We start from the raw sequence: 72,089 nt of genomic DNA on the forward strand, positions 1-72,089 counted from the left end.
CAAAACCACTCCTTAGAGAGCACACAGCCACAGAATCTGTTTTATATAAGCTTGTATTGAAAATAATCCAAAATATCCATTACATTTGTGTATTTGTTATAAACTGCAATGTGCATTATAGATCCCTGCATCTACATATGCACATAAACTGGCTATATTTACAGTAATAATGAGATTGCCTCTATAGAGTAAATGATACAATAAATGTTCAGCTATTTTGAATGGCTGCTATTTCTATTTTATGGTCAGTGATATGTCTTCATTGTTTTGAAAATGTAGACAACTGAAATTAGATTGTGAATACCATTCCTCTATAGTAAGCACTATGGGTATATTCTATGTGAACATATCCTGTGCATTCCTTTGAATCAGGTGAAGAAAAACAATAGCTATAACTTGCTAAAAAGTCATATAAAATAGCTGCCTTTCTACTGATGACATTCTTGCTTCTAGTGTTGGATTAATATTTTTAATTTGGAGAATTTATAAATATACAGGAAATGTGTGACACCTGTTTACCAAGACTCACAGACTAACATGATCCCATGTTTATGTAATAATAGAAGCTGTAATTTATAACAGATACCAAATACAATGCAAGCTTACTACAACTATCAAAGGCATTTGATCTTAAAACATTTATGCTTCTGAGTAGTTGCTAGCTCTAAAATTTTTATATCCACTTTAAGTATTCATTTGCTTAAATTTAAGCTTTCTGCCCAGCAGTGCCTTGAGAAATTTTTTTAAACTTTATTCTTGACTTTTTAATATCTTTTTACTTTGATCATGGCCTAGATTGTGGATATCTGGAGAATCCAAACATTTTGGGGTATATGTGTTGAAATATTTCAGAACACGTGATACCACCAGGGGCTAAAATAAAGGAAAATTTCAAGGTTACAAAACTCCAAATTTATGAAGAATAACTGGCATCAAATAGGTGGCAGCATACTAGATGCTGTGTAGGGAAGACAGAGTACCTTGACATTAAAATAGGAAACACACCTGACATAAGTACAAGGGCAAAATGAGCACAATAAAAACCATACAAAGCTGATAATAAAATAGCAAAGATATTCAACTAACAATTAAAAATTTTGTATATAAGCTTTCACTCTCAATTTCAGTTTGTGAAACCAATTGGTTGGAGGAAAGAGGCTTTCTTCAACTGAGCGAAAGCTTAAGGTAACAGCTCTCACAAGATCTTTAGATCTTAAAAGTATAAGAACTAAGTCATGATTCTGTCTTCACTGTATATTGGCATTACCACAAAGCTGTTTAAACAAAGAAACCACCACCACCACCACCACCACCCCCACCCCAATCCCCACCCATGACTCTCGCCCTGTCCCTAGACTCTGGCTCTGGAATGGGGACATGAACAATGATATTTATTAAAAGCATGCAGGTGATCTTAATGTACAGACAGGGTTGAGACCCTCTGAACCAAAATGCAAAAATCAAATGAAAGGATCAGAGAAAGCTGGATGGTAATCTAGGAGTCTGATGATGTCTCATGGAAAGAAACTCATCCATGCTAACATATGCTAATTTATTATAAAAATACAAGTGACCAGATTATCAAGACTGAGCACATTCTCATTCTGATTTAATCTTAAATAGACTTAAGAGAAAACCATTCCCCTTGCCTTTTTAGTCCATTAGGAATGTAAGAATAGTAATATAAGTAGTGTCTTAATGGGTCAGTCCAGTGTCTTTATTCAGCTGTACAGAAGGACCCAGAGGAGTTCATCTATCAAAGGCCAGTCCTTCCACCCATACTCTGGATTTACTTGCTTCTGACCCTCATTCTACATTGAATGCTCTTTTTTCTGTATCTCATCTCTCTTGAATCCATCCCACTAATGTTTAAACATTTCAGTCTCTCCCATCTTAAAAACACACATGCCTAGATCCCAGACATCCTTGCCCACAAACCCATCGGCGCAGCCCACCAGGGCAGCTGCTGACAATCCTGGGCATCTCCTCTCACAACAACAAACCACCAAGTTCTTCTATGATACTGCCTAAAAAGGTCTCTCAAACAGGTCACCTCTCTCCATGCCCATACTTACCCAAGGCCAAGCCACCATTGACCCTCTACTGCAAGTATAGAAGTAGCCTTATAATATAGTATCCTCAGATCCACTCTTCCCTTTTCCATATTGTAGCCTAAATAAGCCCACTTTGGCAAATTACCAAACCCAACCTTCAGTTTCTTCATATGTAAAGTCCATTTTTTTTCACAGACTTCATAGGATTGTTGCGAAGATCAAATGAATACTGGACTAAAGCGGTTAGCAACTGCAAAGCAGAAAAGGTCACTGTTATGTTTATTAATGTACAAATACTTAAGAGGGACTGAACTACTTATATTAGGAGATGAAATATAATATTAAGGGACTAAATCAAAAGGCCTACAGTCTTGTTTAATCTGGCCTCCACCAACATTCCAGTCTCATGTTAGACTCCACACACCAGCCTCATAAAACTGTTCCCTTTGTCTGGAATGCTCTCCTTGCCCCACTTGGCCAACTAACTCCTGCTCATCATTCAAGTTCTGGTTTAAATCTTAATTTCTCCAAGAAACCTACCCTGACTCCCCCACCCCCTTCCCCACCAATATCAGGTCTCCCAAACCTGTACTACTTCTTGGTACATCACATTTGCCATTCTGTTCCATGATCTTCCTTCGACAGTGAGCCTCATGAAAGGTTATGTCCATAATCCCTCCAATAAGCACCATGACTGGGAGAATATAAGTCTTCAAATTTTTAGTAACTGATTTTAATGACACAACTGAAAAATACCCATAAATGCTACACTCTAATAGAAGCCTGTGGCTCCCTTCAGCACGAATCGGTAATTGCTGGCATTTCTCTATCACTTTGTCTCCTTTGAGCTTTACTAACCAGAAATACTACACCATAAAGAGTAAGGAAAGTACCTTCATTTTTTATTTCCAATATAACTTTTTGAATATAAAAGTTACACGTCTAACATAACTTCTGTGGAGGTAAGAGAACATCTGCTTGGCTTATTTTGCTATTTCAACACCAAGAAAAAACACTCATCTGCTTTCCCATCCTGGGTAATTACTAATCACTTGGTGATCAGAATCTTAATTTAGAATACATTTTAACTCATTACTTTACTTGCTATACTTGCTACTTACTTTTTAGTCACAGGTTAAGAAGATTCCCATAGATGGTCATCTCCAAGAATTTTACTACATTCTGCTCCCACAAGAAGTTAGTAAGACTAGTAGTCCTTATATCAAGCCCTATAAATATCCTCACCCAGAAGTGTCTTTATACATTGTTTATTGTCAATAAGCTAGTTTTCTACTGAATTTAATATTAAATTAGTTCTCCTATCTCAATGGACCATAAACACTTGGTTTTGTTCCCATTAGATACATCTTGCTTTAATGCTATGTCACATGGATCTTATTTTTAAAAAACACATCTTATTGCCTGGAAGAATGTGATAAATTAAAAAACTAAAATCAAAACTAAAAGTATAAATACCTATGTAGTTTGCTTTACAACTTTATTTCTATTTTTACATACACAATTTTCTTAAAACAGTACACATTTTCTCCGACTTTCTGCACTGAGAGGTAAGGATTCCTTTTTCCCTTAAAGTTTATCTCCTAAAGCTGAGTCCTGATTTCTAGCTCAACATTTTCACAGTCTGCCTTAGGGTTTTCATCTACGTTTGCTATAACCCTTTTTTATTCATTGGTTAAGGTTGGTATAGCTGATTTTCCATGCATTTCCTCCCTTTTTCCATCTTCTTTCATTTCCTGCTACCATTGTTTAAGTCATTCACTGGTACTTTCTCACCTATCAATCTTCTAATTCATTTATCTTAATCTAAAATTTCCCCTTTTTTTCTCCCAATCACAAAGTCACTTTTCCCTCTGAAAGTGTATTTTATATTGCCCAATTTTTGCCCCCAGTGGAATATTTGTTTGCACAGACTACACTCTATTTTTATTATTTATTTTTTTAAGATTTTATTTATTTGACGGAGAGACACGGTGAGAGAGGGAACACAAGCAGGGGGAGTGGGAGAGGGAGAAGCAGGCTTCCCGCCGAGCAGGGAGCCCGATATGGGGCTCGACCCCAGGACCCTGGGATCATGACCTGAGCCAAAGGCAGACGCTTAACGACTGAGCCACCCAGGTGCCCCTACACACTATTTTTAATGTGTCCTGATAAACTATCTTCCTACCTGAAATACGTAAACATGAAAAAATGGGTACCCTACTTACATTTTCACATGAAACTTATCAGAAGGGAATAGGTTAGGAAAGGGCTTCTGAGCCAGTTAAGGGCTGCAAAGAACCTCAGCAAACAGGCTGGTCCTGAAGACAGCAGTAATGAGGAGGCTTGGTTAGGCTTCACTCTGGGCTTGTAAGAGGCAGTGCAGAAGAGGAAGGCTGAGTTTTGAAAGCAATCTCTGCTGTCGTAATCTACAAATTGAACACATTTGGGAATGAAGAGACAAATGATACAACTGAGTAGTCAAATGTACAGCAGACTTCTTAAGTGCTGAAAGACTTTAAAGAACTGGGAGACAGATTGGCAAGGGCCAAAATGGACAGCCAAGGAGGCTCCATGGAATAGCCAGTTCTGGAAAACTAGAATCTGGTAATTTAGGATGAGGACAAACATACAATGCATCTACTGAAGACTAAAAATGTCAACTGAACTACAAGTAAGTGTCAGGTAAATCAGAAGAGTAGGAGAGGTTACAGAGAGTCTTAAAACCAGAATAATTTGGATTTGACACAATGAAGTCATTGAAGATTTATAACCAGAAGAGTAGAAATTAAAAATACCTAACAATTATTTGGGCAACTATCTGGTCACTAAGAAGGAAAATCCCGACCCCAATACTCAGTAGCTGTATTTGACTCCAATTACTTTATTTCCTCTGTAAAATGAGTATGAAAAACCCTAGCTCACTGAACCACTGTGATGATGAAAGAAGATAACACAAGTAAAGGACCCAGTACAGAGCCTGAAACACAGTACGTGCTCAAGTAATGTTAAATGTTACCAACAAGCCGGTAGCATTAATCCAGATGTGCAATAATTAAAAACCACACAAGATCTGAACCAAAGTACCAAATACCCATCCCTTCAACATAGAAATACTACAATAATTGTTCCACCACCATAACTCATTCGTAAACACTCCCCAAATGCTCAGCACACACTGTATTATGCTCTATAGTGTGGCACTAAAACATAAGAAACGCTCCCTCCCCTTAAGGATCTTGATCCCACTAAGAATATACTCAGGGAAAGTTATGGACCATAAATGACAGGTCCCAAACGAAAAAGTAAACATGGCAGTTAAGAGGAAGAAGGAATCATGGGGTTTAAATTGTTCACAGGATTTGTATAAGAAGCACTGGGAAATGCTTTTGTAATGTGTATGCTACAAATATTTTTTAGTAAAGAAATGGGCAAATCTGTTTAGTGTGAGAACTTCTATAAATGAGGTAAGAAAACTCAAATCCCCTCGCCCCTCTACAAAACACTGAAAACTAAAAAGTTCCTAGGGAAAACAACAGCTCTTAAATATATAAAAAAGCTAACTTTCATTCGGATGAATTTTTTTTTTTCTTTTTAGATCACAAAGGGCTAAATGTGGGATAATACAGTTGGAGAGGCTGAAGGGAAACAGGGACTCTCATACCATTCTGGTGAGAGAAGAAACCTGATATACTCTCTAAGGAGGCCGAATCTATCAAAATTAAAAGCACTCACAGGCTTTGCTACATCTAGAAATATACTCTATGGATATACTAACACAGAACTATTTGTAGTAGGCAAAGGATTACAATCAAAACACTGGCTAAATAAATGGTGGAACATTAATACTGTGAAGCTAGGGGAGAAAAAGCTGCTTTATACAAGGATATAGAATAATTTCCTAGATACACTTTAAGTGAAAAAACTAAGATGCCAGGCATTTTATTACCACATGTATGGGGAGAAAATTTGAAAAAGTTGGTATATTTATAGAATATTCTTGATGGGCACACAAAATTAGTAACTATCCCTGGTGAGGAAAACCAGGTTCAATGGTTCAAAGATAAATTTTTCACTATATACCCACTTTGAACACTTAAAAAACTTAAGGTGTAAGGGTACCTGGCTGGCTCAGTCAGTAGAACCTGTGACTCTTCATCTCAGTGTTGTGAATTTAAGCCCGACGCTGGGTGTGGAGCTTACTTTAAGGAAAAAAAAGAAAAAAAAATTTAAATGTATATTTCTTACCAACTGAAACAAATTAAAAGAAAACAATTGAGAATAAATCAAAATGTTTAGTTATGGATTTTATGTTGTAGGATGACAGAGGGCTTGTTTTCTTTATGCATTTCTATAACATACTGAGCTTATTTTCATAATAAGATTTTTTTTTTAAAGATCTTATTTGACAGAGAAAGAGAAAGCACAAGTAAGGGGAGTAGCAGCGGGAGAGGGAGAAACAGGATCCCTGCTGAGCAAGGAGCCCAACGTGTGATTCAATCCCAGAACCGTGGGATCATGACCTGAGCCGAAGGCAGATGCTTAACCAACTGAGGCACCCACGTGTCCCCATAATAAAATATTTTATTTGTTTTTTAATTTTTTAAAAAGGATTTTTATTTGAGAGAGAGAGCAAGCAAGAGCACAAGAGCAGGGGGAAGGAGCAGCAGACTCCCTGCTGAGCAGGGAGCCCAATGCAGGGCTCTATCCCGGGACCCTGGGATCATGGCCTGAGCCGAAGGCAGACGCTTAACTGACTGAGCCACCCAGGTGCCCCATAATAAAGTATTTTAAAGGAGAGATAGTATAAAGGAGGAAATTCCAGATAAGAAAGAATATGAGCAAAGATCTAGCAGGTAGGATGAATACAAAATACTTTGGTTATAATAAATAGACAAGACTAAATAAAGCAGATATTTTCTAACAGTGAGATAAACAACCGTGCCTCCTGTACAGAAAGTCTGTAATAATGCTATAGAATGTATGAAAGACTACGTTGGTAGCTAAACTCTCCTGACATTTTTGGTGCTAGACAGTCTAAGAGTCCTTTGTTGACATCACAGCAGAAAATGACAAAAATACTGTTAAGATTAATCTGATAGATTAGAATGTGGCTACCCTAGAAGTAAAAATAGCCGATTTCTGGCCCAGACATGTTGTCTGTGACTCAGGGAGTATTTAAGGGTCTGGAACAGCTACAACGTCCAGAAGCTCAGCATTGTTACAGGCCCACAGTTCATGTGGCAAACATGGTTTCCCTCTTCAGACAGGCCAGCAGCTCTACATGTGTTTTCCTCTGTTGTGGCCTAACCAGACTTACTTCTCTCATGGTGTCCAGACAAAGCTTGTGACTGCCAAGAGAGCCCTGAGTAAGTCCCCTGACAGGAGTAGGGCTGAGGGCCGGGGCAGGAATGGTGCTGGTAGAACCAGAAAGGTATGCAGCAGGAACCAAGATGCAGGCTGCCTCATGGGAGTGTAGAGACCTGGCGGCCAGGCCCCCTGTGCTCGAGTCCCGGCTTCACCATGGTCTAGCTCTGTCACCTGGCACTAGTGAGCTACTCACGATTTCTCTGCCTCATTTCCCCAGCTGGAAAATGGAGACACAAAAGTATGGCTGTTAAGAGTTAAAGGACTAAGTATTTGTCAAGCACTTAGCATGGTGCTGACACAGATTTAGTTTTCATGTCCACTGCAGGCCTACCATGAGCTTGGCTCTAAGAGAAATAAAAATTCAGAGACTTTATATCTGATAAGTATGGCAAAGGAAAGGAGAGCTATCAAAGATGACAGTATGTGGAGATTTAGAAATTATCAACACAAAAGTAACTGAAATCCTGACAATAGATGAATTCTTCAAGGAACATTTCGATAAAAATCAAATACCTGTGAACTAACTCTCAAAAAATACCCTCAATTGGATAGAGAAAGTTGAGGAGCCAGATAAAGTGTGTTTACAAAGGTATAGTGTCTCACTTGGAATTGAGCACAGGAGGAGAATTGTGTCAAACTTCCAGTAACAGTAATTCCATCTTAAACTTGTAAGATTTTAGTTTCAAGTTACTTGTGATGATCTCACTGGATTCAAATAATGATCCCATAAAGTGGAAGAATTATCTCCATTCCATCAATGAAGAAAAACCTCAGAGACTACATTGCTACCTAAAGTTACATAGCTAGTAAGTTATAAAACAGGAAATTGAAATAAATAAATTTCTCCTATAACAATTCTATAAGAATCACGATATTATAAGTTAACCTTAACTTTATTCAACAGAGCAAGTATTATGCTCCTCTCCCACTTTTCTGAAAAATAAAAACTAAATGACAAAGCAAATGAAGAAACTTGCTAAATACCAATAAATCAGAAACAAACATGCCAGAAAAAAAAATACCACCTGACATTTTCCCTATTCGCCCAACAATTCATACCTGTCATTTATTTTTACTGATTCAAGAAAAATTCTTTGTTCATCCTTCTAAAAAAATATCTGCACAGTTACTACTAGCCAGTTACAGCTGCAGACTCTCTTGGTTCTCAAAAAGCTACGTTGGGAGGAAACACTGGTAAATATAATTTCAATCTAATATGACAAACACTACAATGAGTGTATGTACAGGAGCAGCTGATCCAAACCCAGGGAGAGGCAGGTGTGGTGCTGGGAAGGAGATGAAAGGGAAGATGCATGGGAATGAGTCGGGAGGGAGCTAGGAGAAGGTGCTAGGCAGCGTGGATACAAACAGGCTCAAGAGTAATCAATAATGCTTATACCACAAAAATGCAATATCCATTCAATTTTAATTATGTTACCTTTTATTATTTTACAATATATTTCAAAAAATGCCGTTACAGTTGCCTTAACTGCTCTATAAGACCTGGAATAAAAGAACACTTAGAATTAGAACACACAGACATCAAGCTGTAATACCTACTTGTACTGAGCCATTACTACCAAAGAGATGTAGTTTTTTAAATAGGCAGATGTGTGGCAATGCAAAATAAAATACAAACTTGTTAAAACAAACAGTAAACTTTGTTTTAATGGCTATCAAAAGGAGGTGGTTTTGTTTTCGTTTTTCAACACATCTGGTTCTGGCAGCAAGTTGTATTATGCATTTAAAGCAATACATGCCCTGAAAGCTTCTACTTTCAGTTGTGCGTGTCATCTGAATCAGTGCCCAGACACATGAAAAATATCATTCCCAATCCCCTCGCTACCCCTCCCTCCAGAAGGTCGTGAACTCAAGATTCTTGTTGGTGAAGTATTTTACAGTTTTTTTCCAGTGACACTGGACGTTTTTAATTTTCTCTAAAAGAGAAGCGATGAAAATGCAAGGAAACCCTCCAGGGTCCAATTTTCACTTCACATTCTCCACAAGCAATAAAATAGCAGCTCTACATGTTGACGAAAAAGAATTTCAATCTCTCCATATTAGTTTCTTAATCATATTAGCACTAAAATTTATGTGGATTTAGCTGGATTTCCAAAAGGAAAATTTTAGTTGTCAAATATTTCAGAAATTTAATAAAGCATTACATATATGTAATTAGCTCTTATCTACCAAAAATATATATGTATATATATTTATATTTATTTATCTTACCTTCACTGAAGTTCTTTTTTTCTGGCTGGACATGAGAACAAGATTAAGTGGACCAATGCTGGCTTTATTTCTTTATAAGCAATAATTTGAGTCTTTCATTCAGTTCGATCGCATGTTCATAATAAATTCACAAAAGGCAATACAAGGAAACACCTACTGAATAGGCATCTGCCAAGCAATTCATGCTTTAAGGTTAGACTCTACCAAATGGCACTATGGCATTATAGGCATTCAATTTTTGTTTTCTTTTTTCAAGTTTGTCAGTTCTTTACTATTTTTTTTTCCTAGCAAGGGATGGTATATGATCACAAAGTAAGGCCTAGAGACCATTTATAGTTGCTCCCAGTATTATGCTGGACGGAACTCTTAAGAGCTGATATAAACCAAACTGAACAATAGTCAACTGGAACCACATCTGATCACATTCAAATAGTTTCCAATAGTACTTTGCTAATATACATGTTTCCTTCTTCTCGGCTGATTTTGTGTTGATCTTTTTAAAATTACAACAAGTAAGACTGCAAGGTTTTTGTAGGCTTGTGGTCTTAGGGGACTGCTATGTTCATATGGATATTATTTTAAATCACAAAATGTCTCTATAGTAATGTTCTTTCTATAAACATGGTTGGCAAAATAAAAAAGGCACAAAAGGGGGATAATGAGAAATGTTTTCAATTTCAGTGAAGAATCCCAAAGCAAGTATCTTTCATGAAGAAAAGTAGAGAAAAATGTTCAGTAATTCATGCACGACTTGAGCTTAAAAAAAAAAAAACAAAAAAAAAACCTTCTCTTCAGATAGGTCCTGAGGCTTGAGGAGAAATGAGTTTTCCTAATCACGTGCTTCATGTAAAATAAAAATGTAAAGCTGCACATATATATGTTTGGTTTAACAGTGGACCCATGTTTTTTAAAAAGTCAGGCAATTAAAGGAAAACAAAACCAAAATACCTTCATAAACAAAGAACTCCACCTGTAGCCTCTGTCCTTTTTACCACTGAGTGGGGCAAAACGTCCAATAAAATGTAAAATGCAGCATACGCAATCATGTAATCTAAAAACTTTTCATGATAACTTATTGCAAATTGCACTTGACAGTTCACCACAACAATGGAAAACTGGCCCCTTGTTGGTTCACACAGTCCTTGAGACCCAAAGTGAAGTCACCAGTAGAACGATCTGGATAAAAAGTTTGCAGCTGTGCTCAGCCAGCTAGCTCCACCCTCTGGGTGTGAGCCGACCCGGGACACTGCTTTGTCTTGCTCCTTTGTGGGACTCTCATCCTCAGGCAGGTAGTCGGGCAGTTCTGTGTTCTGTTCTACTTCCACAGGCGTATCTTGGAATGGGACCAACATCTGACAAAGAACATGTTAAGAGTTATTACAAAATCATCCTAATGGACACAGATATTTATGTCTTAAGTTAAAGGTCTACTTTACTCCTCATTCTAATCACCATATTTATTCACAGGGGTTATATTCCTTTAAAAATCTTCCTCTTACATGAAGGTAGGCCCAACTGCTGAGCACAGAAAGGCAGAAATACACATGAAAACTAAGATGCTTTTCTCCTGAGGCTCCAGGAATAAATGTGCAATCCCTGTCTATTTAAAGAAAACAAAAGCAAGTATCTGGCTACTGTGTGCCCCTGAAGGGCCACTGAACCTCCTTTCTATGGGAAGACAAATAAGCTAAAGGAATGCAGATTTGTTTTCCCTATCACAAAGCTAGTGGCAAAAGTAGCAAGAGGCAAAGATTTTCACTGTATTTACCTATCCCTGGTGGGAACAGACCTTTATTTTTTGGATTAGCAAAACTAAGGTTAGAAAGAATTTAAAAACTAGCGCAAGGAAACTAGATATCCTTTATTTCCATATAAAATTAGGAAGACGTCTCCACTGAGATAAAGAACAGACTCTGAAATCCACAAAATATAAGAACAGACTTTGAAATCTACAAAAGACCTCTATTTCTAAGAGTTAACTGTTAGCTAAGAAACATTAAGATAATCCGACCCAACCACACTCCTGTATATTTGGCAACTAATAGCCTGAAAATACTTACAATCTGCTAGCCATAAAGAATAATCAGGAGAGTCAGTTAGGTATAAAGAAAACTAAATAAAGCATTTACCTCTTCTCCACTTTCACTTTTCACAACTTGCTGAGCTTTCATAACCTTGGTTGATGCTATCGCTGATGCCAAAGCCTAGGCCAGGATTAAAAGGAACAATTTTGAACACTGATTTGTTTACCTATAACCTCAAGCATATTCAGCCATTTAAAATACTAACCTCTGCTTTCAAATCTGAACGGATCCGCACCACACATCTTTGAACAGCCATTTGAAAAGTAAAGCTAATAACACCTTTAATTTTTAACAAAGCCTCTTCACAGAGATTTCTCCGAGACTGAAAAGGTAAAAAAACAAAAACAAATTATTATTAAAATTGGCAAAATAAAAATAAACAAATCAACTCAAACCACACTGAATTAGTCATCGGAGGGGGGCGGGGTAAGTAAATGTCTCTATTTCAGTTCTACCGACTCAGTCTTGAGGGCACGCTGGTGGTGGTGTTTAGTCAAGTTTATTAAATTTTATAAGATCAACAGACTAATAATTCCTGCTGGATTTTTTCAAACTTCATTACTAATACTTAGTTTTAATAATTTTTATCGGGGGCGCCTGGGTGGCTCAGTTGGTTAAGCGACTGCCTTCGGCTCAGGTCATGATCCTGGAGTCCCGGGATCGAGTCCCACATCGGGCTCCCTGCTCGGCAGGGAGTCTGCTGCTCCCTCTGACCCTCTTTCCTCTCGTGCTCTCTCTCATTCTCTCTCTCTCAAATAAATAAATAAAAATCTTTAAAAAAAAAATTTTTATCGGAAATAAGTTAGCCAATATTAATTTAAATCTTAATGCAGAAGGAATGGAAGAATAATATAGAAAAAAATGCTGAAAAGCAGAGGGTCCTCTAGCTTAAGGGTGAGCAAACTATAGTCCACCCACTGTTTTTACTGGAACACAGCCGCACGCATTTGTTTACCTGCTGCCTGAGGCTAGTTTTATACTACAGCAGAGTTAGTAGTATAAGAGACCATATGCCCTGCCAAACCTAAAATATTTACTATCTGGCCCTTTAAAGAAAAGCTTTGTTGACCCATGCTCTACTTAAAAATCTCTGAGGATAATTCTGATAGACTGATGTTAGAATTAGTGAGTGTTCAGTGTCTGACTCACTATTTTTTAAAGTACTTGGTATTTATAAATATCACTACATCCTTCATTTATGGCGTTCTCAATGGTTACCACTGCATTCTCAAGGGTTATTCATACCCTCTTTTTAGTTCTCATTTTCCTCTGACAACACAATAAAACATACCCCCTTCAATGTTTCTTTGACTCCTAATAATACACTACTTAGACCACTGGTTATTCCATCTGTCTCATCTTGCCGCCAAGGTCCAGTGCCTAAAACTAAGTGATTTTGTTTCTACATCAACCTTCAGTAGACTATTCCCATCACTTCAACCATTATTACCATGGAGAACAAAGACGTATATCTCCAAGAGGACTTTATTTTCATTTGCTATCAGACATATCCATTTGGATATCAAGTGGTCATCTCAAACACAAGATCCAAAGCAAAAATGGATTAAAAAGTAACTACAGGGGTGGGTGCCTGGGTGGCTCAGTCTGCTAGGCATCGGACTCCTGATTTCGGCTCAGGTCATGATCTTGGGGTCATGGGATCGAGCCCCGCGTTGGGCTCCATGCTCGGCAGGGAGTCCATTTGAGATTTTCTCTCTCCCTCTGTGTATCCCCCTGCTTGTGCTCTCTCTCAAATAAATGAAATCTTAAAAAAAATAAAATAAAAAAAGTAACTACAGTTTCACCTTATCCCTCCTCCACCTCCAGCTCATGTATCACATCACCATCTTTACATCTTCCTGTGTCTTTATTGAAACCAGGTTCTGGTTCAGTACTTCTGATGGGAGAGGCATCTGCAATTGACCCCAAATCCCTGGAACACCCTGAGAAACAATGCCTTCAAATTACCTGACTCACTCTTTTCTTCCATTGAATATAATCAGTCTTCAAACTTATCCTAATAATCCTTCGAAAGAACTATCATTGCTTATCTCCCTACTACCATTATAGAATGGTGCTAGTCAACTTGCTATTATTTGAGACTTTAGCAATCACTTTCATACAATATATTGGCCTGTATTCTCAGGTGTGCTTTGTTGAGTTTTATCATTTGGTTTGTGCTAGCTTTCAAAAGGAACTGTATTATTCTTATTCATTAAAATTAGATGGGACTGGTGATATTTTATATATCTTACTATCTTCCATTCAATCAACTTATGTCTACTACTGGAGCTTGCTTTCTAGAAACTTTTCAGGATCTTGTGGCCCCAGTTTCAGTAAGATAGTTGTTAACTATCTTATTTGGCAATGTCATGGATAATATGCATATGAAAAACTTCTCCCCACTCTTACTTAGAGAATCCTAAATCCTGAGGCCTAATTGCTATGAATAATCTAATGTAACCTACCTGGCCTAGCTAAAAAGATAAGTGGTAATCTATGGGTTGCTACCCCTAAATATGTAAAGTCATATAACTTATCACTGCTCAAAGTAACTTCAGGGAGACTTCCAAATCCAGTCAAGATGGAGTAACAAGGACTGGATTTAGCCAATATACACAAAATAAAATGAATAAAACAATGATTTCCAGAGAGTGGAAAACAAACGTCCCTGAGAGAAGGAAAATAAATGAAATGAGCTCCACAAAGACATCAGCATATTGCCTAGAAAGTTTCCAGGCTGTAATTTAGGAAAGGAGAACTCAAGGGGAACCAGCAGTCTCTGTCAGTTAAGGACACAGTTGAAAATGCAGGGAGGTCAAGGCAACTATAATTCATAGGACAGAGCACAAGAGAGGGCAGAGCTGTGCAAAGAGGGCCCACAGGGAGAAAGCATACCCTAAAGATCTGCAGCGAGCTCCCCTCAGGTTTTCAGCTGAACAATGATCAGTACATCCATGTGAAGAAAGAACCTGAGGCTGAATAAAGAACCAGACTGTAAAGGAATAGAAGGAACAATTCTGCAGGCTCAACTGTGCTGGAAATACTCCATGTTTCCATCATACAGAGTGGAAAAACTCTGATATACATGGGGGCATAAACAGAGAACCCGGAAGAGTATTGCCTCAGTAGTGTAGCAAAATTATCCCTAGGATGAGGGTGCTATGGTCTTGCCTAACAAAGCTTAAAAGCAACCCTCAAAAAGATCTGTTTGCAAGTAACTGTGATCTAGAACAAATCTCAAGAATTTTTTTAAAGGATTTGCATACGAATAAATATATGCTGTGCCCCACAAAGTAAAATTTGCAATGCCTAGCATCTAGTCAAAAATTACCAAGAATGCAAAGGAGCAAAAAAAAAAAAATACAACCTATAATTAGAAAAGTCAATCTATAATTATAAAAATCTATAAAAACATACTCAAAAAAACACAGACGATTAAATTAGTAGACAAGGACATTAAAATTATTCCAACCATCTTTTGTATGTTCAAATAAAGTATAAACATGTTAAGGAGTTATAAAAAAAAAAAAAGACCCAAATCAAACTTCTAAGAATAAAATAAGGGGCACCTGGCTGCAGAGCATGTAACTCCTGATTTCAGGGTCATGAATTCAAGCCCCACATTGGGCACAGAATCTACCTAAAATAAAAAAATAAAATAGTAAGATAAAAAAATAAATGTCTATGGTAAAAAAAAATTACAGTGAAGAGATTAATAGGAAGTTAAACACTTGCAAAGGAAAAATTTAGCAAATATAGCAACAGAAACTATCCAAAATGAAACAGAGGGGGGAAAAAAAGAATGGAAGAAAAAAATTAGAGTATCAGTGAGCTGTGAGACTTCACATAGTTGAATATGTGTAACAGGAATACCTTGAAAGACTAAGCGGAAAGGGGGACAGAAACAATATTTGAAGAAATAATGGAAAAAAACTGTCCAAATTTGCTGCATATTACAAACCCACAAATCCAAGAAGCTGAATAAATATGAAGAAAATTATACCAAGGCACGTAATAAACGTACTGACCAAAAGCAGTGATGAAAGAGAAACTCTCAGAAGTAGGCAGAGTGAGAAAAATATAATATATTACATATAGAAGAACAAAAATAAGAACAGAATCCCAAATAGAAACAATGCAAGGAAGATGACAGTGGAGCAATGTCTCAAAGTATGGTGTTAAAAAAAAAAAAAAAATTCTGTCACTTAGATTTTCACACCCACTGAAAATAATCCTTCCAAAAAAAAAAAATAAAATAAAATAAGGACTCTACCAGACATACAAAACTGAAGGAGTTAGAGACTTCAATATCTGACTTTCAAAAATGAATATAATAGGTAGACAGAAGATGAGCAAGGAAAATAAGCCTTAAAAAACAGCATAAACAAAACTCAACAGACACTTAGAATACTCCCAAACAAGAGTGTATACATTCTCAGGGACATGTGGAACATTCTCCAGGACAGACCATGGTAGGCCATGAAACAAGCCTCAATATATTGAAAAGGACTGAAATTATACAATGTTGTCAAATCACATGAAATTAGAAATTAATAACAGAAGGAAATTTGGAAAATTCAGAAATACATGGAAATAAAACAACAAACTCCTAAGTAATAACCAATGTGTCAAAGAAGAATTAGAAAATACTTTGAGATGAATAAAATGAGACCACCACATACCAAATCTGATGGCATACAAAGAAAGTAGTGCTTAAACAAAAATTTATAAGCTATAATAACTATCTTAAAATAGAAGAAAATCTCAAATTTTAAGAAAGTCCAGAGCAAGTAGAAGGAAATCATAAAGATTATGGCAGGGGAGAAAAGAAACAGAGAAACCCTTTTCTCTGAAAATAGGAAAAAGAAAAAAAATTGATGAAACTAAAAGTTGGTTTGAAAAGATCAACAAAACCGATAAACCTTTTAGCTACAGAAAGAAGACTTGAATCACTAAAATCAGGAATAAAAGGACATTATGACGAATCTGACAAATAAAAAACTATAAGCAAATACTATGAACACATTATGCCAACACATTAAGATAACCTCAATGAAATGGACAAATTCCTAGAAAAATAAAATTATCAAAACTAACTGAAGGAAGGAAAAGGAAAAACAGACCTATAATAAGTAAGGAGATTAAATTAAAACCAGAAAATATACCACAAAATAAAGCTCTGGACCAAACGGTTTCACTGGTGAACTCTACCAAATGTTTACAGAATAATCAACACCAATCTTTCACAAACTCTTCCAGACACTTCCTAGCTCATTTTACCCAGATACCAAAACCAGAAAAAGATATCACATGAAAGAAAATTGTAAATAAAACTATAAAATACCCTGTAGGAATACACACACACCACACAATACCTCAACAGAATCCCAGCAAGCTGAATCCAGAAGCATATTAAAAAGATTATATAGCATGACTGGGATTTACCCTAAGAATGAAAGTTTGATTCAAAATATGAAAATCACCAGGATGCCTGGGTGGCTCAGTCAAGTGTCTGCCTTTGGCTCAGGTCATGATCCCAGTGTTCTGGGATCAAGTCCCGCATCGGCCTCCTTGCTCAGCGGGGAGCCTGCTTCTCCCTCTGCCTACCGCTCCCCCTGCCTGTGCTCTCTCTCTGACAAATAAATAAAATCTTAAAGAAATATATGAAAATCACCAATGTAATACATGATATTAATAGAATTCATCTCAACAATGAACAAATAAACAATTTAAAAACAGGTAATAGGCATTTCTCCAAAACAGAAAATATGTGATAAATTAAAGATATATGCAATAAACACTAAAGCAACCACTGAGAAATGGCCAGTAAGCACATGAAAAGATACTCAACATCATTAATCACTAGGGAAATGCAAATCAAAACCACAACAAGAGAAAAACAAAATAATCCCAAGAACAACAGCAAAAAAAACCCCACAATAAGATAACACTTCACATCTACTAGGATAGCTTTTTTTTTTTTTTTTTTGGATAGCTATTAAACAACAGAAATCTATGTTGACAGGGCTGTGGAGAAAGTGACCCCTCATATGTTGCTGATGGAAATGTAAAATGCTGCAGCCACTGTAGAAAACACTCTGGAAGTTGCTCAAAAAGCTAAACAAAGTTAATGTATCATCCAGCAACTCTACCCCAGGAACATATCCAAGAGAACTGAGGAAATAAATCCACACAAAAAACTATACAGCAATATCCATAGAATTATTCCTAATATCCAAAAAGTGGAAACAGCCCAAATGTCCACCAACTGATGAACGAATAAACAAAATACAGTACATCCATACAATGGAATATTATAAAGAAGAAAGATGTACTGATATATGCTACAATAGGGATGAACCTTGGAAACATTATGCTAAAGTGAAAGCCAGGCATGAAATGTCACATAGCCTACAATTCCATTCATATGAAATGTCCAGAAGAGGCAAATCCACAGACACAGAAAGTAAATTAGGGGTTATCAGAGGCGGGGGCTAGTGACTGCTTCCTTTCGGAGTAATGCAATGTTCTGGAATCAGACTATGGTGATGGCTGCACAATCCCGTAAATACACTAAAAGCACGGAATTGTACACTTCAAAATGGTGTATCTATAGTATGTGAATTCTATTTCAATTAAAAAAAACTTGAAAGAATTCATTGCCAGCAGACCTGTACTAGTATAAGAAATGTTAACAGAAGGAAAATGAAATCAGATGAAAATCTAGAATTTACACAAAAGAATAAAGAGCCCTGGAAATGGCAAAAAGTAGGTGGACAGAAAATACTTTTTCTTATTTTAAAACGTCTTAAAAGAGACTGATTTTTTTGAAATCACAGAGACAGAAAGTGAAATAGTGGTTGCCAGGGGCTGGGGGGAAGGATTAAAGGGGAGTTATTGTGTAATGAGTACAGAGTTTTAGGTTTTACAAACTGTACATTCATAAGAAGTATAGAGTTGATGGTTACACAACATCATGAATGTATTTAATACCACTGAACTGTATACCTAACAATGGTTAAGACAGGAAATTTTATACTTATCTGTATTTTACCAAAATGAAAAAAATATTAAAAATAAAGACTATTTAAAGTAATAACAATGCATTTGGGGTTTATAACATGTGGGAATATTACATGTAACAACTGCAAAGAGGGAGAGTAAGGGGAAATGGAAGTATAATGTTCTAAATGCCCTATACTATTTATGAAGTGATAGATTAATTGAAGCTGCACTATAGTAAATTAAAGATATATTTAAAAAACCCTAAATCAACCATCAAAAAGAAAGGAAGGAGAACTGTAGCTAATAAGCCAACAAAGGAAATTAAAAGGAAATCATAAAAAATATTCAATTAGTCCAAAAGGCAGAAAATGGAAAAGGGGAACAATGAACTATGGGACAAATAGAGAGCAATTAGTAATGGGCCTCTGACTGGCTCAGCTGGAGGAGCATGCAACTTTTGATCTCTGGGTTCTGAGTGTGAGCCCCCTGTTGGGTGCAGAGATTACTTAAGTAAATAAATATATAAACCTTAAAAAAAAAAAAAAGCAATTAGTAAGAGTTGTTTTAAAACTAACCATATTAATAATCGTATCAAATTTAAATGACCCCAACACTCCATTTAAAAGGCAGAATTTTCAGAATGGATTAAAAGGCAAGGCCCAACTATATAGTGCCTGTAAGAAATCTTAAAATACAGACATGAATAGAAGATACACACTCAGCAAAAGCAAGCAGAAGCTAATATTAAAAGCAGACAAGGTAGAATGAATTCAGAAGAAACTATCCTGTAGGACTATTACAGTATTCTAATATTACAATATTCTATTACTATGTTACTATACTATACTACACTCTAAAAAATTGTGTACAACTGGTATTATTTCTTCCTTAAATATTTGGTAGAATTCACTAGTGAAGCCATCTGGGACAAAAGTTTTCTTTATGGGAAGGTTTTTAATTACAAAATCAATTTCTTTAATAGATATTGAGCTATTCAGGTTATCCATTTCTTCTTGAATAAACCTTGGCAATCTGTGTTTTTCAAGAAATTTTCCCGTTTCATCTATATTACCAAATTTATTGACATAAAGTTATTTAAAATACTCATTTACTTTCCTTTTAATGTCTATAGGGTCTACAGTGATGTTTTCTTTTCTTTCTCTTAGTTCTGGTATCGATAATTTGTGACTTTTATTCTTGATTGGTTTGGCTACAAGTTTATCAATTTTATTGATCATGTCAAAGAATCAGCTTTTGATTTCACTGGTTTTTCTCTTATTGCTTTTCATTTCACTGATTTGTTTTGTTTCTTCTGCTTACTTTGGATTTCATTTGTTCTTCTTTTTCTAGTTTCTTAAGGTAGAAGCTTAAGTTACCGAGAACTTTTCTCTCTTGTATATAAATATTTAGGCATTCGGTGCTATTGAATTACCTTCTAAATACTGCTTTAGCAGCTTCCCACAAATTTTGATATTTCATTTTCATTTTTATTCAGTTTAAAATGTTTTATAATTTCTCTTTTGATTTCTTCATTGACTCATGGATTATTTTAGAAATATATTATTTAGTCTCCAAAGTATTTGGGGGGTTTCCAAATAACTTCTGTTTCTGATTTCTAATTTGCTTTTCCTTGTGCTAACATACTTTGCATAGTTCTTTTAAATTTATTAATACTTGTTTTAATGGCCCACAATAAGGTCTACCTTGGTAAATACTCCACGAATATGTGAAAAGAATGATTATTATCTTGTTGCTGGATAGGGTGTTCTATAAATATAGATTAGGTTGAGTTGGTTGTTAGTGTTGAGTCTTCTATATCCTTAACTGATTTTCTGTATACTTGTTCTATTAATTGAGGGTGGTGTTGAAATCTCCAGATCTAATTGTGGATTTGTCTATTTCTCCTATCATTTCTGTCAGTTTTGGCTTCATATACTTTGAAGTTCTATTATTAGGGCATAAATATTTAAAATTGTTGTGTCCTCTGATTAACTGATACCTTTAGAACAAAATGCCCCTGTGGGATTTATTCTTCAAGACCTGGCAAGTGTCACTGAAGAAACTATTTACAATAGTTCCCCTTCCACATCTTATCCACAGGGAGATCCATTCTAAGACCCCCAGGGGATGCCTAAAACTGCAGAAAGTACCAAAACCTATATATACTATGTTTTTTTCCTACACATACATAAGTTTATTTATAAATTAGGCTCAGTAAGAGATTAACAATAATGATTACTAAAAGAGAATTATAACAATACATTATCATAAAAGTTATGTGAATGTGATCTCTCAAAATATCTTATTATACTATACTTACCCCTCTTCTTGTGATGATGCGAGGTAATAAAATGCCTACGTGATAAGATAAAGTAAATGACATAGGCACTGTGACATAGCCTTAGGCTACTACTGACCTTCTGATATGTCAGAAGGAGGATCATCCACTTCCCCACCCCATCTTATGAACCATGTGTTTAAGTCTTACCGTATCATCAAGACCATCTATGTGCAAAACCACTGTTTTGGCACGTTTGTTTGTAGTTCCCAGAAAAAACTGAGCTTTCCTTCTACGTGAATTCATTTCATTGAAACTATCACCATCTGCCATATTGGAAGACTGAAGAATGTCATAAATTTCAGAAGCCAGCAGTTTTGTTTCTCCTGGGGTTGTACTCCTTGAAAAGAAACACATATAAATTAATTAGTCTTGTCACTTCTACTGATTCTGTAATTTTAGACCTCGACTTTGCAGAGCCTTGTTTTCTTCATTCTGATGCTTTGTTCAATTGAAAGGAAAACACCAGTGAATCCTAGAATAATCAAGAACATAGCAAAAGCACCTAGTTGATCATAAGGTCTTCTAATTTCATTTCATTTTTCTTTTTTTAAAGATTTTATTTATTTATTTGACAGAGAGAGAGAGAGACAGCGAGAGAGGGAACACAAGCAGGGGTAGAGGGAGAGGGAGAAGCAGGCTTCCCACCGAGGAAGGAGCCCGATGTGGGGCTCGATCCCAGGACCCCAGGACCATGACCTGAGCCGAAGGCAGACGCCTAATGACTGAGCCACGCAGGCGCCCCTCATTTTTATTATTTTCTTAAAAATTTTATTATATATAGAGCGTGTGCACATGCGTGCGGGGCGGGGGGGGGAGGGGTAACAGAGGGGAGGGAGAAGGAAGGGGAAAGAATCTCCAGCAGATTCCTGGCTGAGTGCTGAGCCCAACATAGGGCTCAATCCCACAATCTGAGCTGAAACCAAGAGTCTGAAGCTTAACCAACTGAACCACCCAGATGCCTCAAGGTCTTCTAATTTCGTTTTAAATCTATGGTTCACTGAGATTCAAAACTTATCACTATATCTTTTACAAAGCATGTTTGTATTATGAAGCCACAACTAAAACAAAAGTTTTCATTCTTGAACTTCTAAATCCTACTATAGCTCCTCACATAAACATCTAGTGCCATTCTGTCCAAAAAGACTTTCTGCATTGATAGAAATGTTCTACAGCTGCACTGTCCACTCACCATATATGGCTACTGAGCAACCACAACTTAAAAAATGATTTTATTTACTTTGAATTAAATGTAAATTGCCACATGTGACAAGTGTCTACCATAATGGATAGCACAGATCTAATGCTTTTTATAGTTAAACTGAATAAACAGTAAATACACCTAAGTGTTAAAAATAACCCTCATTTCACTTACAGATAAACTCAATTAAGTCCAAATCTTATAACATACATTCGAGGCCTTTAAGTTTATCCCCATTCAGCTCTACCAACATCAGCTCATTTTGTCTTTTTATGAATACCTTTTATAGATGCCTTTTCCTCAACCAAAAGAGCTTTACCTAGACCATTCGCTTTCAAACTCTTACTTCTCCCTTGAAGGCTCAACCTCAACTACCATCTTTATGAAGCTTTCTCACTCCAATAATCCATTCCTCCCTCTACATTTACAGTACTATGCTGGGGCACCTTGGTGGCTCAGTCAGTTAAGCGTCCCATTCTTCGTTTCAGCTCAGGTCACGATCTCAGGGTCATGATATCGAACCCCATTGTTCAGCTCCACACACAATGTGGAGTCTGCTCAAGATTCTCTCTCCCTCCCCCCCTCGCACTTCCTAAAATAAATAAATAAAATCTTTTAAAAACTAATAAAATACTATACTTGTGCTTATACTACTCATCTTAATTTTCTATTTTTTTCTCTTCAAGAACGGGGATGTATTCTCTCCACAGGCCCTCACTAAACTTTTTACAATCCATTTGTTTACTGAATGAGCAGGAACACTTCAATTTCCGGTATTCAAACTATAAATCTAGTTATACAGAGCTTCAGGTCCAGGGGTACTAATCCGGCAATTATCCAGGCACTCAATTTACTATACCCACTGCTTTTCTGGGCTACTGTTGACCCCAGAGATCAATCACTTTGAATGATTTTGGCCGTGTATTCCAAGAAGCTATCAAAAAGACTATTTTGAGGGGGGAGATGTCTCAGCACTTTTCTGGTAGCTGTTTTACGGTACTGAAAAGGTCACTACAGTTCTGAGATATTTTAAATACTAGCCAACCACAAGTTGTAAAGAGTAGGAGGAAAAACAACAATGTCTTTCCTACCCCTTTCCACCATCAATACCATTTCCAAGAGTTTGCATCTAATAAAAAAAAAAAATCACAACACATAATAGAAGACTTAACTAATGACCTTCCTATAAAAAATTTTAAAATGCATATATTATTTCAAAAACTGTCTCCTGATGAACTAGTGACAAAAAATATTGAAACACTGTAACATTAAATGATTATCTTCCTGTTCTGCAGAATCAGAACGATAACAGTAGTTCTAAACCACTAACGCCTTTGAGAATCTGCTGTAAAATTCAAGAATATTTCACGAAAAATGCAAATATAAAAATTTTCCACATCAATTTCAGTGAGTTTATGTACCTACCCATGCCATCTATCTTATATCAACCTCGAAGAACACAGATGGTTTAACATTTTTTTAAAGTGATCTAGAATTGGAGGGGGCAGAATAGGAGAACAGCAGTAACAATCCAACCAATGTTTGAAAAAAATCAATAAAGTGGCAACTGCTGGTAAAAATATAATTGGTACTATTTGAAAAAAATTAACAGTGATAAGACACAAAAATATCTATACTCTTTGATTCTGTAATTCTTCTACTGGAACTTGTTAAGAAAATAATCCACGAAATAAAAGTAATCCAAAATATAAAAATACCCTTTTATATAGTTAGGCAAAGAAATTTTAGAACAGTACTGCCCGACATAACTTTCGGAGATGATGGAAATGTAGTAAACTAGTCACATGACTACTGAACACTTAGAATATGGCTGGTACAAGCAAAAAATTGGTTTTTAAATTTTAATTAATTTAGGGGCACCTGGGTGGCTCAGTTGTTAGGCGTCTGCCTTCAGCTCAGGTCATGGTCCCAGGGTCCTGGGGTCGAGCCCCACATCAGGCTCCCTGCTCTGCGGGAAGCCTGCTTCTCCCTCTCCCACTCCCCCTGCTTGTGTTCCCTCTCTCGCTGTGTCTCTGTCAAATAAATAAATAAAATCTTTAAAAAAATTTTTTTAATTTAAACTTAAACTGCCCACATGTGGCTAATGACTACCATATTGGACAGAAGTTTTAGAAAAAAGGGGAGACTACCTCTGCTGTTAGTTTCCTTAAGCTAACCCTCCTTTTCCTGGTTATTAATTGCTCCCATATGTCTGACAAACCATTCCTCTAACACCTTTCCTGACTGAGATCCTACAAAAGAAATTAGCTCTACAAGAAAACTAGATAAGTGACTATCTTCTCAATTCTCCGAAAGATAGTACAGAGCTAGAGCCATTCCAGAGTCACAGGAGAGAAGATAAGGTATTACATCTAAAGGATTCCTTAGGACTTTGGGGCTTAATTCTCTCATAAACCTATACTAGTGGTTTCCATATTAACAGCAACTGAGGGAAGAAAATTCCATTTATTCATAAAAACAATTTGCAAAGGTGATATATGTGCATTTACAATTGCCTGTGCGGCTACAGGGGCTATTTGTACTAACTTTCAATTAGCAAATTAAGGATTTACAAAAAACAAAAACAAAAAACAAAAAACTAAACAAAACAAAGCAACCCAAAAAACAAAAAACAAAAAGGAAAGTTAAGGGGCGCCTGGGTGGCTCAGTTGGTTAAGCGACTGCCTTTGGCTCAGGTCATGATCCTGGAGTCCCGGGATTGAGTCCCGCATTGGGCTCCCTGCTCAGCAGGGAGTCTGCTTCTCTCTCTGACCCTCTTCCCTCTCGTGCTCTCTCTCTCTCTCATTCTCTCTCTCTCAAATAAATAAAATCTTTAAAAAAAAAAAGAAAGTTAAGGATTTACAACAAACTATACTTTACCTAGAGAGTCACACAGGGTACGCCTGCTTAGATAAACAAAGCAATTACAGATGACAGATTAGAAAAATGGTTCTATGAAATAAATACTCCAACTACCACCACTTTTAACTTCCTTATTTCATAATTCCAAAATTTCATCATTTTCACACTGTAATAAATTCCATTACTACCTACTTAAAAACTGAAAGATTTTAAAAGGATAACATAATCAAATCAATGTGATGTTCTCACTGTTAAATATGGTCTTCAGGTGTACCTCAAAGACTAATTTTATTGATACCCTTCCTATGAAACAGTTAAGGAATCTATTTACAGACCTAGATCCCTCTTAAAACTAAGTAAAATTTTGTCTTAAGCAAAATTAAACTGACAAAAGCATATAAGAAAATTAAATTACAAATGAAGTTATTTCTTGATCTGGGCACTATGAACTATCTGTTCAATAAGTCAATTATAAATAATTATTTATTTTTAAAAAATGCTTTTAAAACCAAAAAGAAAAATCCAAAAGCATCTACATACTTAGAAGCTATCTTAGTCTTTAAAAAAAAAAAATCACTGGGCGCCTGGGTGGCTCAGTCATTAGGCGTCTGCCTCCGGCTCAGGTCATGGTCCTGGGGTCCTGGGATTGAGCCCCGCATCAGGCTCCCCGCTCAGCGGGAGGCCTGCTTCTCCCTCTCCCACTCCGCCCTGCTTGTGTTCCCTCTCTTTCTAATAAATAAATAAAATCTTTAAAAAAAAATAAATAAAAATAAAAATTAAATTAAAAAAATTACTGTTGGAGCGCTTGGGTGGCTCAGTTGGTTAAGCGTCTGCCTTCGTTTGGCTCAGGTCATGAGTCCTGAGTCCTGGGATCGAGCCCCGCATCAGGCTCCCTGCTCAGCGAGCAGTCTGCTTCTCCCTCTGCCCCTCACCCCTCTAGTGCTCTCTCTCTAATAAATAAAATCTTTAAAAAAAAATTTTTAAATAAAAAAATTACTGTTCAAATACTATCATTCAAAACATTCAAAAAGAAAAAGTCTAGACTTTTATGGTATATTTGGCCATAAATGTAAGAGAGACTGTATAACTAAACAAGTATTAATTGTCCTAATCTTAGGCAAGTGAAAACTGAAAGAGCTGATTAATAATGCCCTGGATTTAGTTCAGTCTTTAAAATCTGACATCAGAAAAAAAGACTACCTTGAAAAGTTCTTTCATCTAAGTAATTGGAATTTTGCTCTCAGTAATTTACTATTCCATAATGAAGTATATATTGATCCCTCACCACTTTTTCTTATTAGTTGTCTATACTGAAAAGGTTCACAACATTATTCATAAAACACAACTAAAAGAACCTTGATCTTTATTATATATCAAAAATAATTTTAATTCTGAATATATTTCCTTACTGGTCATAAATACCAATGCACTCTTATTCTAGATGTTGCTAATAACATTTTATATTGCTCATAAAGGTCAGTTAAGATTTCCAAATACTATACAAAAGTAATGAATATACTATTTTACTGTTAAAGACTTGCTACTGTCTTTTGAAAAACATCCTAACTTTTCCTTTTGGAACTGCTTTTTTTTTTTTTTTCTGTGTTGTTTGCTAAGAAAATGTGTTCTGGTGACATTTATGTAACCCAGAAAATTATACTTCATTTTTCAATGCAAAAACAATCCTAATTTTTTTTTAAAGATTTTATTTATTTATTTGACAGAGAGAGATAGCGAGAGAGGAAACACAAGCAGGGGGACTGGGAGAGGGAGAAGCAGGCTTCCCGCCAAGCAGAGAGCCTGATGTGGGGCTCAATCCCAGGACCCCAGGACAATGACCTGAGCCAAAGGCAGACGCTTAACGACTGAGTCACCCAGGCACCCCAAAACAATCCTAATTTAAAAAGCGTTCTAAGAAAGAAGTCAACAGCTCTGTTTAGGTAGCACTGAAATCCAACGCAGGCAATCTATGATCCTTGAGCCAAAGCTTATTCATTTATATATTAACTATGACTGTTTTGACCTGTAAGAGTAATTGCAACAGAGACTGAATGTCTGGCAAAGCCTAAAATACTTACTATCTGGCTTTTCAAGGAAAATATTTGCCAACCTCTGTTCCAAATAATTACAAAAAGACACTGAAAAAAAAAAAACAACTACAAAGGATGTGGGACATGACTGTAGCCATTAAGAATGATGCTGCAGGGGGGCGCCTGGGTAGCTCAGTTGGTTAAGCGTCTGCCTTCAGCTGGGGTTATGATCCCAGGGTCCTGGGATCAAGCCCTGCATCGGGCTCCCTGCTCAGCAGGAAGCCTGCTTCTCTCTCTCCCACTCCTCCTGCTTGTGTTCCCTCTCTGTCTTTCTAACAAATAAATAAATAAAATCTTAAAAAAAAAAAAAAAAGAATGCTGCTACAGGAAAATGGCTATATGGAAGAATGCTCCTGATATATTAATTACTACTACTGTCCTTATCTTTTATTAAATATATTGGCATCAGATTTCTCAAAAACAAAATAAAAATCAAGGGAAAATGGAGCAAAATGGCAACAAAATTTTCAAGAATCCCAAGGAAACAAAAGGTGAGTTATGGATCTAGTCCAGTTGTCCTTCAAGTATTAAGGTTATAGAAAGAGTCTTAAATATGAAAGAAGTCAAGGAATAGTTGAGCCTTTTCTTGAGCAATCTACTAGACAATGAGCTTCAACCAATCAAGAGATGGCCAGGAAAACTTCTCCAAAAGGACAATGAACATTTTCTATATTTAAGTGTGGATCTAAGTTTAAAACAAAGGTGGGACAGAGAATGAAATGTTCTGACAAAGCAGAAATAACCCAACTTAAAAAAAGGAGAGTCACCTGAAACTACCATAACATTGTGTGTCAACTATACTCAAAACAATTTTTAAAAAAAAGGAGAAGAAAAGAGGAAAGCAGAAAAAGCTCAATGACTATGGAACATTAAATAAGTGGGAATCAAAAGATTGCCATTAAAAATTAAGATACTGGAAGTTTAAGTAAGAAAACAGACAACTTAGAATATTTTTAAAAAGTATAAGCACAAAAGCAACCGTTATAACAGTAACACAAATCTTTTTAAGTATCAGAAGAAATTTTTGGGCGCCTGGGTGGCTCAGTTGGTTAAGCGACTGCCTTCAGCTCGGGTCATGATCCCAGAGTCCTGGGATCGAGTCCCACATCGGGCTCCCTGCTTCTCCCTCTGACCCTCTCCCCTCTCATGCTGTTTCTCTCTCTCTCTCACATAAATAAATAAAATCTTTAAAAAAAACTTTTTTCAAAGTGAAAGAAGAAAACTCTGGCAGAAAAAGATATACAACTACTATAACATAATATACACGGTAACAATAACAAAAAGGAATTAACACTAAACATATCAGTCACTCAATAAATAGAAATGGAGGGGCACCTGGGTGGCTCAGTTGTTAAGCGTCTGCCTTCAGCTCAGGTCATGGTCCCGGGGTTCTGGGATTGAGCCCCGCATCAGGCTCCCTGCTCCGTGGGAAGCCTGCTTCTCCCTCTCCCAGTCCCCCTGCTTGTGTTACTCTCTCACTATGTCTCTCTGTCAAATTAATAAATAAAATCTTAAATAAAGGAATTCAGAAATAAAGGAATGGGGGTGCCTGGGTAGCTCAGTCAGTTAAGTGGCGGCCTTCGTCTCAGGTCATGATCCCAGGGTCCTGGGATTGAGCCCCACATCGGGCTCCCTGCTCAGTGTGGAGCTTGCTACTTCTTCTCCCTCTGCCTGTAGCTCCCCCTGCTTGTGTTCTCTCTCTCTCTCAAATAAAATCTTAAAAAAACTAAAAGGCAACCTTCAAATCTGAGATCTCCAACAGTCAAATGAGCTGCAAAATATACAAATTACTACATCTTATCTCCACTGTTGAGAGGGCAATAGGATTAAATTATAATGGAGTGTACAACAATGGTTGTACATCTGTCTGACTACTGGAAGAGCCAGCAATGATTACCACATTGTCCGAAAAAACATACTTTGAGTTAAAAAGCTTAGCCACTTGTGGCAGCCAAAGAGATATACTTCATAGACCTCCCTTTAAGAAAGAAACTTGCCCTTTGGCTGCAGGAAGTAGAATAGGAGAGCCACCAGCTGTCTTGGCTTTGAGATCCACCACACCGTTCAAAACTTCATACCATACCTTCAACCTGGCTCTTCACAGGCAGCCCCCAGCCAATAACTGCGCAGTGGGGACACCAGGGCCTGGCCATTTCTGCCCAAGGCAAAACTCAATCTCAAGGTAATCCTTGCTCTGGAGCTCCCCACTGAACTATCAGATTTGCACTGCAATCCAAGACTCCTTCCCTCACTCAATTTCCTCTTCATTATCCTGCAGATGACAGATCTGCATTGAAGTCTAAAGACTGTGGTCCAGGCCTTCTTCATTCTCCTCCATCTTTACAGACCTTATCCCACAACAAACCTCTTCCATTTCTAACTCCATCTTAAGATCTCCTCTCCAGACGATATGCCAATGACCTGAACTGACACACCACCTCTCTTACAAAGATATAAACAGTCTCCCTATTTTTTTTTTAAAGATTTTATTTATTCATTTGACAGAGAGAGAGACAGCGAGAGAGGGAACACAAGCAGGGGGAGTGGGAGAGGGAGAAGCAGGCTTCCCGCTGAGCAGGGAGCCCGATGCGGGACTCGATCCCAGGACCCTGGGACCATGACCTGAGCCGAAGGCAGTTGCTTAACCGAACCACCCAGGCGCCCCAAGTCTCCCTACTATTTTATAGATGTCTCTCTCACTTACATATATATCCACTCACACATACACACATATATACTACACTATACTACAACCTTAGCCAACCAAACTAAAAACTTGTTTTACAGGTTTAATCTATGGGACCTCTAAAACTCGCTCTAAATCTTCAAAGTTCAAATTTAAGGTGTATTTTAAAATAGCAACATTAATTTTTTCATCTAATTTTTTTTTAAAGATTTTATTTATTTATTTGAGAGAGCGAGAATGAGAGAGAGAGAGAGCACATGAGAGGGGGGAGGGTCAGAGGGAGAAGCAGACTCCCTGCTGAGCAGGGAGCCCGATGCGGGACTCGATCCCGGGACTCCAGGATCATGACCTGAGCCGAAGGCAGTCGCTTAACCAACTGAGCCACCCAGGCACCCTTTTCATCTAATTTCTTATACTTAAATAATTTTTACCACATATTTCAACTTCAGTATCTATGTGTTAAAGGAATACACCATCTTAAGTTCATCATATGAATGAAATAGTCCTACAGAAGCATCCATATTATGCTTAAACCTTTCACTGTTTCCAACAGAGCTAATATGCCAGTTAAAAATAGTTAACTCTATGGCATTAAAGCATACCAGAAACAAGAATACCACCTTATATTTTATACACTATAAAATACACAAAGCATTTCTACATATATTATCCCATTCAGTCCTTGATCACTTTGCACGTATCACTGTAGGCTTTAGTAAGGAAACTGAGGGTCAAAGAGAGTCTTTGTCTCAAGAACTAAAATGCAAATTTTTACTAGTGGAATTGACCTCAAACCATAGGGAATAATTAACACATCTGATGGCAGTTAACATTTTCTGTTATTTATTCCTGACTGATCACCTGAATAAAAACAAGGAAAAAACTTCAGTCTCTATCTTATTATCATCAAAGATTAAGGCACCCTACCAGGCAGCTGACCCCATAAGAACAAATATTTTAGAGATTCCGAAAAAAAATAAGATTAATAAGTAAAATTTATCCAGAAGCCAAGAACACTAAGAAAAAAACGCACGCATGGGCACCTGGGTGGCTCAGTCGGTTAAGTGGCTGCCTTCGGCTCAGGTCATAATCCCGGGGTCCTGGGATCGAGCCCCGCATCGGGCTCCCTGATCGGCGGGGAGCCTGCTTCTCCCTCTCCCTCTGCCTGCCTCTCTGCCTACTTGTTCTCTCTCTGTATCTCTCTGTCAAATAAATAAAACCTTTAAAAAAGAAAAGAAAAAAACGCACGCAGCCTTGGAAGTCAGTTTAGATGATTCTGCACTGATACAATTTAACCATTAGTGTTTGGGAAGTACAGAACTTTTGTGAGCACTCAAGCCAAAGAATTTCTTTCCTGTGGTCATTTACAGTGGATATTTATTGTTCTTGACCCTTTTATGCCCTGGAATGCTGTCAGGGTTACCATGCTGAATTTGTGCAAAAGCTAAAAGCACCGGATGTGCCAGAGATGCAATTTGTGATTAGGTTTACACTGGAATTGTGATTCGAACAGGACACTTATAACTAATGAATTCTTTCCAGGTGGGGAGGAGGGTTATAAATCGAGACTTCACATCCTACCCTTGTAGCTCAGAGAAACTAGTTGTGGCTGAGGCTGATATGGGGAGCTGCAGACAGGTGGACCTCCGAAGATGCATCAGATCTTGCAAAAAACTGAAGGTGAATGCAGAGGACCCTGAAATGCCACCCAAGAGCCTTTTAAAATAAATACAAGTTTTGGGGGCCTGGGTGGCTCAGTCGGTTGAGTGTCTGCCTTCAGCTCATGATCCCAGAGTCCTGGGATTGAGGCCCACATCAGGCTCCTTGCTCAGCGGGGAGCCTGCTGCTCCCTCTGCCTGCCACTCCCCCTGCTTGTGCTCTGACAAATTAAAAAAAAAAATCTAAAAAAAAAAAAAAAGAAAAGAAAGAAGACCCAGTTGGGCGGGAGGTGAGGGCAAGGGTTTACAGAGTAACAACTTCTATGTTGTTATAAATTACCTCATCTGTATACCCTGTACTGGGACACTTCTCAGTAGTACCTGTGTCTGCATTGATTAGATGGCAAGAGATAGAATGCCAATGTAAGACAGGTGTGTTGGCGATTACTCAATTTATTTTAAATCAAATAAATTAGGGGCACCTGGGTGGCTCAGTCAGTTAAGTGTCTGCCTTCAGCTCAGGTCGTGATCCCGTGATCCTGGAATCAAGCCCCAAGTCTGGCTCCCTGCTCAGCGGGGAGCCTGCTTCTCCCTCTCTCTGCTCCTCCCCCTGCTTGTGCTCTCTCTCTCACACACACACACTTCCCCTCTCTCTCAAAATGAATAAGTAACCTAAGATAAATAAATAAAACTAAATGGTTATTCATTATAGTTTTAAAGGCAGTCAAGCCTAGAAGATCAAAATAGCCAGTAAACTAAGATTAAGCCTCAGAAGAATAGCTTTTTTGCTTCGAGACATAGTGGAAATATCAAAACACTTAATCTTCAATTTCTAGCCTTCTAACAGGAAATCAGTAAAGACTAAGAAAGGAACAAAACCAGGCATTCCCAGGGGCAACACAGATGAAGGATTACAGATAAGTAACTTGGACTCTGTATTTTCCTTTTTCCTTACCCATAAAAGTGTTATCTGTCAAATCTACCTCAAAAAGTTGTAGTAACAAAATGAGACAATGGATATGAAAATCTTAGTAAGATGAAAGGTACAATTAAAAACCACCCATTTGCTAAAATTCAAATTAAATGGCTCTTAAGTCTCTCAGAAATGTCTAAATGCTCATGAAAATCTTATCAAAAGCCCCTTTCTGCCATGATACTGATGTTGGTTCTTTTGAGTAAAATAGGGATTAAACAGTAAAAGAACTTTGTAAAGTACTATAATATTGCATTTTTTTAAAAGATTTTATTTATTTATTTGACAGAGAGAGAACACAAGCAGGGAGAACAGGAGAGGGAGAAGGAGGCTTCCCGCTGAGCAGGGAGCCCGACTTGGGGCTCCATTCCAGGACCCTGGGATCATGACCTGAGCCAAAGGCAGACACTTAACAGACTGAGCCACCCAGGCACCCAATACTGCATACTTTCAAATGTGATTAGTAACCTGTGTTGCTCTGCTAGCAAATCAATTTACATACACCTCACATAACTTCATACAAGGTAGGATTTTCTCTTTTTAAAGATATGATTCATAAGTACCATATTTATCAACATTTTAAATAAAATTTGAGCATTTTCATAAGTACTACTAATATAAATGTTTAAGAATAATCAGAACATTGACCCTCAGAACATTTCTGGACATATAACCCACAAAAGTATGCCTTCACATTGGAATAAAAATTTCAGTAAAATGATATATTAACAATCAGCATACATTTAACAGGAAGATCCATTTTTCTACTGCCTTAGGAGACACCCTCTATTGTACTTACTTCTGTATAACATTCTGCAAGCTTAACATCATCCCCAGTTCTCCTTTCATCTTTTCTCTGTTAGCACGGCATTCCGCCAAGTACCGCAGAGCCTACAGCAAAAACAGTGACAGGTTAATTCACAACTCCAGACTATTCAAAACTAAACCCGTTACTAACTTACTGCAAGAGGAAAAAGAGTGAAAAATAGGTTTTTGTTTTTAGAATTGGTTTTGAAGTAAAAACTCTTCTTTAAATGTGATAATCAGAGCAGTCCCCTAAGGGAGATATGATCCTTTGAGCTGAAGCAGCTGAATCTGCTCTTTGAAATGATGGCTCCGAACTTATCTGCAAGGTCAAAATTAGGTTGTTCCGGCTTTATTTTCACCACTTCATCTTGACGGAGATACAAGGAACCGTGTACTATTTATGAATTTCAGGGAGTAGTCCCAATAGCCACCATTTCCCTAGATGCTTTTTACCTATTAATTAAAAGAAACTGCTGAAAGAGGCAAAACATACAACCACCTTTACAGAATGAACTGTTTCTAGTTTTACAATTCACCTTTAAAAATGTCTTTTTACTGAAAAGCAACAGATAAACTCACACAAATTTCTATTGTGCAGTTTAACTTTTCTACGGTGCTTTTCTCTTAAAATTTAAAGTAAGTTTTGCAAGTATTTCTTTGACATGCTGATTCTTTAGGGATTTCATTTAGCTGTTCCACAGACCTAATCGCTCATCATTTACTGAAGACTTTGGCACCTGATTCTCAGGAATATGTCTGTGAACTACACCATCCAAAACTCTCCATCTCAGCCTGTTGACCTTCACATTTGCTACTGATCCCCTACACTACATTTCCCAGGTGCCTGGTAATTACAGAAAATGGTACCAAATCACAAATTCAATGACCTGTCTATAATCTCATATCCTTTCTGCAACTCCTGATTTTCACTTCAGTCCATAAAGGATTAACTGCCATGGGAACTGCCCTCCCTCCACAAAAAACTAACAAACAGGACAACATGTATTAAACACACTGAACAAGAGGCAGCATAGGACTGTAACCTCTGAGAGAAATGATGAGGATGGCCTTATAATTGCCCCCATCTTACTGCTTTGGAGGCAGTTTTCAAACTAGCACAGGGAGAGGGAACCCAAATGGAGCCCAGTGGTCTTGCTGAGTTAGGGATGCAGAGATCAGAGGTGGGGAGGTTAGGGTGGTACAGTATAATAAAAAGAAGTATTTGGTCTTTGTCCATTTCCTGGTGCAGAACTCCTAAAGCCCTTGGAATTTTCTGACTGACAGCAGTTTCTTTTGTTATTCATAAGGCAGCCTTTTTGATCCCACCTGGGTTTATGTAAAAGAAGTGAGCTGGGTGGAGGCTCCAAGATAGCCTCAGAATGGGGCTGGTCACTAGAGAGACCAAGAGATTAGAGGGTGGGAACTTTCAGCCTCACCCACTGGTTGGAGGTGGGGAGGCGCTGGAGATTAAGCTCTATAAAAACTCCTGAACAAGGGGCTTCAGTTTCTGATTTGGTGAATACATCCATCTGCCAGGAGCGTGGCACACCTCAACCCCACAGGGACAGATGGTACTGCACTCAGGACCCCTCCAGACCTTGCCCTATACACCTATTCATTCGTACCCTTTATAATAAACTGGTAAATATAAGTCAAGTAGCTTCCTGAGTTCTGGAGCCATTCTAGTAAATTATCAAACCTGAGGGGGCCATCGGAACACCCAATTTATAGCTGCTCCGTCAGAAATTCGGGTGACCTGATACTTGCAACTGGCCTTTGAAGTGCAGGCAGTCTTGTGGGAGTGAGCCTTACATTGGGGGAGTTTGACACTTAACTCCAGGTGGGTAGGTCTGAATTGAACTGAATTGCTGAACACCCAGGTGGTGTCCACAGAGAATCTGAGAATTGGCTGGTGTCAGAAAACACCCCAGGTGGCTAGAATTTGCAGAGCAGAATAAAAGAGAGGTGGGATCTGACCAAGGGGGGGGGGAATCAATAGAAACAAACCAAGATGTGACAGAGATGGAATTAGAAAATAAGGGCATTTTAAAAACAGCTATTATAAATATGCTCCATATGTTCAAGGATGAGTGGGAAAACATGTGCATGGTGAGGAAAGAAATGGAAGATATTAAAAAGCCCCAAATGTAACTTCTAGAGGACAAAAACATAATATCTGAAATGAAAACAAAACTGGATGGGTTAAGAACAGATTATAGACATTACAGAAAAAAAGATCCGTGAGCTTAAATGTAGCAATAGAAACTATCCAAAATGAAGCTCAGAGAGGAGGGGAAAAAAAGACTTAAGGGGAAAGAAAAAAGAGCAGCACAACAATGACCTGTAGGACCACATGAAATATCTAACATACATGAAACTGGAGTACTGGAGGAGGAGTGAGGAGGCATTAAAAAAACCCGAAAAAATAGTGGATGACAATTTCCCCAAATTAATGAAAACTATAAAACCACAGATCCAAGCAGCTCAACAAATCCCAAGAACAAAAACAAGACACAAAGAAAACCGCCCATCCCAACCACATCATAATCATTTGCTGAAAAAGTGAGTCACCAAAAAAGCCAGAAAAAGTTAATTATGTAGAGAGGAAGAAAGATTAAGAATTACAGCAATCTCATTAGAAATCATATGAAATGAAAGAAAGTATAGTTTATAAGCCAAGAGTGAAGAGAAAACGAAATTATAAAAACACTACACCTGCTCTTCAACCTCAGTGGGAGAACTTGCACCCACTTATTCCCCTCCTTTCTCTCTAGCTCTGTCCCTCCATGACTTCACTTCCCTTCCTGCTCAGCCTGGCATCTACAGGCTATCATTTTCACCTACTCTCTTGCCAAGAACCTGAATTTCCTTGCCTAGCCTCCTGTACAACTTACCTGGCCAGGAATCAACTCTGAACAAATCCAACTATTTGGCTCTCAGGGCCTACCGATGGCCTGAAGGGAGGTGAAAAAGGAGTTTCGTGAGCCAGAAGTATCTTCTCAATTCAGTGTTACCAAGCTAATCCGGCCTTCACTGCTAAACAATCTCACCATTCTCCTCAGTCAACAACCTGTCCCATTTTCCCTAACAATTATAAGAGCCCCCTTAAACTTCTTCCACTCTCTGACAGCCCGTTTTTTTTTTTTTTTTTTGCCCCTAGCCTTCTGAATTTAAATAGGTCCAAGTCTAGTCCACCAAAAAAAAAAAAAAGTTCTTCCTTCAACCCCAAGTCCCTATCTAGAGACCAACACTCTCTTCTCATCCTTATTGCAATTAAGAGCAAACTAGGGGCCATGCAAATTTTCCCATTTGTTGTTACTGTTCACTTGTCAATGTCTGTTTTGCCTGTTAAATTTCATCTATGAAGGTAAAATAGAAAATCTGTATTATGAAGTTTGATTTTTGAAAAGGAAAATGCATATATTATTGTTCTGTATAAACTTGTGAAATTAGACTAAGTGGGAATTCATCGTGGGTTTTTAAGTAAAGGGCAATGGTTTAAAATATCTATTACAATAATTTTCTTTTGAACATTCTGTTATGAAAATTTTAGAGGACACAAAAGTAGAGAAAATGTGTGGTGACCCTGCTGAACTCATCATGCAGCACCAACAATTTTATCAACCATCTCCCCTGTCGGTCACTACACTGGAGTATTAGTATTTTATAGGAAATATCGGAGAACATATAATTTCATTTGTAAGTACTCCAGTAAATCCTTAAGAAGGCCTCAACTGTCACATCCTTAAGAAATTAGATTTTTTTAGTTAATAAATTTATACCCTGCAAAAGTAATAATGATTCTTTAATACCTACTATCTGATCCATATTCATTTCAAACTATCTAAAAAAATACGTTTTTTGGTTGATTTGTTCAAATTAGGATCCAAACCTGGTCCACACATTACCCTTGGCTGATAAGTCTCTTAAATCACTTTTAATCTTTAACAGTTACCACTATTCCTCTCCTCCAGCCCAACTGTCTTTGCTTTTAATGTCATTTACTGTTCACAAAACCAGATTGTTTGTCCTTGAGAAATTATCACATTCTGGATGTGCCTGATTGCTCTGCATTGTTCTTTCACGTTTCTCTAGTTCGCACATTTCTCATTACATGGTAGCTCCTTCTACTTTATTACCTATGATCCTGTACACTTTTCTCTTTTCCTCTCCTTTTCTTATCTTTCCTTCCCATCTTCTACTAAAACAAGTGCTATGTCCCTCTACTGATAAGTGGATAAAGAGAATGTGGCATTTCCCTACAATGGAGTATTATTCGGCCATAAAAGAGAGTGCAGTACTAGACATGTGACAATAAAGATGAATCCTGAAAACATTATGCTCAGTGAAAGATGCCAGTCACAAAAGCCACATATTACATGATTCTATTTATGTAAAAAATATATAGGCTTTTTTTTTTTGCCCAAATAGACTAACACAGAGAAAGTGGTTACTTAGGGGGGCTGGGAAGCAATAGGTAGAAGAGTTTCTTTCTGAGGTGATGAAAATGTTCTAAAATTGTGCTGATGGCTCTGCAACTCTGAATACACTAAAAACCAATGAACGATACACTTTAAATAAGTGACTTGTATGGTATGTGATTCAGACCTTATTAAAGTATTATAAAATAAAAACAATACATATCTTTTTAATGTGTCTATCCATATTGAAATGATACAATCCTCAAGATTCCTTAAGTGAAAAAAGGAAGTTGCAGAACATTCCATGCATGTAGTATGCTACCATTTGTGTCAAAGGACTATACACACACATACGAGTTTGCACGTACAGGAATGCAGACTTACCACTATTTGCTCTATAGTCACTTTTAATTTTTTACCATGTCATCTAACACTTTTTAAAATTCTTCTGAATTGCAAAATTGTAACACTGAGACTAAAATTACTAAAGGTAACTTACAAGCAAAGCCGAGTGGACAACAGGGGGGTTGGGATGGTCCATAAACAAAATAAGGCCAGGCAGACATCCCTGGTCCTGGACAATGGCTCTTCTATTTAATGGATCTGCTGCTAGATCCCGTAGCTGGTTAACTACTGAGAGAGCATCAGGTTCTTCATTCATTGTGGAGGAGGAAGAATTCATCTTCTATGCCATACACGTGAACAAAATCTTCTTAAATTCTGTAGAAACGGTTTGCAAAATTAGTTCTAGGCTGCTGAGGTACATTCTGGCATTTGTCAAATAATCAGGATTACAACACCTTTAGAAAGAAACAGATGAATCTAAATCACACAAAAATTTGAGAATTGGCAATTCCACAGTTTAAGTAAAATGAACATAAGAAGCTGAGTAAAAAAAAAAATCAAGTTATTTATGTGCACAAATTTAAAGAACATATGTCATCTTCAATATTCCAATAAATTCCATTTTAGCAATACATATTTTAACACTACAGTCACAATAAACAAGATCTTTACAGTTCATGCTCATAACCTTCACTATACTTCTCAAATTATACCACTGCCAGTGCTTTTCTCCTCTAGAACATTTCTGGGGCCTAATACAAGTGTTTCAAGGAAAGGTGGCTAGCTGAAAGCTTTTTCTTCTTATTCATCTAGGAATAAAACCCAGCATACTAGGTTTACAAAAGATAAAATCCCCTAGGAAAAAGGAGGAAGTCAAAAAAGGATGTGAACAACAACAAAAAAAGCTAAGAAGGGTTATCTCACCCTGTGTGTCAGGCCCCAGGAGTTAGGGAGATCACAGTGAATCTGAACTGAATCTAAACACACCTGAGTGTGCCATATTCAGAAGAATGGAACACAGTTTGAGGTAATTCATTTGACAAATAAGGAAACAGTCACAGAGAAGTTAAATAATTTGCCCCATGTGACAAAAGCTAGTGAATATAAAAGAGTGCTAAAATCTTATCTCCTAATCAACAGCCTGTCCACTTTCCGTAGTCTTTTTAATTTTTACTTAAATTCAATTAACATATAATGTATCACTGGTTACAGAGGTAGAGGTCAGTGATTCTTCAGTCTTACACAATACCTAGTGCTCATTACATCACGTGCCCTCCTTAATGTCCATCACCCAGTTACCCCATCCCCCCACCCCTCTCCCCTCCAGCAACCCTCTTTGTTTCCTTCCATAGTCTTTTTATTTTTTCCATACAGTACTTTTATTTTTTTTAATTTATTCATTTATTTGAGAGAGAATGAGAGAGAGAGAGAGAGAAAGAGAGGGAAAGAGCACATGCGTGGGGGTAGGGGCAGAGGGAGAGGGAGAAAATCTCCAGCCGACTCCATCCTGAGCACTGAGTGATATGTGAGGTTTGATTCCAGGACCCGGAGATCATGACCTGAGCCAAAATCAAGAGTCGGCTGCTTAACCGACTGAGCCACCCAGGTTCAGGTTCCCCTTCATACAGTCCTTGTAAATTCACGTACCTTTTCCCCATAAAAGCAAACCTGGATATTTTAGAAAATATAACATGCTAAACATACAAAAGCTAAAGAAACAAAATATCAAGGAATAATCTTCATATGTGCAGAAAGTTAAAAATAATAACTTCCATTAACCAAGTTACACAGCATATTCCTTATTAGTAAGACTATAAAGGTGTAAATACTTTCCATGAATAAATGAGTATGTTTAGTGCCAATTTCAAAAACAATGCCAATTAGGGAAGGGAGGGACAAAATTTTTAACTCCAGAAAGACTACTAAAGGCTATTTTGGGGGGAAAAGGTAATAATGCAGAAATGCCCTTACCTGGTATTGAAATATACAAAGCTATAAATAGTAAAGGGGGGGCCTGCAAAAGAAAGATACTTCTCCCAGAAAAGTTATTTTCAATATAAGAAAGCAGGCTCTCAGTGAGTCAGACCAAGGCTCCACTGCTTGGTAAATACAATTTTGGGCAAATCCCTTACTCTTTGTCTCAGTTTCTTCATCTCTTAACATAGGGCTAATTTCAGCAGTTATCAAAGGTGTATTGTCTAAATAAAATGGCAATACATGAAAAGGGCTCAGACTGGTGCCTAGCACATTGTAAACGCTCAATAAAGTGTTAAGTTACATGGAACCCAAAATCAATCAAAAATAGTAAGATTACTCAATAAATAGTACTGGAATGACTTCTATGCAGTTTAAAACCACTGCTAAGCAAGTTTAATTCATACCACATGGCAAAAAGAAATCCTATTCAAGATAAAATACATTAAATTTTTTAGGTATGCAAGCAAATGCAAAATAAAGGACTCAGAGAAAACAGGGCTTTAGCGAGATAGTATTTGGCAGGTTATTTTTAAAAAATGAAAATATTATAGTTACTGTGGCAATTTAAAAAAGGATTTAGAAAAAAAGCAATAGACTGAACACACAGAGATAAGACTAACGGGTTTGGGGTAATGTTGTCTCTTAGGTGCCTCTATATTCAGCTTCCTCAATATCCCTGTTTACAAACGACCTTACCCATGAGCTTTATGTGCTGGTGACAGCACATATCTTATCCAAACTGGTACCTGAAGAACCAATTACTGGCTCAAAGGCCCAAGAGCCGAGCTACATTTAAGAACCAAATACACTTAAAGAGGTCCTTTTGCATTCACCAGAGAGCTCCATTCTTATCTAAGGAGTCCTTGTAACTATTCAGTGGGAATGATGCTGAAAAAGTTATGGCCTTTCCTGTTCCTTTGAGATGAGTAAGAGCCAAAACATTTAAAAATTCCAATTTTCAAAGCCCACAGACAAGGAGAGGACTCAAATCAGGATCTTCCAAGGAAAAGGTCAGAAATACCACAAGGCATCAAAAATCCTAACACAACAGAGGCAGAAGCTGTGGTCAAGCACTGCATTTCTATGGCACTTCAATAAATGCAAGAAAGGTAGACAGAAGCTATGATTTCTCCCCTAAATTAGATGAGTTTTTAGGTAAAACTTCAAGAGAGATTTCCTCAGTGTTAGAGTTCATTTTTCTTTCCTTATTTAATATTCTTGCCAATATCAAGTTTTTCTGAGAATTGCCTGAATCCTGTTAAATGATCATTATTTCTGTGGATTGAGGAATTCACATAGCAGTTTTTATAAGATAGCTATGGAACAGTTGAGAGAATGGAAACAAGTAAACAAAAGTTAGAACTTTACCGCCAATTCATGTACTAGATACATTTAGTCTTTCTGTGTTGATTGTATCATTTTCACACACTCAAGTTGTTTGATAAAAATGTTAGCCTTCTTAGGCGGGAAAAAATGTTTTTTTTTAAATGATACATTTTGGTATCCATTCTATCTTACCCTCTCTTATTCTCAAATTGGCAGATCTCAAAATAATTTTTTTTAAAGATTTTATTTACTTATTTGACAGAGAGAGAGAAAGAGAGAGAATAAGCGGGCGGAGCAGCAGGAGAGGGAGAAGCCAACTCCCCGCTGAGCAGAGAGCCGGATGGGGGGCTTGATCCCAGGACTCTGGGATCATTACCTGAGCTGAAGGCAAACACTTAACCAACTGAGCCACCCAGGCGTCCCTCAAAACAATTCCAAATAACATTTTAAATACACTTATCTGAGTAATTTTGTAGCAACCAATGAACCAAAACTTAAGTTAAAAAAACCAAAACAGCTCTTTTCTTTTCTACTGTAATGAGTACTGCATTAGGTTCAAAAGAAAAGCTTACAGGGCACCTAGGTGGCTCAGTTGGTTAAGTGTCGGTAAGATCAGCTCAGGTCATGATGCCGGAGTCCCAGGATCAAGCCCCGTATGGGGCTCCCTGCTGAGCAGGGAGCCTGCTTCTCCCTCTGCCGCTCGTGTTCTCCCCTCACTCCCTTTCTCTCTCAAATAAAATATTGAAAACAAAAAAATAAGCTAGCTTTCTAGTTGCTCTTTTCATTTTAAAATACTAATGCCAAGAAATGTGGACCTGGGCAGCCTACATCAGAATAAACTGGGATTATTAAAATGCAGGTTCCAAGACCCATACCCAGACCTCACTAGGAATCTTTGGAGGTAGGGCCTAACACATGATTTTAATAAGCACACCAGGTGATTCCTGGTACAAATAAGAGCAATTTAAACTTTGGTCGGTAACTGCATGTCCTTTTAATATGGCTGGGAACATCTGAATAAAACCCTGCACACTTGGGGCGCCTGGGTGGCTCAGTCATTAAGCGTCTGCCTTCGGCTCAGGTCATGATCCCAGGGTCCTGGGATCAAGCCCTGCATCGGGCTCCCTGCTCTGCGGGAAGCCTCCTTCTCCCTCTCCCACTCCCCCTGCTTGTGTTCCCTCTCTCGCTGTCTCCCCCTCTGTCAAATAAGTAAATAAAATCTTTAAAAAAAAAAAAAAACCCTGCACACTTAAATTCTACAAGATACTTTAATTACTGTGCAACATGACAGTAAGTGAATTTGGGACTATGTTTCAGTTTCATTACCAGATAACCAAATAAATAAACTTAAAAAACCACTCGCAGTAGCAAATTTACTGACTCCTTCGAAAGAAAATGGAAGCTCTTAATCAAAGGAACAAAATTGTGGGGGGAAATTATAGTGGAGAATTTGTGTACAGATTTTGTGAGTAAACAGAAGGTTCCTGAAATTTTATTTGTTAGCAGTGCTATTTAACATCTCTTGTCTCATTCATTTTATTTTTTAGACCAATACCTGATGACTTACAAATTAGTTTTTAATTACTTTTAAAATAGTCTTTTCTAAGATTTTTGGCTGCTAAGCTAAACTTGCCAATACAGACATAATGAAAAATCAAAGCCTCACTAGCAAATGAGGAAAATGTGAAAAAAACAACTTTCTCCTCATCTATTAGAACACAAATGGATACACTGCATACCTTTTCTCTTTCGTTTGGTTCAATTTGGACAAACAAATCATAAAACAATGCATGCTCCCCAAAATTTAAGGAGAACCGATTTACCTAAGGGATCTTGTTCAAAAGCAGATCTGATTCAGTAGATGGAGCGAGGCCTGAGATTCTGCATTTCCAAAAAACTCCCAGGTGAGGCCTATCCTGCTGGAACTGGGAATTTAGGTGATAGATGTGAGACTATAATTACGATTTTCTTTTCTTCAGCCAAAACTTACCACTCGATTCAAAGAATGATTTAGGTCTCTTACAACTAAGAGCTACAGAGAGTACACAACCACAGCCTAAATCCATATTCATTTAAGCAAGTTTTTAAAAAAATAACATAAGCATTGGGTTCAGATCTGGCTTTCCCTTACTAGCAATTAATTGTAACTCTTCAAGAAGTTGAGCCTCCGTTTCCTCTCAAAAATCCTGAGCGATTATCAGGATCAAAAAAATAACCTGAAGAGAGCATCAGCAATTACCAAACAAGAACAACACTTGATCCTGTGGTACTTCTATTCCACCAGGTGTTGGGGTATATTCTGCACCTCCCTAACACATCGGTGCACTATCACGAAAGGAAATGCTAACTGCACGAAGGCCTCCAAGAAGTTATTAAAATATAGGGATGTGAATGCTGATCTCTCTTGAATGAAGACAACCACAACAATGTCCTTCCACTCTTGGCAGACATGCAGGTGCGCAAGAGTTACCAAAGAACAAGCTGGAGAGAGAAAGAAGTGAGATAACATCCATTTATAACGACAGGGTTCGTAAAAAATCGGACGTGCGGGGGATGGAGAGGAAATGAGCAAAGCTAACGTTTTCACAGGACACATCAGGGCAAGGCCCTTCAAAGCGCTTGGTGGGACGCACTGCTGGGTCGGGAGAAGGCCAGCGGGGAGCGCCTCGGCCCAGGCCGACTCGCAGACTTGATGCAGGGGCCTCTCTCCGCGGCCTTCCTAGCTCCACCGCTTTGTCTGCCGCCCCTGGACCCTTACATACCGCGCCAGAGCTTTAGGAGTCCAGAGGCTGCCGCACCATTAGGGCCACACCAACGAACGAGGTAGAGGGACCCAGGAGCCGCACAGCGGGTCGCTCCGCTCGCAGCCACGGCCTCAGCGGTGACAACCAACCAGGTTAACTCGAGAAGCCGAAGAGCGAGGACGCTGGCGGGGAAAGGCTCTACAGACTCTCCCCCATGACCCTACAACATCCGTCAGTTCTGCCCTCTCATTGGCTGATACCATTCCAACGCGAGGATAAGACGCCCAGTATGTGAAGGCCTTCTTAGGCTAAAGCGTTCATTGGTGACGTAGGGAAATGCACTAAGTGTTGAACGGAAGAGTCCAATGAGAGCCCAGGCACACTGGACTTGGAGTGAAAGAGTCTCCGTCCCCTAAGCATTAAGCAGAGAAACTTGAAACCGGCGGAGAAACCGTTGCAGTTTCCCGACTACAATTCCCAGCTTCCCGGCGCTGAAGGAAGAAGCTGTCTGCTCCTGCGTTCGGAAAATCAAATGGTACGTTTTTCTCAGGCAGCTCTTTCAGGTCTAATAAAGTATTTTCGTGATATTTCATTCGTTTTTCTGAGTCTTAATTCATAATCTTAAAGTTTTTTGAGTTTTTGGTAAGAACATTAGACCTATGTTAGGTGTTTTTTGGATTGCGTTCTTGCTCGTGTTCGCTGTCTTCTAAGCGCGAAGGCTGCAAAGTACAGTTTTTTGTTTCAAATAACTTTTTTTGGAAGGATTTTTTTTTCTTGTAAGGGAAAGGGACTTAGAGTCAGAATCTCCTCAAATTCATCATTAAGTATTTTTTAGATATTGTCCTCTATTTAGTTTATCATAGTAAGGATTTATATACTTTTGTCGCTGCTAGTCACTGGCCGATTTGTTTTGCTTAAGTATAGATCTTGGTTTTTAAAGATATTTCTCTAAATATAAGTGTAATTTAAATTCCACAGGCCATTCTGAGAATAATGCATCCATTGCACCCAATAACTTCACTGAATGGAGTCTAGAGTCTCTTTTCACAATTTGATTTTGCCACGTAGCGCCTGTATTAAAGTCAAGTCTCAAGGAATTTAAGAGGCCTCTAGTGGGGAAAGAGGGTGCGTAAAAATAAATATTCCCGGGGCGCCTAGCTGGCTCAGTCGTAGAATATGCGACTCTCCGGGTCCTGAGTTCAAGCCCCAAGTTGGGTGTGGATATTACTTGAAAAAAAAAAAAATCCATACTGTGTTCTATGCAATTGTCTCCAATACGTTGATTCCTAAGTGAATTTAAACTCCAAAGAGTTGGGGCGCCTGGATGGCTCAGTCGGTTAGCGTCTGCCTTTGGCTTAGGTCGTCATCCCAGGATCCTGGGATCAAGCCCCACATCAGGCTGTCCGCTCAGCGGGAAAAGCAGCCTTTTCCTGCCATTCTATTCTCTGTCAAATAAATAAGTAAAATCTTTTAAAAAAAAAAATCCAGTTATTTCTGCTTAAATTTCTTTGCCTTTCCTTATTCTTGGTTATCCTCTTCCTTCTAACAAGCTCAAGAAAAAATACTAGCAAAGTGGAATAGAAAAGGTCCTTTTCACACCATTTGACCTATAGCAAAAACAAGTCTTTGGCATGATTTCTGTTTCCCAAAGTCAGAAGAGAGAGTGGTGGTAAGTGAATACTGAACGCAAAACAAAAACTAGAAAGAAATGATGCATAATGTCCAGCGGTAGAAGCACCAGCCTAATTTGTAATAATCAACCAGACCAACCAACTGCTAGAACTGGGGGGAAAAAAGGAAAAGGGAAAAAGGAGATTGTGATACATTTACTGTAAAAAAAAAAAAAAAAAAAAAAAAGCTGTAAAAAAGTAAATATAGGAAGTCCAAAGGACACAGGTTAAACATAATCCATTTGATTGAGTAAATGAAATTTTGTTCAGTATTGTTATTAAAAACAGTGCAATAACACAGAAAGTAAACTTGCTTGCTTTTTTTTTTTCTTAAGTAGGTTCTGTGCCCAACATGGGGCTTGAACTCACCACCAACTGGGCCAGCCAGGTGCTGCAACTTGCTATTTTTTCTAAGGTTAATTTGTATATCAGAAAGAGAGAGGACAGGGGCGCCTGGGTGGCTCAGTTGGTTAAGCGACTGCCTTCGGCTCGGGTCATGATCCTGGAGTCCCGGGATCGAGTCCCACGTCGGGCTCCCTGCTCGGCAGGGAGTCTGCTTCTCCCTCTGACCCTATTCCCTCTCGTGCTCTCTATCTCTCATTCTCTCTCTCTCAAATAAATAAATAAAATCTTAAAAAAAAAAAAAAAAGAGAGAGGACAATTGGGATTTTCCCAACTAGTAATTGATGACATAGGTTTTTGGCAGAATGTATGTTCAATAGAGTCTTTGTCTTTTGGAAGTTCAAAATCTAAAATTAAATATAATCACGCCTCTGACATTAAAGTATTGAGAAGATTAATTCTTCCTTACCAACTGCCATTACAGAGAGTTAGATGACTGGCCTTAAAAGGCAGGGATTGTAGTCACAAAAAATAATTAACAATTTCATAAGCACCTATGGATTACAAGCCCAATGAAATCTCTTAAGGTTTTAAGAATTTATATTCCCATATTAAAAATGTATGAACTTGACACCAATAAAGTTATACTACCTGCTACTATGAGTCATTGCTTGTTCTCAGATATCTTGCCACAGGACACAGCTGGAATGTCAAGTCTCTCAATAGCTGTGTTGCTTAAGACCCATGAATCAGATAATGGCAGTTTTCATTTATTCAATTATTTTAAAACTATCTTCAGAACACATACAATGTGCTAAAGACAGTCTTAGCAATGGATTCAAAAATAAGAGAAAACGGGCGCCTGGGTGGCTCAGTTGGATAAGCGACTGCCTTCGGCTCAGGTCATGATCCTGGAGTCCCGGGATCGAGTCCCGCATCGGGCTCCCTGCTCACCAGGGAGTCTGCTTCTCCCTCTGACCCTCCCCCCATCTCATGTGCTTTCTCTCTCATTCTCTCTGTCTCTCAAATAAATAAATAAAATCTTTAAAAAAAAAAATAAGAGAAAACATAATTACTGTCCTCAAGGAGTTTATGGTCTAGTATGGTGGTTTCCAAAACCTTTTGATGAAGTACTGCTTTCAGCTTAAAAACATCTTAGGGGCGCCTGGGCGTCTGCCTTAGGCTCAGGTCATGATCCCAGGGTCCTGGGCTCATCGAGGAGCCCAAGCTCCTCATCGGGCTCCTGGCTCATTGGGCAGCCTGCTTCTCCCTCTCCCTCTGCCTCTCTCCCTGCTCATGCTCTCTCTATCTCTGTGTCTCAAATGAATAAATAAAATCTTTAAAAAAAAAAGTTTTGAGCCTACAGCTTTGATATATGTATATTATTTATTCATAAATTCTATGTACATACTATCAAACTAATAAGTAGACTAAAAAACATGTCAAAATAGAAAATTTTAGAGGAGAAATAATTAAAAATAGAAGCACTTTTATTTATCTGAATGAAAATAAAATTATATCTGTATACATTATTTACCAAAAAACTTAAGTTCCAGATGGATTAAAAACTCAAGTGTAAAACATAAAAAATCAAAAATCCTTTAAGAAAATCTTGGAGACTACATAAAACTATAGAAGTAGGTGAGACCTTAAACAAGACTAGAAACTCAGAAGTTAGAAAGAAATGGACATATTACACTTGTTTTAAAAAGCAGTTTTTTGTGTGGCAAAAAAATACATAAGCAATGTCAACAGACAATAGATATGGGGGTAAATTTGCAACTCTGGGTAGATAGAGGCTAACACTCAAATATTGATCACAAATTGTCAGGAGGGATTAACCCTATAGAAATTGGGTGAACAATAAAAATTAGTATTTAATCAAGAGAAAGTCCAATAAATGTGAAGATATTTAAACTCACTTTTAATAAGAACATGCAAATTAACAATGAAAACAATCACGATGCTGATCAGACTGGCAAAAAAATCAAAATGACAAAGTTGCTGGCATTAATAATGGGTAGGAAGAGAACTCAGATTTTGCTGTGGAAATGTAAATTATTATAGACTTTTAAAAAGCAATTCAGCAAAATCTGTTCTAAAAGATAATATTGTTTAACTCAGCTGTCCTCAAGATTCCAAACACAGAAATAAAAAGCATCAGTATATAAAGATGTAAGAACAAAGGTGGTTATTGTAATGTTCATATTGGCAAAAAAACCCAAAACAACACCAGTAAAAAACATCAAATGAAGGCATATCAATAGTGGAATGTTTTAGTAAATGATGGTATATCTATAGGCCATGGGCCATAATGAAAAATATATTAGAAAACCTTTAAGAAAGGGAAATGAGAGCTATTAGGAAGAGACGTTGAGGGATTTCCACAATGTTAAGTAATAAAATATGCTTCAAAGTATAATATAGACTATGGCCTGATTTTTGGAAACAATAACAAATCATATCCTACATATGTTTATATAAATATATGTTTATATATTATTCTATGAGCATGGAAAATATATGGAAAGATACAGTCGAGGTTTTCAGCATATATTACCTGAATATGTAGGACAGAATCTGAGAGAGTAGGAGCCCACCACACACAAAAAAGTTTTTTTTTTTCAAAGATTTTATTTATTCATGAGAGAGAGAGAGAGAGAAGCAGAGGGAGAAGCAGGCTCCCCGCTGAGCAGGGAGCCCGATGTGGGACTCGATCCCAGGACCCTGGGATCATGACCTGAGCCGAAGGCAGATGCTTAACCATCTGAGCCACCCAGGCGCCCCACAAAAAAGTTTTTTTGTTTTTAAGATTTTTATTTATTAGAGAAAGCATAAGCAGGGGGAGCAGCAAAGGGAATGGGAGAAGCAGGCTCCCTGCTGAGCAGGAAGCCTGACTCAGGGCTTGTTACCAGGCCCCTAGGATCATGACCTGACCTGAAGGCAGATGCTTAACCGACTGAGCACAAAAAAGTAAAAAATAAACTAAATTTACTGGGGGGGGGTGTAAATATAATATAAATTTTCATTAAGTAAAATCTAGGTGGTATTTAGTTTCAAGGAACTGCTTTTCCAAGTATGAGAGTGATAAACTTGGGGTCACAAAACAGTTACATCTGAGGAGGATATATGGTGAGATCTAAGATAGGAGGTTGATGAAGTAACTAGTAAGCCCTACCCAGTGTGACTCAGTGTCTGTAGGACCTCATTCAGAAAAGCTACACGGTGCCATTTGGGTCAGACAAATCTTGATTTTGACCACTCGCTGGCTTTACAACTCTATACTAGTCACTTTGCTACTGAGGACCTCAATCTCCTCTAAAAAACAGGGATAATGGCACCTGCCTTCCAAGATTGCTGTGGGAAACAACATAAAATAGTGTAAGGGAGAACACCCAGCCCAGTGTCTAGAGGCTGTTCCATAAATGTACATTTAGTCCCACTTCTCTCTGTATAAAAATCTACTCTCCAGAAAAGATCTAATAAGAGCTAATTTGTAATGGTAAAATTCTTGAGTGCTTACTAATACTGGAAAAGATGAAGAAAAGAAACATCACCGGTCACCTTCAGAGAATTTGAAGGAACCAACTCATTTTTCTGAAAACTGGTAAATAAATGGAGAGACTCAAACCAAGCATTAAAACAGCCTTTCTTATGTGTAGTATATTTCAGGGTAACAAAATAGTTGATGTGTAATAATTATTCTGAAAACTGGTAAATATTAAGAAACAAGCATTCAACTTGCTTTTCTTTACAAACGTGCCTCAAGGTGACCAGTTAGCTAATAAATGACACATCCGGCCTCACCTTGTCTTTTTTTTTTTAAGATTTTATTTATTTGACAGAAAAACAGTGAGAAAGGGAACACAAGCAGGGGGAGGGGCAGAGGGAGAAGCAGGCTCCTCACTGAGTAGGGCTGCGGCACTCGATCTGAGGACCCTGGGATCATGACCTGAGCCGAAGGCAAATGCTTAATGACTGAGCCACCCAGGCGCCCCTGGCCTCACCTTGTCTTAAAATGTCCCTCACGTGGGCACTTCACTGTCCTACCTGGTGGTCTTTTGCCAGTTAGGTTTTTCTGGATTCTAACTTGGAACCTCTTAAGGCCCATTTCAGTGTGTTATATTTTCTATAGACAGGCAGTCGGAGCTGGAAAAAATGCTGAACTAGAGAGAAAGGGTCTGGATTTTCAGGGAAGATACCGTTTAAAGCTTGCAGATTATCAACCCATCTCACCAAATGGGATTGTCATTAAACTTAATGTGAGACAGGCTGATGAACATATTTGGACATTTGTCTGTCCCCTACTTTACTAACCACTGGATCATACCACACAGCCAACTAAATGTCTTTCATGGGTATTATTTATTGGGCTCTTGTGATAAACCAGGTATAACCCTTAATATTTTACAAATGTTACACAATCGGTCTTCAGGGCTATCCTGTGAGGTGGCTATTTTCCCCACTGTGCAGTTCAGGGAATTGAGACCTGGGGAGGCTGACTGACTTGCCCAGGGCTACACAGCTGATAAGTGGCAGAGGCATTTTTGAATATGAGTCTGTCTGACTTGGAAGTTCACATACTTTCTACAAGAGAATTCCGCTTCACCATCTACCAATACAAACTTGGGAATCTGACCTTTTTGTTAAATTTCTGCAAGGGAGCTGGCCCACAACTGGCCTTGGTCACCTTTCTATTGCCTAAAATACACTTAATGATGGATAAATCTCTCCCTAAACAATGACACTATAGTCCTTTAATCTGTTAGGAATTTGGAGGCAGAGAAAGGTCAAAGGACTTTTTCAAGGCTGCAGGGTGAGTAAGAGAGGACCTGATTCTTTCTCCTCTTTTCACTAAATAACTACTGAAGTTTCAGTTTTTCTGGATTCTGCCAAGGAAGCTGAGCCATTTTTTGGGTGAGGAACTCCAGGATCAGATACACTAAAAAGAAAAGGAAAGTCATTTTCTCCTAAAGTCTCCAAATGGATTGCCCTGTAACCTTCTACATTAATTTCCAAACTTAGTTGTGCAAAACAATCACCTAAGATTCAGGGAAGGGGCCTGGGTATATATATTTTTAAACATACTCTCCAAAGTGGAGTTTCAGAACCATCAATCTTGCAGAAAAGACGGAAATTGTATTATTTATTGCTTCCTAACGAATTACTCCAAAACTTAGCAGCTTAACTCAATAATCGTTTATTATCTCATAGTTTCTGTGCATGCCGAATCCATGTGTGCCTTAACTCAGGGTCTCTGGTTCAGGGTCTTTCACAAGACTGCAGTCAAGGTATCAATGGAGCTCCTGTCATCTCAAGGCTCAAATGGGAGAGGATCTTTTGCCAAGTTCACTCACATGTCTGTTAGCAGGATTCAGTTTCTCAGAGGCTGATGAAAAGAGGGCCTCAGCTGCTTTGCTGGCTGATGGCCAGAGGCCTCCCTCAGTTTCTTGCCACATAAGTCTCTCCATAGGCCAGCTCACAATATGGCAGATGGCTTCTCTCAGAGAGAGGGAAGGAGAGACCAAGAGAGAGCAAGCAAGATGAAAGCCACACTCTTTTTAACCTAATCTTTTAATTGCCATCTTATCACTCTTGTATTTGATTCATTAGAAGGAGGTCACTAGGTCAAACCCACCCTCTTTAACAGGATTGCATAAGGGTGCGAATATCATTGGGGGCCTTTTTAGAGGTTACCTATCATAGAGATGTAAACAAAGAACTAAAAAACAACGTGATGGTAATATATTCCTAGCTCTGTCCACTGAGAGGTTGTACATATAAAATATAAACAAAATATAAAATAAATATACATGATTCTTTATGAATAAATGAATATAAATAAGTAAATGGGCAGAAGAAACAAATCTTAAGAGAAGAATTATAAGTTATTTCTGTAGATATTCCACTCCAAGAGTTGAAGCTTAATCTCATATGACACTTGAGGGTGGGTAGGATTTAGTGACTTGCTTCCAAAGAAGAGAATATGGAAAGAGGGTAAAAATTGCAACTTTACAGTGGAGAAACTAGCAAACACTACCATGGTCAAGTTAACATCAGCAGAAATAAATCATGCTAATATTATGTACCCCCTGATATGATGTGATGAGAAGGGCATCTCAATGTGTGATATTTCTCCCAAACCTTACAACCCCAGTCTAATCATGAGAAAAACAGACAAATTCAAATCAAGGCATATTTTATATCTGACCACACTCCTCAAAACTGTCATGGTCATATCAAGATTATGAAAAACAAGGAAATATTAAGAAACTGTCACAGACCAGGAGTCTAAGCAAGGAGGCATGATGACTAAATGCAATGTGGCATCTTGGATTGGATCCTGGAAGAGAAAGGACATTAATAAAACAATAAAGTCTGGAGTTTAGTAAATAGTAATGTACCAATGGTGGCTCCTTAATTTTATAAATGCATCATGGTAATGCATGATGTTAGCATTAAGGGAAACTGGGTGAGGGGTAAACAGGAATTCTGAACAATCTGCAACTTTTCTGTAAATCTAAAATTATTCTAAAATAAAGTTTATTGAAAGCAAAAAGTGAAGCATCCTGATTATAATTTCAAGTATGATGACTGGAAGATCTTCCCCTACTTTCTGGCTCAACACATTTTGCACTCTTTCTCCTCCACCAGCCACATATTTCTGGTGCCAGGTGCCATGAAACACATCCATAGGCCCTCTGTGAGATGGCATATAGTATGGCTAGGAGTATCCTGGGAAGACATTACAACATCGGGAGAGTCAGTAATAACTGATCACAAAAGGAATCTAAGTTCAACTCAATCCTCTTCCCCCCACCCAGATCCCCAAAATGCCCAGGGTCACTGGAGGGCACCTAGCATGCAGAGAAATGTGAAGAAAAGGAAGCTGGAATGGGAAAAAAAGGCACATCTTAACCTATCCGTTTGAAGGTTTCTTTAAGCCACGTTCCTTTTAAAGAGTAGAAAACAGGGCGCCTGGGTGGCTTAGTCCTTAAGCATCTGCCTTCGGCTCAGGTCATGATCTCAGGGTCCTGGGATGGAGCCCCACATCGGGCTCCCTGCTCAGCGGGAAGCCTGCTTCTCCCTCTCCCACTCCCCCTGCTTGTGTTCCCTCTCTCGCTGTGCCTCTCTCTGTCAAATAAATAAATAAAATCTTAAAAAAAAAAATAAAGAGTAGAAAACAACATGACCATGTGAACTCAGGGCTAGGGTCCCTCCTTGGGTCTTGGCAAGGTCTGGGGCAAGTCAGGGGGCCTGAGGACAACCTTCATTAGCTTCTCAGTAAACCCACCCTTTAAAGATCTCAGAAGGAACAGGTAAACTTTGCCAGAAATGCCGCTATCCTTCGCCTCCACTCCTTTAGCTCAGAAGCACTATTTCATCAAGCCTCAGCCGAAGCACACCTCTAGAAAGTGTTCCCTGAGCCCTTGGTCTGGCTTAGGCAGGTCTCCCAGGCTTCCACCATTTTGCCATTATAACATTTGGTTAAGTTTGTGTTTCTGTCTTCCTGTTAGCCCGGAGGCTGAGGGCGTGGTTCAAGGCTTTTAAAAATTTTTGCACTGTCATAATGGGCTCCCAGTAAATCCTTGTTGAGTAAATGGATTAATGCTCTTGCTGAGGTTGGGAAGCCCTCTCCAGGAAGAGACCCGGGCAACCGGGACAAAACCACCATAGCTCTGGTGCCTGCTGCGTGACCTGTGGGATCAATTACAAAGGGAGGGTAAGAGAGACAGCCAATCAGCAACAGCCTCTTTAAAGGCCATACAGAAATACTTAAACAGGTTTTTCACTCTACATATGAATTTCTTATTGGGCCTACACACGTTACCATGCTGAATGTATTGTTAGCTATAGATGTAATGATCATTTTCATGGCAGAATTATTTGAAATCTTAGTGTCCCAGAATATCCAACTATTAAAAAACATGTCCCACGAATCAGACTAAACAGACGGTGGAACTGAAGACAGTAAAATCCTCATCCATGCTCTTTATACACTCCGTACCCTCAACTCCCCTAAACACAAACGCACCCGGGATTTGTAGTTCACGTGGGAAGATCTGTCAGGTAAACAGAAGTCTCAATAGCGTGGGATAAAAGGACTCAAGATAAGTCAGGTTAACAAGGGCTTAAAACTCCCAGCTTCTTTCAAGGTAATACACACGTGTGGCTACATTCAAAATGTGAGTCTTGCTACACACTTGGGGTTTACTAACAGAGTACTTTCCTAGGCAGAGCACTGAAGACACAAAGCGAAGTCCATGCGAAAGCGCCCGCCTCTAGCCAAGCACCGCGCTTGCGCACACTCACGGTGAGAGGTCTGTGCAGGCCTGTGGGCGGGTCGTCTCTCTTCCCTCCGGGCTCTCAGTACCGGCCTCCGGGCCGGAGGAAGCAGCTGATTGGTCAGTCTGGTCCGGATTTGGGGCGGAGATTGGGTGATTGGCAGTAAGTCCCCGGGAGAGCCAAGCTGGAAGCCGGAGAAGCTCAAGAAGGCGCCCGGCTGCCGCGCGGTCGAGGTAAGTGGGGCCAGGGACTCAAGAAAGCGGTTGGAGGGGGGCGGTCGAGGAGGCGCTCCCAGGCCTGAGGGCGGTGGGAAGTCCTGGCAACAAAGTGGAAGCTGAAGGAGTCCCCGGTTCGGGCATGAGGGGAGGACGGCGGGCTCTGTGAGCCGCTTGGGGGTCTGCGCCGCGGCTGAAGGTAGGCGAAGACGCTCTCGGGCAGCCGGGGAGGCTGAGGGCTCTGCTGGGGCTGGAGGTCCGGCAGAGCGGAGGGAAGTCGGCTGACTTGTACTGAAGGCTGGGACTCACCCACCCACATCTGCCCCCTCCCCCCCGGCCCTTAGGTCCATCTTTCCGAGGCTGCAGTTCGCTCGCCAGCCGCCAGGCGGCGGTCCCAGGAAGGCCGCCCTTTGCTGTAGTTGCCTTGGGTGCTGCGCTCTTTCCCGGGATTAGACCGGCCGGCCTCCGCGGGTGCGCCTCGGGGCCGGGCCTCGGGGATTCTGGGAGGAGACGCACACTTTCTGGTACGCCTGGGAGGCTTAACCAGTCTTACCTGGTTTGTGTTGCTGTTTCACTTTCAGCCTCCCAGTACTTCTCGGTGTAGCTTCCTGGACGTAGCTAGGATTTTGCGTTAAGCCCCACAGAAAAGATCGACCTTTGGACATTAAAAAAAAAAAAAACACGTTTTATTATGGAAATCTTCAAACGTACAGAGGTCGAGAGGATGGTATAACGAACTTGGCGAACCCTTCACCCAATTTTAACAATTGTCAACACATGGCCGGGCTTGCTCCCGCTCCACGGGTTATTTTCAAGCAAATCCCAGACATTTAATCTCTCTTAGATATTTCTACGGCTTTGTTATGGTCAATAATTATACTATTTTTCTAATCATTTGCCTTCTAGAAGGGTTGAGTAAAAATAAGGCAAACGTAAAGGTGTAGACGGCGCAAATTTAGTTTGCGCTTCAAGAATGTGGGCAGTTCTCCAACAGTGCAGTTTCACTACCCTGTACTCAGGTTTTCAAAATCATTAAAAACGAAGGTACCAAACAATCTAGTCTTGGCAGTAGCATTATTGTTTTTGAGCAGTAATATTAATATTGATAATTTCTATTTATGTGGCTCTTGGTATGTATGAAGCACTGTGAAATTGTTTCCACCTATTCATTTAATTTTTACAACAGCCATGTGAAGTAGGTATTACCTAGTTTTACAGATGAAGGAAAAGGGGGACTAAGCAATTTGCCTAAGATCACACTGATGTAAATAAGGGGGGAGTAGAGGGTAAGGGGTCGGGTTTAGGATATTAACCGTGGTCAGTGCCAAGTTCTTGCTCTTTTAACCATAATTAAGTTTCCTAAGAATTGTGGAATAAATGTAACTGCTGAGGATCATTTCTATTTAGCTATAAAATCCATAATGGAGGGCGCCTGGGTGGCTCAGTTGGTTAAGCGACTGCCTTCAGCTCAGGTCATGATCCTGGAGTCCCGGGATCGAGTCCCACATCGGGCTTCCTGCTCAGCAGGGAGTCTGCTTCTCCCTCTGACCCTCTTCCAGTGCTTTCTATCTCTCATTCTCTCTCTCTCTCAAATAAATAAATAAAATCTTTAAAAAAAAATCCATAATGGAAAAAAAAACCCTGGAATTTACGAGTACAGTAGTAAGATAGGTATTTTTGTTTCTTTCAAACAGTAAAAGGTTAGTGCAATTGAATTTTAAGTTAAAAATCAAAGTATGTAAATGTAGATCAATAAATACAAGTGTTTACAATTCCTATACTATAGGCCAAGTTAAAGGGGAAAGAAAACCAGAAAAAAATATATATTAACGAATAGTCTCTACTTCCTTTGGCATTTAGCTTGTACTGGCTATTTATATTGAATACTTTAAACTGTGTCCCTTATCTTCTCAATCATATACTATTTCTAAGACAGTATCTTCATCCAAATAATGTTAGAGGAGTAAGGAACTAGAAAGACAGCTGGGCTTTTTCAGAGGACGGTAGGAAAGACCAGTTAAATTGGAGTTTAGGATTCCTGCTGTAGGGGATTAATTCAGAAGTCTAGAATTAAAGTTAGACTCATATGTGAAGTACTTTGAGTGCCAAGTTTAAGGAGTTTGAACTTGAGCAAAACAGTGGCTCACTGATTGCAACCATCTCTTGGAAGAGTGAACTGGGCACTATCAAAAAGATGGCTTCACCTGAGATGTGAAAAGATTAGTGACTTCACCTGGGGGATATATAGGAAATAGATTTGGGTAACTGTTGAATTTATGGATATAAGGCAAGGAAAAGAGAAAAACAAATAGCCCAAAAAGGGATGAAAAGACAGCATAGTTCTGAAGTGCTGGTAAATGTCAGTTTCCATGAGTTTTCTGTTTGTTTTGTTTTGTTTTATTTTTTTTTAAAGTAAGCTCCACACCGAATGTGGAGCCCAATGCCAGGCTTGAATTCATGACGGGGAGATCAAGACTTGAGCTGAGATCCAGACTCAGACTCTCAACCGACTGAGCCACCCAGGCACCCCAACAAGTTTGTTTTCTTAGGCCGATTTTTTAAAAATGATGAAAAGGGAACTTTTGATCTGATGAAAAGGATTTCCATAAAAGTTACAGTATATGTATCCTACTTAATGATGAAATACTTATTTCCCTTATGTGAGTTAAGAAAGAGGACAAAAGTGACTACTGTCAACACTTCCGAACAATTCAATAAAGCCAGGAAAAAGACAAAGAATATACAAAATTTGGAAACGTGACGTGATTATCATCATAAAAATTTGAAAATCTACTTTAACAGAATTATTTAATTCTTACTGCAGATTAGACAGTAAAATTATACAAACCATAAAACTTTTAGTAGCTTTAAAAAGCTAGTATTGAGGGGCGCCTGGGTGGCTCAGTTGTTAAGCATCTGCCTTCAGCTCGGGTCATGATCCCAGGGTCCTGGGATCGAGACCCACATCGGGCTTCCTGCTCGGTGGGAAGCCTGCTTCTCCCTCTCCCACTCCCCCTGCTTGTGTTCCCTCTCGCTGTGTCCCTCTCTGTCAAATAAATAAAATCTTAAAAAAAAGAGCTAATATTGAGGAATAAATCTAATTAAATATTTGCAAAGCCTTTAAGTGGAGAACGACAGAATGTAGACGTAAGGCGCCTGGGTGGCTCAGTTGGTGAAGTGTCTGCCTTCGGCTCAAGTAATGATCCCAGGATTCTGGGATCGAGTCCCATGTCCATGGCTCCCAAGCTCAGCAGGGAGTCTGCTTCTCCTGTCTGCCCCTCCCCCCTGCTCATGTGTGTGCTCGCTCTCAAATGAATAAATAAAAATCTTAAAAAAATTAGACTTAAATAAAATGGGGGTTATGGAATTTAAGTAAATTGGGAGTTTGAATATTGTTAAGGTGACGGTTCTCCCCAAATTGATCTGTAAATTTACTATGATTCTCATTAAATTTGAGTAGGTTTTGGTTTTGTGGCAGTTGGGAGAGGATGATTCTATAATTAATATGAAAATATATAAGACCAAAAGCAGTAATGATCGAAAGAACAAAGTCAGAGAACTTAGACCACTGGATATCAAAACTGATTACAAAGCTATGATAATTAAACAGAACAGTGGTACAAAGAAAAGTATCCAGAATTAGGCTCAGATGGTCCTTGCAGTAAACTGTGCTGAGGCAGCTGAATATATGGAAAACAATCAAATTCTCAGCTTCATGCTAATCATAAAAATGAATTTGTGGTGTATCTAGAGCTAAATGTGCAATGTGAAACAAAACTTCCTGAAAAAATATAGGAGAATTTCTCCATGATCATGGTATATAGGCAGAGATTGATTTGTTAAGGACGTAAAATACACTAACCAAAAAACAAAGATAAATTGAACTACATTAAAAATCAGAACTTCTTAATTTAAAATATTTACTCACCATTTCGAAACACTTTGGTCATCTGTACTAATTTATTTTTAAATATATATATATATTTTCTTAAGTGATCTTTACACCAATATGGGGCTCGAACTTACCGCCCTGAGGGTTGCATGCCCTAGTAATGGAGCCAGCCAGGTATCCTGATCATCTGTGTTTTAAATGTTTAGAGTTCTGGGGCGCCTGGGTGGCTCAGTTGGTTAAGCGACTGCCTTCGGCTCAGGTCATGATCCCGGAGTCCCGGGATCGAGTCCCACATCGGGCTCCCGGCTCAGCGGGGAGCCTGCTTCTCCCTCTGACCTTCTCCCCTCTCATGCTGTTTCTCTCTCTCTCTCTCTCAAATAAATAAATAAAATCTTAAAAAAAAAATAAATGTTTAGAGTTCTGTGAAAAGAAAATTAATTGCCCATCAGTATTTTTAAAAAATTTTATTACAATATAGTTTTTTTTTTAATTGAAGTCTAGTTGACATACTGTTGCATTAGTTTCAGGAGTACAACTAGTGATTCTAGAAGTCTATGTTCTCCTATGCTCATACACATAGCTACTATCTGTCACCATACAACACTATTTCAATACCATTAACTATATTATCCATGCTATAGCTTTCATCTCCTGTGACTTATTCCATAATTGGAAGCCTGTAGCAACCACTCCTCTTCACCCTTGTTTTTCATTCCTGACCCTCTGCCCTTCTGACAACCACCAGTTTATTCTTTGTATTTGTTTTTTTTTTAGATTCCACATATAGATGAAGTCATATGGTATTTGTCTTTCTCTGACTTATTTTACTTAGCATGATATCCTCTAGGTCCATTCATGTTGTTGCATATGGCAAGATCTCATTCTTTTTCATGGCTAAGTAATATTCCTGTGTGTGTGTGTATACCACATCTTTTAACCATCTATGGATGGATACTTGGATTGCTTCCATATCTTGGCTATTATAAATAATGCTGAAATAAAAATAGGGATGCATATCTTTTCAAATTGTGGGTTTGTTTTCTTTGGGTAAATACCCAGAAGTAGAATTAGTGGATTGTATGGTATTTTCTATTTTAATTTCTTTGAGGACCTTCCTGACTGTTTTCCACAGTGGCTGCACCAATTTCCATTCCCAACAGTGCATAGGGTTCCTTTTTCTCCACATTCTTGCCAACACTTTTTATTTCTTGTCTTCTTGATACTAGCCATTCTGACTGGTGTAAGGTGGTAGTGTTGCTTTGATTTGCATTTCCCTGGTGATTAGTGATGTTGAGCATTTTTTCATGTGTCTGTTGATTAACTATGTCTTCTTTGGAAAAATGTATATTCAAGTCCTCTGCCTGTTTTTTAATTGGATTGTTTGGGTGTTTTGTTTTTGTTTTTGTGTGTGTGGGGGGTGGGGGTTGCATGTATATATTTTGGACATTAACTCCTTATCTGATATATCACTTACATATATCTTCTCCCATTCAGCAGATTCCCTTTTATAGTTTTCTTTGCTGTGCAAAATCTTTTCAGTTTGATGTAGTTCCAGTTGTTTATTTTGTCCCTTGCTTGAGGAGACAGATACAAAAAATACTGCTAAGACCAATGTCCAAGAGTTTACTGCCTGTGTTTTAGGAATTTTATGGTTTCAGGTCTTACATTTAATCTTTTATTTTCAGTGTGTATGGCGTAAGAAAGTGATCCAGTTTCATTCTATTGCATGTAGCTGTCCAGTTTTCCCAACACCATTTATTGAAGAAACTGTCTCTTTCCCTTTTTATTTTCTTCCCTCCTTTGTTATGGATTGACTACCTATGTGTGGACTTATTTCTAGGATCTCTGTTCTGTTCCATTGATCTTTGTGTCTGTTTTTATGTCAGTATCATCTGTTTTGATTTCTGTAGCTTTGTAGTACAATTTGAAATATGGGAGCATGAAATCTCCAGCTTTGTTCTTTCTCACGATTATAGCCAATTTTTATAGATCATCTGTGCTTCTATACAAATTTTAGGATTATTCTAGTTCTCTGAAAAAATGCTATTGGAATTTTGATGGGGATTGCATTGAATCTATAGATTGCTTTGAGTGATAGGGACATTGTAACAATATTAATTCCTCCAACCCCTGAGCATGGTGTATCTTTCCATTTATTTGTGTCATTTTTAGTTCCTTCTGTCAATGTCTTACAGTTTTCAGAGCACAGGTCTTTTACTCCTTTGTTAAATTTATTTGTAGGTATTTTCTACTTTTTAATGCAATTTTAGTGGAATTTTCTTAATTTTTCTTTCTGATAGTTTGTATTAGTGTATAGAAGCCCAACAGGTTACTCTATATATTAATTTTGTATCCTGCGTCTTTACTGAATTCGTTTATTAGTTGTAATGGTTTTTTGGTGGAGTCTTTAGGGTTTCCAATATGTAGTATCATGTCATCTGTAAAGTGACAATTTTTTATTTCTTCCTTACCAGTTTGGATGTCTTTTATTTTTTGTCTTGATTGCTGTAGCTAAGATTTGCAGTATGGTGTTGAATAAAAGAGGCAAGAGTAGGCATTTTTGCCTTGTTCTTCATACTACAGGAAAAGCTTTCAGCTTTTCACTGTTGAGTATTATGTCAGCTGTGGGTTTGTCATATATGGCCTTCATTATATTGAGATACATTCCATCTATAACAACTTCGTTGAGTTTTTTTTATCATGATGAGTGTTGAATTTTGTCAGATGGTTTTTCTGCATCTATTGAGATGATCATATGATTTTTATCTTTCTGTTTGTAATGTGGTTTAATGCATTGATTGATTTGCAGATGTTGAACCATCCTTGCATCCCTGGAATAATTTTGGTAATTTTCTGGTTGTTTCTGTAGTTCTCTGTTCCATCCTTTTTCTCTTACTCTTTTCCCTTATTTAACGACCTTGTTTAGTGTTTTTTAAATTAATTAAATTTATTTTATTTTAAGATTTTATTTATTCAACAGAGCCACAGCGAGAGAGGGAACATAAGCAAGGGGAGTGGGAGAGGGAGAAGCAGGCTTCCTGCGGAGCAGGAAGCCTGATGTGGGGTTCGATCCCAGGACCCTGGGATCATGACCTGAGCCGAAGGCAGACGCTTAACGACTAAGCCACCCAGGTGCCCCTTAAATTTTATTTTTTTAACTTGTGAATGGGATCTTATTTTTTTCCCCAGTGATTCATCAGTGTTATATAATACACAGTGCTCATTACATCACGTGCCCTCCTTAATGTCCATCACTCAGTTACCCCAACCCCCAACACCCTCACCTCCAGCAGCCCTCAGTTTGTTTTCTATGATTAAGAGTCTCTTATGGTTTGTCTCCCTCTCTGATTTTATCTTTCTTTTTTTTTCCCCTCCCTTCCCCTATGATCCTGTTTTGTTTCTTAAATTCCACATATGAGTGAGATCCTATGATAATTGTCTTTCTCTGATTGACTTATTTCATTTAGCATAATACCCTCTAGTTCCATCCATGTCATTGCAGATGGTAAGGTTTCTTTTTTTTGACGGCTGAGTAGTATTCCATTTTATATATATACACCACATCATCTTTATCCATTCATCTGTCAGTGGACATCTGGGCTCTTTCCATAGTTTGGCTATTGTGGACATTGCTGCTGTAAACATTGGGGTGCAGGTGCATATACTACATTTGTATCGTTGGGATAAATACCCAGTAGCGCAATTGCTTGGTTGTAGGGTAGCTCTATAGAAACTGAACGAATGAGTGAACAAAGAGTTCTATGAATCTACTACACCCAATCTCTCTCTATTTTCAACTTTTTGAGGAACCTCCATATTGTTTTCCATAGTGGCTGCACCAGCTTGCATTCCCACCAACCTTTAAGAGGGTTCCCCTTTCTCTGCATCCTCACCAACGTCTGTCATTTCATGACTTGCTAATTTTAGCCATTCTGACTGGTGTGAGATGGTATCTCCTTGTGGTTTTGATTTGTATTTCCCTGATGCCAAGTGATGTTGAGCATTTTTTCATGTGTCTGTTGGCCATTTGCATGTCTTCTTTGGAGAAGTGTCTGTTCATGTCTTTTCCACATTCTTTGACTGGATTATTTGTTTTTTGGGTGTTGAGTTTGAGAAATTGTTTATAGATCTTGGATACCAGCCCTTTATCTGAACTGTCATTTGCAAATATCTTCTCCCATTCCGTAGGTTACCTTTTAGTTCTGTTGACTGTTTCCTTTGCTGTGCAGAAGCTTTTTATCTTGATGAAATCCCAATAGTTCATTTTTGCCTCTCTTTCCCTTTCCTTTGGAGAAGGGAAATGTGTCTAGCAAAAAGTTGCTGCAGCCAAGGTCACGGAGGTTGCTGCCTTTGTTCTCTGCTGGGATTTTGATGCATTCCTGTCTCACATTTAGGTCTTTCATCCATTTTGAGTCTATTTTTATGTATGGTGTAAGAAAATGTTCCAGTTTCATTCCAGTTGCATGTGGCTGTCCAATTTTCCCAACACCATATATCGAAGAGACTTTTTTCCGTTGGGTATTCTTTCCTGCTTTGTTGAATATTAGTTGACCACAGAGTTGAGGGTCCATTTCTGGGCTCTCTGTTCTGTTCCATTGATCTATGTGTCTGTTTTTGTGACAATCCCATGCTGTTTTGATGATCACAGCTCTCATAGCTTGAAGTCAGGCATCATGATAACCCCAGCTTTGGTTTTCTTTTTCAACATTCCTTTGGCTATTCAGGGTCTTTTCTGGTTCCATAAAAATTTTAGGATTATTTGTTCCAGCTCTGTGAAAAAAGTTGATGGTATTTTGATAGGGATTGCATTGAATGTATAGATTGTTCTAGGTAGCATAGACATTTTAACAATATTTTTTCTTCCAGTCCATGAGCATGAACGTCTTTCCGTTTCTTTTGTCTTCCTCAATATCTTTCATGAGTGTTCTGTAGTTTTCTGAGTACAGGTTTATTCTTAGGTATCTTATGGTTTTGTAAATGGGGTATACTCTTTAATTTCTTTTTCTTCTATCTCATTGTTAGGGTATAGAAATGCAACTGATTTCTATGTGTTGATTTTATAGCCTGCCACTTTGCTGAACTCCTGTATGAGTTCTAGCAATGTTGGGGTGGAGTCTTTTGAGTTTTCCACATAGAATATCATGTTATCTGTGAAGAGTTAAGAGTTTGACTTCTTTGCTGATTCAGATGCCTTTTCTTTTTGTTGTCTGATTGGTGAGGCTAAGACTTCTAGTACTATGTTGAACAACAGTGGTGAGAATGGAATCCCTGCCATGTTCTTACCTTAGGGGAAAAGCTCTCAATTTTTCCCAATTGAGAATGATAATTACTGTGGGCTTTTGATACATGGCTATTATGATAGAGGTATGTTCCTCTATCCCTACACTCTGAAGAGTTTTAATCAAAAAGGATGTTGTACTTAGTCAAATGCTATTTCTGCATCTATTGAGAGGATCATGTGGTTCTTGTCCTTTCTTTCATTAATGTAGTATATCATAGTGATTGGTTTGCAAAGGCTGAACCACCCTTGCAGCCCAGGAATAAATCCCACTTTGTTGTGGTGAATAATCCTTTTAATGTAATGTTGGATTCTATTGGCTAGGATTTTGGTGAGAATTTTGGCATCCATGTTCATCAGGGATATTGGTTTATAAGTCTCCTTTTTGGTGAGGTCTTTGGTTTTGGGATCAAGGTAATGCTGGCCTTATAGAATGAGTTTGGAAGTTTTCCTTCCATTTCTGTTTTTTGAAACGGCTTCAGAAGAATAGGTATTAATTCTTTAAATGTTTGGTGGAATTCTCCTGGGAAGCCATCTGGCCCTGGACTCTTGTTTGTTGGGAGATTTTTGGTTACTGCTTCAATTTCCTTGCTGGTTATGGGTCTGTTCAGGTTTTCTACTTCTTCTTGTTTCAGTTCTGGTAGTTTATATGCCTTTAGGAATGCATCCATTTCTTCCAGATTGCTGAATTTGTTGGCATATAGTTGCTCATAATATGTTCTTTTTTTTTTTTAAGATTTTATTTATTTGAGAGAGAGACAGACAGTGACAGAGATGGTGAGAGAGAGCACAAGCCGGGAGGAGAAGGAGAAGCAGGCTCCCGCTGAGCAGGGAGCCCAACTTGGGGCTTGATCCCAGGACGTCATGACCTGAGCCAAAGGCAGATGCTTAACTGACTGAGTCACCCAGGCACCCCTCATAATACGTTCTTATACTTGTTTGTATTTCTTCAGTGTTGGTTGTGATCTCTCTTTCATTCATGATTTTATTTATTTAGGTCCTTTCTCTTTTCATTTTGATAAGTCTGGCCAGAGGTTTATCAATCTTACTAATTCTTTGAAGGAACTAGTTCCTAGTTTCCTTGATCTGTTCTACTGTTCTTTTGTTTTCTGTTTCATTGATTGCTGTTCTAATCTTTATTCATTCTTTTCTCCTGGGCTTAGTCTTTATTTGCTTTTCTTTCTCAAGTTCCTTTAGGTGTAAGGTCTTGTTTATTTGAGTCCTTTCTTGTTTCTTGAGAAAGGTTTGTATTGCTATATACTTCCCTCTTAAGACTGCCTTTGCTGTATCCCAAAGGTTTTGAACAGCTGTGTTTTCATTTTCATTAGTTTCCAAGAGTTTTTTTAAATTCTTCTTTAATTCCCTGGTTGACCCATTCATTCTTTAGTAGGATGCTCTTTAACCTCCATGTATTTGACTTCTTTCCAAATTTCCTCTTGTGATTGAGTTCAAGTTTCAAAGCATTGTGGTCTGAAAATAAGCAGGGAATGATTCCAGTCTTTTGGTACTAGTTGAGACCTGATTTGTGACCCTGTATGTGGTCTATTCTGGAGAATGTTCCATGTGGACTCCAGAAGAATGTGTATTCTGTTGCTTTAGGATGGAATGGTCTGAATATAGCTGTGAATTCCATCTCATCCAGTGTGTCATTCAACCCTTGTTCGTCTTCTGTTTAGATTATATGTCCTTTGCAGTGAGTGGAGTGTTAAAGTCCCCTACTATTGTTGTATTATTATCAGTGTGTTTCTTTAATTTTGCTATTAATTGCTTTATATAATTGGCTGCTCCCACGTTAGGGGCATAAATATTTACAGTTGTTAGATCTTGCTGGATAGACCCTTTAATTATGATACAGTGTCATTCTTCATCTCTTATTACAGTCTTTGGTTTAAAATCTAATTTGTCTTATATAAGGATTGTGACCCCAGCTTTCTTTCAATGTCCATTAGCATGACAAATGGTTTTCCACCCCTTCACTTTCAATCTGGTGGTGTCTTTGGGTCTAAAATGAGTCTCTTGCAGATAGAATACTGATGAGTCTTGCTTTTTTATCCAGTCTGATACCCTGTGTCTTCTGATTGGGGCATTTGGCCCATTTGCATTCAGAATAACTATTAAAAGATAGGAATTTAGTGCCATGTATTACCTGTAAAGTCTCTGTTTCTGTATTTGGTCTCTGTTCCTTTCTGGTCTATGTTACTTTTGAGCTCTCTTTGCTTAAAGGATCCCCTTTAATGTTTCTTGCAGGGCTGGTTTAGTGATCACCATTCTTTAAGTTTGTCCTGGAAGCTTTTTATCTCTCCTTCTATTTTTGAATGACAGCCTTGCTGGATAAAGTATTCTTGGCTGCATATTTTTCTCATTTAGCACCCTGAATATGTCATGCCAGTCCTTTCTGGCCTGCCAGGTCTCTGTGGATAGGTCTGCTACCAATCCACTGTTCCACTTTTGTAGGTTACGGACCTCTTGTCCTGAGCTAGTTTCAGGATTTTCTCTTTGTCTCTGAGATTTGCAAGCCTCACTATTATATGTCGAGGTGTTGACCTATTTGTTGATTTTGAAGGGGGCTCTCTGTGCCTCCTAGAATTGAATGCCTGTTTCATTCCCCTGATAAGGGAACTTCTCTGCTATAATTTGCTCCAATATACTTTCTGCGCCTCTCTCTTTCCTCTTCTTCTAAGATCCCCATTATTCTAATATTGTTTTGCTTAATGGTGTCACTCATCTCTTGAATTCTCCCCTCATGATCCAGTAGTTGTTTTTCTCTCTCTTTTTTTTTAAAGATTTTATTTATTTATTTGACAGAGACACAGTGAGAGAGGGAACACAAGCAGGGGGAGTGGGAGAGGAAGAAGCAGGCTTCCTGCCGAGCAGGGAGCCCGACGTGGGGCTCGATCCCAGGACTCTGGGACCATGACCTGAGCTGAAGGCAGATGCTTAATGACTGAGCCACCCAGGCGCCCCATCTCTCTTTTCAACAGCTTCTTTATTCTCCATCATTTTGTCTTCTATATCACCAATTCTTTCTTCTGCTTCATTTATCCTAGCAATTACAGCCTCCATTTTTTTTATTGCATCCCATTAGCATTTTTTATTTCGACTTGATAGGTTTAGTTCTTTTATTTCTCCAGAAAGGGATTCTCTAGTGTTTTCTATGTTTTTTTTTTTTCAAGTCCAGCTTTTGTCTTTATAATCATTATTCTAACTCTGGTTCCAACATCTTACTTATATCAATACTGGCAGTTAGTACTGCCTCTTGTTCTCTTTTTTGAGATTTTTTCCATCTTGTCATTCTGTCCAGCAAAGAGTAGTTTAACGAAGATCTAAATATGAAAATGGCAACAGTGACCCCAGAGAAATATACAGTAAACCAGAAGAGACCTGAAACTGAAAAAAAAATAAAAATTATATATATATAATCAGACAGGTGAAGAGTGATACACTAGATTTTGTGTGTATTTTGGGCTGTTAGAAGAAGCTGCATTCCAAAATTGTAAAGAAAGACATACATATATATACACAAAAATAAAATTAAGGGGGGCCTGGGTGGCTCAGTTGTTAAGCGTCTGCCTTTGGCTCAGGTCATGATCCCACAGTCCTGGGATTGAGCACCGCATCAGGCTTCCTGCTCCACGGGGAGTCTGCTTCTCCCTCTCCCCCTGCTTGTGTTCCCTTTCTCGCTGTGTCTCTCTGTCAAATAAATAAATAAAATCTTTAAAAAAATAATAAAATTAAATACATTTAAAGTATAGAATGTAACTGTAAAAATGAAAATTAAAAAAGTTTTTTTTTAAAGATTTTATTTGAGAGTGAGAGAGGGCAAGAGCACAAGCTGGAGAGGCAGAGGGAGAGGGAGAAGCAGATTTGCTGCTGAGCAGGAAGCCTAACTCAGGACTTGATCCCAGGTCCCTGGGATCATGACCTGAGCCGAAGGCAGATGCTTAACTCACTGAACCACCCTGGTTCCCCGAAAATTTAAAAAGGTTTTAAAAGATGATAAAATAAGAAATTGGTTGAAAAGGAAAGAGAAAAAGAATTCAAAAGACTAAAGAATCATGAGAAAAACAATCATGAATTCTATATATACTATTTTCCCCTAGGGCTGGAGTTTTGCAGTTTTCTGTGATTGGTAAACTTGTTGTTAGCCAGATGTTCTTGGTGGTCTTCTTGGGGGGACCCTTTTGCACTGATTCTCAGGTGTCTTTGCCCTGGGCAGAACTGCACCACCCTTGTCTGGGGGGGGCCAGGCTAAGTAATCCAGCTCTGGTTTGTTCTATGTTGCCTTTGTTCCCTGAGGGCTTTCCACACATCTTTAGAGGATGAGAATGAAAATGGCCGCCTCCTAATCTCCAGCCCCAGAGCTGAGAACTCTGACAACTTGTCCCCCTACTCCTTAGTCTGCCCTCTGGGAAAAAGAGTCAATCACTCCTGTCTCCCTGGTCTCCATCTGGCCTCCGTGGTCACAGTGCTCACCCGGCCTGTGACCAAGTGTTTCTCTTTTAGGCGTGACCCTGCCTCGAGTCTGCAAACTGCAGACTCCTGTGGTGAACACATGTGCCACATCTCCTTGGGAAAAGGAGGAGATTCTCAGAGGTTTTGCCGCTTGCTGGGCCCCCCACTTGGAGAGCGGTCTCCCAACCATGCTGGGGTTTGTAGTTTATGGCAGCATTGAGTTAAAAGCCCACTCCTGGTCTCACTGATTGCTGCTGGCTTCTCTGCTCCAAAGCCTGGGATCTGTGCCGCACTCAGGCACCCCCGTTCTTTCTCTGACCCCTGGGATCTTGACACCACACTGACCCACCTAGGATTCTGCTTCACTTTACCACCTGAGCACCTTTCAGGCAGGGATGGCTCTTATTGGAGCAGACTTCTAAGAGTTTTGATTTTGTGCTCCGTTGCTATATCACTTTTTGTTAGCCAGCTTCCGGAGGTTCCCTTCCCTGTGGTTTATCTTCTGATATATTGCCTTGGATTCACTTCTCCGCACCTCCTACCTTGCAGAAAGTAGTCGTTTTTCTATTTGTAGAATGCAGTAATTATTTTCTTCCGATCACAGGTTGAATTTGCAGGTGTTCAGAATGATTTGATCTAGCTGAATTCATGGGACCAGACAAAACTAAGGTCTCCTACTCCTCTGTAAACTTGAACTCTCTCCAGCTTTGTTTAGTGTTATGTGTGGATTCCTTTCTCTTTATGCATATCTATTTTAGGTTTTTTGATTTGTGGTTACCATGAGGTTCATATATAACACTGTGTGTTTATAGAATTCTATTTTGACAGACCTAATTCAAACACATTACTACATACTCATTCCCCACACATTTTTTACTTTTAATGTTGTATTTTACATTTTTTAAAAATTTTGTGTATCATTATTGTAGATATATATTGTTTTTATTACTTTTTTCTTTTAACCTTCACATTAGCTGTATAAGTGGTTGATTCTCTACCTTTGCTGTATGTTTGCTTTTAGCAGCGAGATTTTTTTTTTCATAATTTTCTTATTTGTAGTTATGGACTATCTGTTCCTCTTAAATAAGTCCCTTTAACATTTTTTGTAAGGCTGATTTAATGATGATGAACTCCTTTAACTTTTTTTTTTAAGTTTATTTTTTTTAGTAATCTCTACAACCAGCATGGAGGTCAAACTCATGACCCTGAGATCAAGAGTCGATTGTTCTGATGGAGCCAGCCAGCTGCCTTCTGAACTCCTTTAACTGTTTTGGAAAAAGTCTTTGTCTCTTTCAATTCTGTATGATAGCCTTACCAGGTAGTGTTTTCTTGGTTGTAGTTTTCCTTTCAGCACTTTGAAAATTTCATGCCACTTTTTACTGGCCTGTAATGTTTCTGCTGAAAAAGCAGCTGATAGTTTTATGGATGTTCCCTTGTTGCTTTTCCCTTGCTGCTTCTAAGATCATCTTTAATTTTTGACAATTATTAAGCATCGTGGTATAGACCTCTTTGGGTTTATCTTGTTCGGGACTGCTTTTGCTTCCTGGACCTAGATTATCTTTTTCCTTCCCCAGATTAGGGAAGTGTCAGGTAATATTTCTTCGAATAAGTCCCCCCCCCCCGATTCCTATAATGTGAGTATTAGTACACTTAATGTTGTCGTACAGGTCCCTTAGTCTCATTTTTTGAAATTCTTTTTTCTTTTTGCTGTCACTGTGGATGCTCTCCACTACCATGTCTTCCAGATCGCTGCTGTTTGTCTACATTATGTAATTTGCTATTTATTCCCTCTAGTGTGTGTGTGTGTGTGTGTGTGTGTGTGTGTGTGTTTGTTTAAGATTTTATTTATTTATTTGATAGAGACACAGCAAGAGAGGGAACATAAGCAGGGAGAGTGGGAGAGGAATAAGCAGGCTTCCTGCGGAGCAGGGAGCCTAATGCAGGACTTGATCCTAGGACCCTGGGATCATGACCTGAGCCGAAGGCAGATGCTTAATGACTGAGCCACCCAGGCGCCCCCCTCTAGTGTGTTTTTTATTTATTTTATTTTTCTGCCCTGATTGGTTCTTTTTCATATTTTCTATCTCTTTGTTGAAATTCTCACTGTTTCATTCTTCTCATGAGTTTAGTGAGCATCTTCATCATCATTACTTTGAACCCTTTATCAGGTAGATTACTTACCTCCATTTTGTTTAGTCTTTTTCTGAGGTTTTGTCTTGTTCTTTTGTTTGTAACATATTCCTCTGCCTCCTCACTTTGGCTGACTCTTTGTGTATGTTTTACATGCTAGGTACATCAGTTACATTTCCTGGTCTTGAAGAAGTGGTCTTATGTAGAAGGCATCCTTTGGGGTCCAGAAGTGCAGTCTCCCTGGTTACTAGAAACAGTTGCTCTGGTTGTGTCCTCTCTGTGGGCTGTGTGCATCTTTCTGTTGCAGCTGTGATCGTGAGCACACTGGTTGGGGTGTCTAGTGTCCCCCAGGGCAGGAGTTGCTTTGGCAGGGTGCCAATCTGGGCTGAAATATCTTACTGGGTATTGTAGAGTGAGGGTGGGAACTACTTTGGGGAGTCCCTGGTTCTGGTCAAAGCTGTGCAGTAGGGCTGGACCTGCTTGGGGGGAGCGGTGCTGTTGTTGACTGAGACGGTCTGCTTGGCACAGCAGGGAAGGAGCTGCTTTGGAGAAGTGGGTGTGTTGGATGGGGGTAGGTCTGCAGAACTCCTAGGTGGTGCTAGCAGGTTTGATGGAGAATGTCAAAAGTGGTCCGTCCTAGTTCCCAGAGAAAGTTCCTATGGATCCCTGCTGCTTGGCACATGCCCTAAAATTATTCAGTAAATGTCTTCCATGTGTGATGAGTAGCTCAAGTGCTTTTCAAACTGTTGTCTCTGTGCTGTGACTTGGAGTGAGTGAGTTGGTGCTTAGGCCCTTTAAGAGCAGGGTCTGATTTTCCTGTAGACCTCCATCTCTCCTGGAGTTAAGCCTGGTTATTTTCAAAGCCAGATGTTACGGGGCTCATCTTCATGGTGCAGGTTCCTAGCGCAGGGCTGCCTGATATGTGGATTGAACTCTTTGCTTCTCAGGGATTACCTTTGCACCTGTGCTGTATCTACTGCCTGTGGGTCACCATGATAGGGGTGTGGTTCCTGACGACCACATCTCTGCCATTCCGACCCTTCTCTGTGTTGCTTTTTCTTTATATCTTTACCTGTGGAAGAGCTGTTCTAGTCTTTAGGTTGTTTTCCAAGAGAGTTGCTCTGTATTCCTTGTAGCCAGGGTGTGTCTGTGGGAGGAGGTAAGCTCTGGGGCCTCCTACTCTGCCATCTTGATCTTCCTCCTCCTTGGGCAGTTTTCATGATGAATATTATTACTGTATTGCTACTCTTTGAAATGTTAACTACTGTCAGCTAGTCAACCATTCTTTTGTATGTTATGTACCACTGATACACATTACACAGTTTAGATAAACGTAATATGTCACTGTAATTCCACCATGTAAGGATAAACCACTGATAATGTTTTAGTGTAAGTCCTAGGCAAGAGGTTGGCCAACTGTGGCCCAATAGCCTATGCTGGCCTGAGGTTTGTTTTTGTATGTGAGCTAAGAGTGGTTTTTACATTTGAAAGGAGTTGGAAATAAATTTAAATGGACTATTTTGTGGCTATTGGTTCACAAGCTCCTTGGGAACTTCCTGACTGTAATCTGAAACCAGCCGTGTTACTTGGAGGGCAGTGAGAGACTGAAGAAACAGGCAAGCCCTCCAGATTTGTAGGTAGTAGGTTTAAT

General features: G+C 38.7%; 2 protein-coding genes across 7 annotated transcripts in view; one reads left to right on the forward strand and one right to left on the reverse strand.

The window, feature by feature from the left end:
* Positions 1–8,828: 8,828 nt before the first annotated feature.
* ARMC1 (armadillo repeat containing 1) lies at positions 8,829–44,391 on the reverse strand. Of its 3 annotated transcripts, XR_003207937.2 has the most exons (8): positions 44,192–44,391; positions 38,281–38,501; positions 33,353–33,444; positions 21,234–21,423; positions 11,943–12,059; positions 11,783–11,857; positions 9,654–11,005; positions 8,829–8,924 (listed from the first exon to the last, which is right to left on the reverse strand). XR_003207937.2 is itself a non-coding variant. In XM_025870642.2 (7 exons), exons 2-7 carry the CDS (start codon positions 38,461–38,463, stop codon positions 10,814–10,816), a joined length of 849 nt encoding a protein of 282 aa, XP_025726427.1. In that variant the 5' UTR covers positions 38,464–38,501; positions 44,192–44,391; the 3' UTR covers positions 8,829–10,813. The 3 variants fall into 3 exon arrangements, 2 of the variants coding, with proteins under 2 accessions (XP_025726427.1, XP_073748935.1); XM_025870642.2 differs by having other exon boundaries at positions 8,829–11,005; XM_073892834.1 differs by having other exon boundaries at positions 8,829–11,005; positions 38,281–38,581.
* Positions 44,392–53,823: 9,432 nt separating this feature from the next.
* Positions 53,824–72,089, forward strand: part of MTFR1 (mitochondrial fission regulator 1) — an 85,826-nt gene continuing 67,560 nt past the window's right edge. The window contains exons 1-2 of one of the 4 annotated variants that reach the window (XM_025870644.2): positions 53,824–53,908; positions 54,420–54,704. The gene's annotated coding sequence lies outside the window, so the exon portion shown is untranslated. Of the gene's footprint in view, positions 53,909–54,419; positions 54,705–54,739; positions 54,886–55,150; positions 55,211–72,089 lie in introns of those variants that run through there. The other 3 variants (XM_073892833.1, XM_073892832.1, XM_025870645.2) reach the window with 3 other exon arrangements.

Source organism: Callorhinus ursinus, unplaced genomic scaffold (assembly GCF_003265705.2).
Source record: "Callorhinus ursinus isolate GAN/ISIS: 27379988/994484 unplaced genomic scaffold, GSC_fseal_2.0 scaffold5, whole genome shotgun sequence".
In the NCBI taxonomy this organism is placed as follows: domain Eukaryota; kingdom Metazoa; phylum Chordata; class Mammalia; order Carnivora; family Otariidae; genus Callorhinus; species Callorhinus ursinus.

Coding starts and splice junctions, on each gene's coding strand:
- ARMC1 (XM_025870642.2), bottom strand. CDS start 38,463: ATGAATTCTTCCTCCTCCACAATGAATGAAGAACCTGATGCTCTCTCA. Junction 21,424..33,352: donor TTGCAGAATGTTATACAGAA/GTAAGTACAATA, acceptor TTTCTTTTCAAG/GAGTACAACCCCAGGAGAAA. Junction 12,060..21,233: donor TAGATGGTCTTGATGATACG/GTAAGACTTAAA, acceptor TTACCTTTTCAG/TCTCGGAGAAATCTCTGTGA.